A 72,089-nucleotide genomic window follows, 5' to 3' on the forward strand; every position below is an offset into this window, starting at 1 on the left:
GCTCTGTGTCTCCCTTTTATTTGTGACTCGTTGAATTTAATCAGAACTTCTTGACTGACTATGGGTATGGTGGAAACTTAACATTAGTTATACTACTGAAGAAAATGGCATTTCATTTCCAAGCAGTCATAATATGCCAATAATCTTGCAGAGATGGGTGAAACCTTGTGGGCTTTTCCTACTTCCACCATGAAGGACTATTACTGGGTATCTAATAAAATAAGTTTAAAACATTAATTCATAGAAATAAAAGTAATTATATTGAAATAAAGTAGATGTTTTAGACACATATATACAGCCATCATATTCAGAATGGAGGTTATTTGTGTTACCATTCATGGAACTATATGACAATATTATTGTACCAGAAGAGAAAAGCCCTATTTCGTCATTTCTTATTGAGCGGCGATCACAGTAACCACATGAGTTGGATAGAGATGTGTGGATGGAGGTAAGGGTAGAGATAGACAGTTGACACCCACACAGGTAAAGTGAGATTCTAGATGTAGAACTCTAAAGCACTGGTCATAACTAGAGTCTAAAGGAACTAGTTGTATATTTGAAAGAACCAAAGGGAGGGATTGAAAATTGTGCTTAAAAAGATTACACACTAAATTTGTAAGTCAAGTTACAATTTCATACTTCATAAATATGGACACATGTTCCTTGACCATTACTGAAAAGATCACATTTCTCAGGAAATGCTTATTCCAGACCGACAAGAGTGGTCTCATGAATCTCATTAGTGTCCTAATCTGTCCTTAGGATCTCACTCTGTGGATCAGAATAAGGAAGTGTTACTGCACTGATTGTGGCATTTGACTCCTGTGCATCTGGGTGTCAAGGCATCAGAAAACATTCTGCATAGACAGGATCCAGCCTCTCTGAGATTTCTGGTTGGAATGAAGTCCCAGCCTTGTGTTACTGGGAAGCAGATACAATGAGTAGGTTCCCTGTGTGCTCAGAAACAGCCTCCCTTTGAGGATGTTCAAGACCATCATGGGGTGATATATGTCCAGATTTCACAAGGAAAATAAAATGTAACAGATAAGAGAAACATCAAAAGAGTGAAGGAATCCTCTGAGACTATAATGTTTCCCATCCCAATTTCATGTAAATTCTGGTAACCTATAATACACATGATGTAGTTACTATGACAGGACTCCAAAGTGAATACCTAAAACAATATTCATTAAATAATATTCATTACCTACATACCTTATTGGAAGGACTAAAATCAATTGTGTATACATGTAAGAAGGCTACAATTTTTCAAACATAAGGTGTCAAACATGCAGTCTTCACTAGCACCAGCATCTATAAATTTATCTGTATATTATTTCTACTTGAAGGAGGGATTTTTCTCAGCTGGAATATATAGTTGTGACTTGGGATCTCGTTTCTTGGTGTTACATCAACTGTGTTGAGCCCATTCAGCTATGCTTGGCAACAGTAGGAAACTTAGTCTCAAGGAGTCATCCACTTCTATGCAAAGCCCTCAGCTCAGGAGAAAGAGGGAGGGCAAGCTGGACATAATAACATCATCTGTCCTTTATTGCATTTTGGATTTCATCACTAACATCATCATGCATATTTTTTTCTCAAACAGTTTTAGTCAAAATAGTCATAGTTATCCCTAATGTATGATTTTTGTGAGTTAGGAAAGGAGATTAGAAGAAAGTAAATTAAATCCAGACTGTCCCTGTGCATAGTCAGGATCCTTAAGGAATAGAAGGTGAGACATAATCACACTTACAGCGTATCACTGCCAAACATGTGAAGTACACAATGGTTCATTTGAAACCTTGGATATCAAGGCAGCCTTCATCTGTTCAAAGGACTCTGCAACTCTCCTGAGATCAGCTTCATCACTGTTCAGTCTTGTATTTAAGGGATGTGAGTCCTTCAATCTACTGTGATATCCCAGGTGTATGTATTACATCCATTCTAGTGTTCAGATTTTCTCCCAGAAAATTTCATTATATGATTAAGAAGCAGCATCACTGTTGGATTTGTAGAATTTCAGCTTACTTGGGAGATTCCTGAGATCAAGGATAATTTCTCATAAGGGATTCACGTTCTTTCCCTTCTTTCATGATTCAACTATTAATGGCTACATGGCATTTACATCTTGTGAGATTTCATCTCACCTCTGGAAGGAGATTTTATATGTCATCTAAAAGTACATCTATTTGCTTCTCTACTCCATGCATATATTACTCATATCATCAACGTTACTCACACCATCAAAATATAACATGCCCCCTCATATAGATAAAAAATAACATCACCATTTAAAAATCCAGGTGCTTGAGAACTTCTGAAGGGTGAAAAATGATGGTTGCATCATATCTAACAATTGTTCCCTCTGCACTGCTTTCCACCTCACATGTCACTGTGATGATTAGGAAGACCTAGACATGCCTACAGCACTAATGCGAAATAAGCTCTCAACTCATGTATGTGTGAGCTCTGGGATTTTGAGGAACATAAAATAGTTCAGGAGGCTGGAGAGAAGGCTTAGAGGTTAAGAGCACTGGCTGCTCTTCCAGAGGTCCTGAGTTCAATTCCCAGCAACCACATGGTGGCTCACATCTGTAATGTGATCTGGCGCCCTCTTCTGGCCAGTATACATACATGCAGACTGAACACTTTAAATAATAAATAAATAAAAATAAAATAAAATGGTTCAGTATAATGTTCTGAGAAGATGGGTTGTCCTGATCCATATTTACAACAATAGTTTCTATGTTTGTACCTTCAAAGGCAAAGTTTTTAGCATCTACATTTATATAACATTTTGGTGTCTGAAACTTATGAATTTTCATTTTTGTACCACATAGTCCATACTTGTTTTTGCATTTTATAGTCTTGGACCAAGAAGTACAGAATGTCTGGCAACGTCTTCTGTGAAGCAGGAACATGAAGGACCATTTCACCTTGATTTGGCAAAGCTTAGTGTTTACTTTCCTATGGGTGCTGCATGTTTAGTTTATACAACATCATGTAAAGCAGTCCAGGAAAATCATTTTCCTACCTAAGTGACCAGTTTTATTAAGAAGAAGATAAACTCCGTGTCGAGTGTCTTTGATGCCCATCATCCTCTGGAAAGTAAATTGGTGCTTCACGGAGAAGATGTGTCTCACTTTCCAGAAAAGGCTAAACATTTAAAACATTTTAAATGCCATATCCCATAGGTCTTTGAAGTGTTTGAAGATTATCTATCTAATCTCCATGAGTCTGGTCAACAAGAGAGAGGAGGGATTCTATGAGCAAGAGATTTTTCAGACCATGACTAGATAGAGTGCAGAGATGACAAGCCAAACTAGTGGAAATGTATGAGCTGTGGGCCGGTGGCTGAAGAGCCCCCATGGTGCTGGAATAGGCCCTCTGGATGGGCAAGACAGTTGTTTAGCTTGAACTGTTTGGAGGTCCCCCAGGCAGTTGAACCAGCACCTGTCCCTAGTGCAAGACCTGGCTTTTTGGAGCCTGGTACCTATGTTGAGGCACTTTGCAAGGGCTTGGTGCAGGGAGGAGAGGCTTAGGCTTGCCTCCACTTAATGCGCCAGGCTCTGCTGACTTCCCATGGGATACCTTGCCTTGGAGGAGGTGGGAGAGGGTTGGGCTGGCGAGGAAGGCTGGGAGGTGGGAGGAGGGTGGACAGGGGAATCTGTGGTTGCTATGTAAAATGAATAGAAAATCTCTTCATAAAAAAATCCAAGAAGTATATCTTTGCATATCTAGGAAATTTAACTAGGATGACTATAAATTTGATTATCAAAGATGACTTTTAAATCTGTATATTCTAATGATATATTACAATTATAAAGAGTTGCATGGACATAATATCTTTAAAAAGAATAGAAATATACATACAATATAACAATATTTTGGGGATTTGGGCATAGTTTGTAGACTACTTCCTGCTGATTGGTGGGTGTTACATGATTGTAACATCAGCCTGTTCATGATATCAGAGAAGACAAACAGTCCAGTGATCTTCAGGCTTACAACTGAGAGTAGAAATCACAACTTTTCTGGGAAAGTGCTGGCCTCCAGAACAGCCACTGTAGACAACAAGTATCAGCAGACACCCATGCTTGCAGTATGTCTGCTTAGTGGCCTCACAATGAATGTGAGTATTTGAAGGCAAAACACATACATAACCCAAGAAGTGATTATTTACAGGTGTTCAAAGATATGGTGCAGTGAAATGTAAAATACACACACACACACACACACACACACACGCACCATCACACACACACATACACACACACACACAACGCGTGCGCGTGCATGCCCACGAATATTTTCAGAAATCATTACTGGAAAAGGATAAGAAGAAAACTTAAATTATAAGATGTAACACAAATTGCTAAATGGTCTTATAATAATAATAAAAAAAACAGAGTCAGATATTGGGATGAGAGTTGAAAGATTGGAGAAACAGAATAAGCCAGCAATGACTTTACCTCTATGAAATCCTTAGCCTCAAGACAGTCTCAAGAGAGAGACCATATATATTATGCCTTAAATATCTTTCTGTACCCTGTATCTTATTTCCTCTCTCTGCCCAGCTATATCACTTCCTCTATCTGCCTAGCTCTATCATTCCTGTCTGTTTGTACAGACCTCCAGACCTCTATGGTTAATTGGTTCTGGGATTAAAGGTGTGTGCCACCACACCTGGCTCGGTTCTCAGTGTGGCCTTGAACTCACAGAGATCCAATATATCTTGGCATTCCAAATGCTAGGATTAAAGGTGTGTGCTACCACTGCCTGAACTCTATGTCTAATATAGTGTCTGGCTTTTTTTCGTTGATTCCTAGGCAAGCTATTTGTTAGACCACAGATAAAATATCACCACAATAAGATTAATATATGAGAAAACCTTGTGGTCATAAAAGCTAAATTTGAGTCTTAAATCTGAAATTTTAGAGGTGGTTAGACATGGTTGTCATGATCCAAGTTCTCATGATTTGGGTCTGTGGCTTCTTTCAACTTCACTGAACATTTCCAGTTGTAATCATAATAAGTATTTCTTTCTAGCTATTATTACATTGCAAAAACACACCGTGATATGTTGTAAATTGTGGTTTTCTTTTAGTTTCAAATGTCCAAATAAAAGTTTAGTATTTGCCTCCAGAGAAGTCTTTTCTTAATGTGATAATTTTTTAAAACACTGACTCTTAAATTATTTCTGTATTTTCAGTCTTCTCTCTAATGTTCTATTTTGTTATAGAAAAGTTATGAAATGGTGAAACAGAAATATGCCCTTCCATTGTCAAATTCACCATGTTTCTACACTGTAATTTGTAGAAATATTGTGACAGACATCTTTTCTTCACTAAGTGATATATCAGGACAGTTAACTGGGGAATCATAATTCTCAAAAGGGAGCATCCATGCTGACAATGACTACATTGTCTTTGCAAAATATGGGTTCATTCCTTTGTGGATGAAATCATTCTGTGTGGAAGATGCTGCTATGTCCTCAGACAACTCTCCTCTTTCCCTAGATCTAACTTCCCAAGCCTGACCACATTTTATTTCGAGACGTGATATAGGAGCTAAAGATTTTCAGAGATTTTGATGTTTTGCTATATATAAGCTTGGTGGAAAGAAGCTGTAGAATAGTGTAACAGATCATCAGCTAAAGAGCATGTTTGGGTCACCATGTGTACATACTTGTGACTTGCAGGTAAACATACATCCCTGAAAATATGCTGCATATCAGGGTGTAGATACACTTGTTTTTATGTAAACATCAGGATCATCAGTCAAATACATTTCACTCCCATAAAAGTTTGTCCTAGATTAAAATTTCTAGTTTTTCCACAATGCTTGTTATACAATCTGTGTGAAGTTCCTTGTCTTCTTATTCAAGGCTTTCTAAAAGAGGGACTGTTGAGGTTAAGTTAACATGCACAATATATGTTGTGCATTTTAAATGATTTGGTTTGCATCATATCTCTTCTGGGGATGCAGAAATAGGATTCTGCTTTTCCTTCTTCCTGGTGAAAGCTGAGCTTTTTCAAGACCACAGGTACCAGAAGATTCTCCCTTTGCTGTATAACCTTAAGAAGTAAGTGTAGCTGGAGTTTTCTCCAGTCCTGTCCGGCCCTCTTTCACCTGCCAGTCCTGCAGCGGCTTAGACCCAACCAAGTAGACGCACAGAGACTTACATTGCTTACAAACTGTATGGCTGCAGCAGGCTTCTTGTTATCTAGTTCTTCTATCTTAAATTAACCCATTTTTTTATTAGTCTATACTTTGACATGTTGCTTGTGGCTTACCAGTACCTTAAATCTCACTTGTGATGTCTTCAGCTGGCAGCGTCTCTCTGCCTCAGCCTTCCACTCCCCAGAATTCTCTTCTCTACTTGTCCCACCTATACTTCCTGCCTGGCTACTAGCAAACAGCATTTTATTTATACAGAGCTATATCCACAGCAAGTAAGAACCTGTATCCTAGAACCAAAAAAAAATCTGTCTGGAGGGTCTTCATGCAGAAAAAATGTTGCTATGGAGACTGATTGATTATCAGCTATGAACTCTTATATCAACTTTATCACAATTTTTGTACACCACTGGGATATTTAAAATTTACTTAAAAGGCTCTCACTTCAGGGGAAGAAAAAATCCTAGTGATTACTGGCACTCACATTTCATACTTTCTGTGTCTCCTTTTGTCCCTGTCTGCTAAATGAGGCTTAATCTCTGTCTATATCTGTGATTCTATCTGTCTTTGTATTCATTATTTCTTCCCTACCTGTGTGTGTATGTGTGTGTGTGTGTGTGTATATCCCCTAACAAAGATCTTTTCTCTGTATTCATTGAAAAACCCACAAAGCCACCCTCAGAGAGGAATAAGGCATATTTACAGAATTAATCTTTCACAGAATTTTACAAGTATGATCCTTTATGTTTGATTCCAACTGAATCAAATAAGAAACAGTACTACAAATAACATCATTTATCCATGATTATCTGTATGTGTTCTTCAACTATTCTGGGTATTCATTTTATTAGATGTATTCAAAATTGTATTTTGTATTTTCAGCAAATGATTATCCCACATTCATACAAACTCACTTGAATTAGTCTTGAGTCAAGAGCATGGAGAAACCATACAACTTAAGATTAGAGCTGTACATTATCTTAGTTGGAAAAGCTGATTGCATGGTAAATCCAAGACAAGTAAGATCGGTTATAACAGTATTCTCATGAAGGCAAGTTTAAAAAATGAGTGAGTAGACAGTAAGAAAGCAGTCTTAATTTATAAATGACCTGCAAGTATATTAATCATCCTGGTTGTGTGGTCTGGCAAAGGTTTCAGTCTCTTAGAATGCAAGTGATATTTATTATCCTAAAGTACTGTCACATAAGTATATTTCCTACAAGTTTGTTATGGTAGATTGAATAAAAATGTTCCCCATAGGCTCATAGGGAGTGGCAATAATAGGAATTATGGCCTGTCACAGTAGATATGACTATATGGGACACTGTGTATCGAAAAGGGATGGGTGTTAGGGTCTATATACACTTCCTTCTTGCTGTTTCTACAGATATAGAACTTATGGTCCTACTCCAGCGTAATTTTTGCCATGTTTCCTGGCATGATGGTAGGACTAAACTTCTGGAACTGTAAGAAAACAAAAATTAAATATTTTCTTTTATAAGAGTTGCCATGGTCATGATGTCTACTCACAACAATAAACCCTAACTAAGACAGAAGTTGGTATGAGGAAGGGATAGTGCTATATTAGTCCTGACCATGCTTTTGCTTGGAGGAATGTGGACTTTGATACTTTGGATTAGAAGAGCAGTCATTGAGGACTTTCAGTGGGCTTAATGTGTAACCTAGTAGAAGTATGGGAAATAATGGGGCTGACGGTGATTGGACATGTGTGGGCAGCAGTCTCATGAGGTGTGGTGATATTTTATCTGTGTACCCCCATAAAAATTATCCAAGGATCAGGGGAAAAATCCAGCCACTATAGTAAATATACAAGTCCAGCAATGGTAGCACACTCTTTTAATCTGAGAATTCAGGAGGCAGAGATCCATCAGGATGTCTATGAGTTCAAGGGCATACACTGAACAGAGCCAGGCTTGGTGGCACATGTCTTTAATCCTAGGACTACCCTTGGATGTCTGGAGTTCTGTATAGACAGACAGGAAGAGTTAGATCTGGGCAGAAAGAGGAAGTTATACAGCTGGGTGGAGAGAATAAGTAAGAGGGCAGGGACAGAAAGGCATATAGGTGTGAGAATGCAGGAAATGGGTCTCTTTGGAGGCTGAGCTGTCGGTAAGGTGAGGAGGTTGGCAGTGGCCTAGACATTGTTTAAGTATTTATTGTATATATATATATATATATATATATATATATATATAGTTATTGTACTTATTGGCTATAACTTTTCTTGTATTAGGTATAAGCTTTTTAAAATTTTAGACAAAAAAAGGAAATGTGGTGATACTGTGTTCCCCAAAATATTGTACACCCTAATAAACTTATCTGGGGTCAGAGACCAGAACAGCCACTAGATATAGAGGCCAGAAAATGGTGGCATACAAGCCTTTAATCCTATCACTTGGGAGGCTGAGTTCCATGCATATCTCTGTTAGTTTAAAGACATACTCAAAACATGCCTGGCATGGTGACTCATGCCTTTAATCCCAGCAACTGAGCCTTTAAACCCAGGAAGTAATGGCAGAAAGCAGAAAGGTATATAAAGCACAAAAATCATGAACTAGGCTGGTTAAGCATTTAGGCTTTGAATGGCACAGTTCAGCAGAGATCCATTTGGATGAGGACTCAGAACTTTCTATTCTGAGGTAAAAGAATCAGCTAAGGAACTGGTAAAGCTTGTTCTGCTTCTCTGATCTTCCAGCATTCACCCCAATACCTGGCTGAGGATTGATTTTATTAATAAGACCTGTTAAAATTCATGCTACAGGCAGTTAGGAAAATAATAAAAAAATAGAAATCTGGTGAAGATATAATTGAATGAGGGCCCATGATGCAGGCCCAATAAGCAAGTGATCTTGGCAGCTTTGGTCATTTTGTTCTGGCTTTAGAGTCAAGTATAGAACAAAGAGGTTATGGAATCTCCCCTCTGAGATGAAGGAAAGCCACTAAAGTCAAGTATATGGCAGGAGTATCCCTTCATGGAGGCATATAGAGGTCATTGTGTGAAGCTGTGAAGGTGAAGCTTGGATTTCCTTTGATACCCCAGGACGTTGGAGATAATTTCCAAGAAAATCTAATAACAGGAAATAAAGCAACCCAAGAGAAATATCTGTTTTACAGTGAAAAAAGGCTGAGAGGAATTTGTTATCTGAAGAGTGCTTTGACATAAGATATGGAGTGAGGTAACCCAGACTCAGAAAGACAAAAATGGTATGTACTCACTCATAGTAGGATACTAGATGTAAAACAAAGATGACTAGACTGCTACACAACCCCAGGGAGGCTACCTATAAAACGGGACCCTAGGAAAGATACAAGATCACCCAATGACAGAGAAATGGATGAGGTCTACATGAACAACCTGGATGACAGTGGGAGTAATGAAGGGCAAAGTTTAAGGGATAGAGAGCTTAGAGGAGCAGGAGATCCCAGCTGGATCAAGAACAGAAAGGTAGAACAAGCAATAACAGACCATGATAAATGAAGACCACATGAGAACAGGAAGAAGCAAAGTGCTAGAGAGGTCCCTAGAAATCCACAATGACACCTCCACTGTAGACTACTGGCAATGGTCGAAAGAAAGCCTGATCTGACATAGTCTGGTGATCAGATGGCCAAACACCCTCACAGTAGAGTTGGATCTCTCATCCAATAACTGATGGAGGTGGATGCAGAGATCCTTGGCAAGGCCCCAGGTGGAGCTCCAGGAGTCCAATTGTCGAGAAAGAGGAGGGACTGTAAGAGTATGAATTGTTGAGACCAAGATTGGACAGGGACAAATAGCCAAACTATGGAACCACATGAATTATGAACCAAAGGCTGTGGAGCCCCCAGCTGGATCACGCCCTCTGGTGAGACAATTGAATAGCTTGAACTGTTTGGGAGGCACCCAGGCAGTGGGACCCTGACATGTCCTTAGTACATGAGCTGGCAGTTTTGAACCTTGGACTTATACAGGCACACTTTGCTCAGCCTGGAAGTAGGAGACTGGACCTGCCTGTACTGAATCCACCAGGTTGAAATGAATCCCCAAGGGAGTCTTGGCCGTGGAGGAGATGGGAATGCAGGGGAGGGGCTGGAGGGAAGGAGGGGACAGGGGTGGGAGGAAGGGAGGACAGGGGAACCCATGGCTGATGTGTAAAATTAAAACACAAATGTAATAAATTAAAAAAAAAGAAAATAACCAAAAAAAAAAAAGACATAGAGATGCAGAGTCTGGTGTTTGCTCTTGTTCTTATTGTTGTCCAGCATTTTCTTACTATGTTATCTTTCCACCTTTTTATAATGGTGATGTATATTCATTGCCATTATAAGTTGGAAGGATGTGATCTGATTTTTCATTTTGATTTTACAAGGCATTATAGTTAAGAGATTGCCAGAATATCAGAAAAGTCTTTGGACTTTTAAACAAGATTGAGACTCTAGTAGACTATTGGGACTTGTGAAGTTGGGCTAAATTCATTTTGTATTGGGATATGGCTACAACCTCATGGGGGTCAGGATGTGGAATGTAATGTTTGAATTAAATGACCCACATAGGCCCATGGGGAATGTCCCTATTAGGAGGTGTGGCTTTGTTGGAGGAAGTGTGTGACAAGGGAGTGGACTTTGAGATCTACATTTCCTTTCTTCTGCCTGCTGATCCAGATCTAGATCTTTCAGCTCCTTCTCCAGCAGCATGTCTGCCTGGGGGCCAACATGCTTCCCACCATGAAGTTAATGGAGTACGTTTCTGAGAGTGTAAGCTAGACCTAATGAAATATTCTTTCATAAGAGTTGCCATAATCATGGTGCCTCGGCACATCAAATAAAACCTGAAGACACAAGTTAAAAGTGCTATTTTTTCACAAAACTCATAAATTGATCTAATATATGTACATGTTAATTGAGAATATGTTTCTTAATTTATTTAATTTATATATTTTTAATTTTTATTCATTTTACATACCAACACAGATCCTCCTCTCATTCCACCTTCTGCTCCCCCAGACCTACCACCCATCCTCTCCTCTAAAAGGTTAAGTCCTCTCATGGGGAGAGAGCTAAGCCTGGTACATTCAGTCGAAGCTAGACTAAGGCCCTCTCCCTACATAAAGAATGCCTGACCATAGGTAATGGGGTCCACAAGGCCAACTCATGCAACAGGGATAGATCGTGATCACACTGCCAAGGGCCCCTCAAACAGACCCAGCTACACAACTGTCTCACATATGCAGAGGGTCTAGTCCAGTTCAATTATGCATTATTCTCTGATCTCATATTTTCTGCCTTCTCAGTCCCAGGATCCTGCCCTATCATCTCAGCCCTTTAGAGAACAAGGATCTACACTGATACAGCATCATTCACAGTCCATTATTGGTCACATTTGTTCTATAGAACATTGGTTTAGGATAATTGTTGTGATACTTAGTAATCTCAAGGGTGTGATATTAGTGAAAAGGCTTTATCTTTGAACCTTATTTTTTCATGTTCCTCTATAAGACATTCTCTCCATAATATGAATATGAATGTACTGTGATTAGTATAGATGCAATCATATGGAAAATGTGTTGGGACAGGCATGAAACCCCTAGACCAATTATATGTTAAAGGTTTAAATGCCAGCCAATATTTATTTATGAGTCAGAATTACCTGACTATGGTCAGTGGGAATGAATCAGACCAGGTAAAGGTGTCTCAGCAAGCCTGAAGCCAAGACAATTTTAGTGTTTTTTTTTTAAATCAGACTTTTTATACCCTTATCAAAACAGAATATAATGGCAATTGCCTCAAAGAAAAATTGCATCTTCCTGGATAGAATGTCATTTACAAGCTATACAGGGTAGGCAAGATTAATGTCTAAGAATTATCTTTGTGAAAATTCTATATATTCCATTGATTTCTAGGGAATGACCTGCATGTTACATGGCCTGAGAGAGTGTCAGGATTATTCAAGAAGTGAAAACCATACACTATCCTAATAGCCATGTACCATAACCCATAAAACATAGAAGGCTTACCTATCACAAAAAGCTAGACCACATGTCCATGGTTCCCTGCAAGAGATTATGCAAGTCTATATTGGATTCAAATTGTTTGAAATACCAGTGACTTAAGAAAGTACCCTTCTGACTCCTCCAACTGGAAAATAAGGATTAACAAGAAGACAGGGGAATCTTCCACATCTGGCCTCTGAAAAGAATAAGATGCTCTAGTGTACTAGTAAGGCATCTACTGAGTGGATATAAGACCACAGTTCAAGGATTCATCTGTTATCTACTGCCAAGGCATTTTGAAGTACTCAGGCTCCTCATGTTGCATGCAGGACAAATCACCACAGAGGTATTTGTGTGTGTATATAACTCATCAGGGAAACCCAGAGACAGAGAGAGATATGCTGCTGCAAATTTTATTTCAAATCACAAATTGTTATTTTCCTCCTGCCAAAAAAAGCACATAATTCATTGCCCTCAGATCCCAAGACATTGAGAGGAAACTTGCCATAGTCATCCACAATAGTGATGCAAAAATTATAGTGTTTCACAAAATATGTATGTGAACTATTGTGTGGTGTTTAAAGAAAGAAATCATAATTTTCATTTTCTTGTGTTCTTTTAAGATACAATGTAATATCATTGAGTTCTAAAATAATTACTTCCTTTTCACTCTTTAATTTGGAAGAATGTGGTTACCAGTTACATTATGAATTGTTATGCACACATAGAGCCAGATGGCATCCCAGTGCTGAACCAGTGCTAGACATGGATACAAGCTACCATTCCTAACTTAAAAGTGATCTCCAAGAGATAACCAAACAGGAAAAATAATTTCTAAATGGATTCTCACTGACTCTATAAACCCCTCTGACAGGTACTTTGCACATAAATTATGGTTTCCAGTTTTGCATTTTTATGAGATTTCTGTGTGTGAGCAAATGTGTCTGTCTGTTTATATACATTTCTTATGCTTTTTATTTGGGCTCATTTTTTATTTTGTCCTATTCGTGTTTTATTTTCTTTATTATATTTATTTCATTAATCTTTTTTGGTGCTCATTGGTTTTTAATGACAGAGAGCATGGAAGGGGGTGGAATTCTGCAAGGAAAGAAAAATAATCTGACAAAGCATTGTGAGATAAAACACCTTCCCAAATCCCACTGAGTTTGTATTGTGTTGTCCATCTACTTCTGAGCATGAGGCCTGACCATAAGAGGGATTTATACAGCCAGTGAGAATCCGTTTGAGAACACTGTTTTTTCTATGAGAGTGGTTATCTGTTGGAGACGGCTTCTAGGTTAAAGATGGAGCTCGTGTCCACTTCTCCTTTTGGCAGATGAGGGAGGACATGGGAAGAGATGGGGTGGGGAAACTGTAGTCAGAAGTGGTGTGTTAAAAACTACATATTTTAGTTTTAAAATAGAAAAGGCAGGGAAATTATATTTGTCAAGGGTAATGGTAGTTAATAAGTTCTATAAACTCTCCAATCATACATGATACATTAGGTTTATTGTGCAAGGGCTTTTTCCCACTGAATTGAATGAGCCTGAAGTCTAATTACACAGCTGATGCTCTAATATAAAAGTGTCGCTACTGTACTTTGGGCGTATCTCGCAGGGCATCTTCTTGTTGTACTTCATTGGCTTCATGGTTCAATGAGTCTATTGATTGCTTTTCTCCTCTGGCATTTGGTACAGCACCATCTAGTGCTAGGAGAGCTCATCCTGGTGGCAGGAGGCTTCCAGGTCTGTGCCAGATTGATTACTCCAAGTCCTTTGTCCACAGGGTGTGGTGTCTTCAACAACTAAAATTTACTATCAAGTTCTGGAAGACAAGGAATGAAAACGTTAATTTCTGCTTACCTGTCTTGCATGTTTACTCCATGTTATTTACTGAAATCTAAAGATCTGGAGATGGAATCTCTAAATCCACAATTAGAAAGAACATGTTTTTGTATTTATGCATGTCAGTTACCTCATTAAGTATAATCATTTCTAATTCAGTCTTTCTTGAGAGTTCAATCACTATGAAGAACCACCATGACCAAACAGCAAGTTGGGGAGAAAATGATTTATTTGGCTTACACTCTCAAATTGGCCTTCATTATTGAAGGAAGTCAGGACATGAACTCAAACAGGGCAGGATCCTGGAGGCAGGAGCTGATGTAGAAGGCATGAAGAGGTGCAGTTTACTGGCTTGCTTCCCCTCATTTGCTCAGTCTGCCTTCTGATAGAACCCAGGACTGCAAGTCCAGGGATGGCACCACTCAGCATGGTCTGGGCCCTCCCCCATTGGTCACTAGATGAGAAAATGCTTTACAGCTGGATCTCAGGGAGGCATTTCCTCAACAAAGACTCCTTCTTCTCTGACAACTTTTGCTTGTGTCAAGTTGGCACACAAAACCAGCTAGTACACCATCCTCTTACCTATATATTTTTATTGTTTTATGTTTATTCACACATTAACAGAATTCAATTGTTTATATGTACCACATTTTCATTGTCCATTCTTCAAAGTACATGTAGCTTGTTTCATTTCTTAGCTTTTGTGCCTAGATGGACAATGAACATGACTGAGTAACTTTCATTGTTGTACAATATGTCTTTTGTGTATATGTCAAGAAGCAAACTGGGGTTATATTATGATCAATTTTCAACTTTTTGAGAATTATCCATACTAATTTCATAAATTTGATTCTTATTCTTATGTATAAAAAATAGGAATATGCCAGCACTCAAAGTACGGCTAAATGATTTATGTTCTTAAATACAATAACTGTTAATGAAACTTCCACAAGGTAAACATTCAGTTCTGGCTACTATGCTCTTCAGATTTCTACTTGCCAGATTTTATCAGCAGTGCATGTAGATATGGCTTCACTATGCTCATGGAAACAACCCAGCCTTTACTCTGTGGTTCTGGCAGAGAAGGCCAGCCCTAGAATCCCAGGTTCTCAATTCATATCAGCCCTGACAGCGGATATCAAAGAAGCCCTGTAGACGTGTTTGATAGTTTTCTGACCAGTAGTCTCTGTATTTGTAGGTTTGTTGTGTGAGGTGGAGGTGTAGAATCATGGGGAAGCTAAGCAAAGCCCCAGAGTTCAATGAGAGTCTGTTGTGCCATCCCTGGAGTTACCTTCAGTGATTACTATGTGAAGTGGGTCCTGTAGACCAGGGAAGGATCTTGAGTGGTTTGGTTTTATTACAAACAAAGATAGTGTTTCTGCTGTAGAAGATGTTTCCTCTTTTAAAGGGAGACTTGCCATCTCAAGAGACAATCCATACAGCAGTGCCTATATACAGTCTGAGATATAAGGAAACATTGTCCTATTTCTGTGTAGTCTGGAGAGTGATGAGATTTCATTGTGATCCTGGATATAAACTTACCTGAAGGATGCGCAGGAACATTATGTGGTCTCTCAGCACACATGGAGTTCTAGGTCAAGCCAACAATGGACACTTAAAGAACCAAGCAGACAGCATAACAGGCTGCTCAGTCTTCTCTCAGAGTCCAGGCCTCAATTTCAGTTTCCTGACACTTAAGCAAGTAGTTTCTAGGAGGATATTGAACAAAAGACATAGTCCTTGCAGTAGCTCCCTTTCTGCACATACTCTGATTATTCATCCAGTTGTTTACTGTCTGGGTCCTTTCACCAATTTAGAGCTATGTGCATGGGTCAATGTGAACATGCGAGACCAGCCAGCCTCCATGGCAGCTCAAGGACAGAGCCTGGGCCACTGAGTCAGCCCCCACAGTCAGTAGGTGCAAGGCCAGCCTGGCCCCATGGAGGCTCAACGACAAAGCCTGGGACTTGTCCAGTTCTGCCCCCAAATGATAACTGTAACCCCCAACCAGTAAATTTGAAGGTTATAAACCCTCACCCAATCATATGATGCCAAGGCTTGTACTGCCCTCCTTGCAGTTTTTCCCTTTAATAACCCCTCACCTTGAGATCTCAGGGCCATCCTCCCTCACTTGGCTGGCCAGTGTGTTGTACATGGACCAAGCCCTGGCTTGCTTGTTATCAATAAACCTCAGTGAGTTTTCCATTGGATATTGGCTCTGTGGTGGTCTTGCTCAGGGGTCTCGAAGTGCAGCCATAAAACGTATAAACATAATTGACATGCTTTTCACTTCTTGAGACTTCCTTTCTATCTGATAGCTTCCTTTGGATCATTTTCACATTAAAGGTTGTAGGACCATGTGCTACATGAAAGTGAGTACACTTGGATATAAGCTTTTAGTAATATGTGGCAATTCACAAGAATAAAATGAATAAAATTGCTGGTGAGTATAGAAATTATTCTGTTCAGATGCCAAAGAAGCTCATGAAATATAGGACAATTTTCTGTCATGAGATTCACAACCTATTCTATGTGGGATTCTATGAATGAGACAGTGTTTTCGATTCAGAAGGCGGCAAGAGGGATGTGTGGCCAGGGTCAGTGTCAGATAGCACCTAACTGGTCCCTAATCTCCCTCTTCTCCATAAGAATTGATCAACCTGTCTCAGATCACAATCAAGTGTATTTTAGAATGGCATGTTTTCTTACTCAGTGAATTTGAACATCCAATTATCAGTTTTTTCTTTGTTAAAGTAGAAAATGCAACCACTGATGTTATGGTGTAAGTCTGTGTCTCAGACATCCACATAGTGCTCACTTATTTTTCTCAGCTTTGTCTCTAACATGGGCTTGGGAAACTGTAATGGGATGTACTCCATCTGCATTAAGTAGGATTCTTCTGCTGTCCTTTTACACGAAGTTTTTTTTTTTTTTTTTTGCTTTATTTGTTTGCTTTTTTCAGATGAAACAATGAAAACGATTAATCTGGAGATGAGAATGTCACCTTATTCTTCAGATGTGAGACATAGTATGCTCTGTCTGGGCTTGACTGAAGTCACCTTGGTGATGTGCAATATTGGGGATATCTACAAATAGCCCATTCTGTTGTGACTTTAGCTCAAGGTACAGTCTCTGAGACTCTGTTATCCATTTATGTGTTTTTACTTATGACTATGGTCAACATGGATTTTTATTTTCTTGCATGAACCCTTTACCCTGGTAGGTTTTTGTCTCTGGTCACCTTGTCTGCCATTTCCTAATAACTTTTGCTTTTTTCAAAAAAGACTCCACTCCTTCCTGTGAAGGAGGAGTAATTCCATGTTTCCCTTAAATCCTTTTTAGAAGACAAGTTTTTTTTTAATTGTTGTTGAATAATGACTTACTTGAGCACCATGTTCCTACTCAAAATTCATATAAAGGCATGTATTCCTTTGTGGGTACTTCTGAGGATATAAACCACTCATATGGTCAGCATACACACATTCTTCAGTGCCTTCCTGATAGATATTGACATACAAAAGTATCTGTATTTAAAGCACATGTAGTCAGCCATGTGAAGGGCTCAGCTCCATTCTTTAGATCCCTAAATAAGTTTTTTTTTCAGAGACTCCCAATCAGGGAACATAGCTATGATGACTGGGAACAAGAAGGATCACTTAATAGCAGGTAGGGCCCTTGGTCCTCCAGGGATTTCTACTATTTGTGGTTGTGTTGTTTAAAAAGTCTCAGAATGAAAACTCATGTACAGTATATACAACATAGATGTAACTACAATACTCATGATTTCTGCAGTGAGCAGTTAAAATCTTCTCACAAACCCCATAGCACAAACAAAAAAGAGCATCAGTTCACAAACTGCAGGAGGAGGTACAGACATACTTGGGTGTTCATCTCTGGTCTCTGAGCATCTTCCTGTTTTCTTGGATTCTCCTAGATAATCTCTACATTCATTATCTCTAGTCATCTGTTGTTTCCTCCAAAGTGTTTCAGGTTTTCTTTGACTTTTTAGAATATTTGAGAGCAGGCCTCACATAAAGAAAACAAAGAATGTCAACAGAATCAAAGTGGTAAGGAATTCCATAGAAAGTGGTGAGGTGTCCCCTGCACTTAGACTCAGGGCAAAGCTTTGTTTTGATTTCCTGATTAGGACAGGATTTGAGGCTCTAGGGACCTATGATGGGGGTAAGGTGAGCAGGTTCATTTATTTACCTATAATTACTGAAGTCTCAAATATCCACTTCTCTGAAGGGCTGGACACATGCGGCTCACATCTGAATCCATGTTAAATTTTAACTAATTTGATATTTTTGTTCCACTACTTTCATCATCTACCACCATACTCGCTTTCAAAACCACGTGGTCAGAATGCAGTGCTGAAACAGTTGTAAAAAACTAGGTGTGGCTGCAGCTGTGGCATCTGCAGGACCTTGGTGGAGGATGTTGGAAGGTAAATGATACTCCCAGGAAGAAGTGATCTATCAGAAAAACACAGTTTTCAAGGGTAGAATTCTGTCTAAGGTGCTCCAACAGTCAGCAGGCAAAATACTTGTCCTTGTTTTGAAAAGTACTAGGTAGCAGTGATGGTGGGTAAGATCCATGCTGTCCACCAACCTAGGAGCACTGCTACCACACAGCAAGATTTCATTAATCAGACTCCATGACAGAACACATCATAGTTCTTCTTGCTATACCCTTTAATGACAGCAATTTTCAGGAAGAGCTGGCAGTGTGTATCTAAGCAACAGCTTCTCTCCTCTATATTGTGAGTTCACCTAGTTCCCAGTATTCTTGTAACTTAATCTGAACATTTTTTGGCCTGCTTTCATTGTTTGTTTCTTAGCAAGTGTCCTTTAAATGGAAGAATGGTGGGATTTGCAGATACACGGTGTTTAGTGTTCCCATTTCCTCCATGAATTTGAACTGAATTTGGGTGAATATTAATTCTATAATTTTTGATTCTTTGACCTTGACAAATTTTGGTTCAGTTACAGAGAGGTGCGATTAAATTAGTTTCCTAACAAATTACTTTTTCCTAAAGAAAACACTAAATTGTTATAATGTTTTCTGAGTATCTCACTTCTTAGAAATGAAATTGAAACAACTATAAAATTCCATATGCAGTTTTCAGCAAATATATTTTCAGCCCAGTCTAATACATATTTGAGGGAATTAATACTTGATAAGAAGGTGAGAGTACATACACGTTTGTATCAAAATCGCCTTTATCAATTTCTATGAAGAGAAAGACACTCTACTGAACCAATCACCATGTATTCAGTGGTCTAGACCTCAAAGGAGACCACATGAAGGAAGTTCAATATCTGTCCTTAAGCTGGATGAACACTATTCAGCAGCCAAACTCTGGAGTTGCTTATTAGAAGCAGAGCCCCAGACAATAGTAACCCTGCAGGAGGATGTTGGTCAGCATGTAGTACTCACAACACACACCAGACAGAGAGGAGCAGGTGCAGAGAGGGTCCAGCAAGTGAATTTCTGTACTTCACTAGGATTTGCTCCTCTAACTGAACCTTATGCAATCCAGTTAACCAAATGAAATCATCTAGAGACCAATCTCTAATGAGTTACAATGTCTTCCCTGAAATAGCCAAGTCAGAGTTGACTACAGGTCACGATCAGTATATTTGTGATTCTATGTCACTCTCCTGAGAATGTCAAGGAAATAGAAATGCCAGAATCCATGTGATTCTTTTGTCACAACAAACACAGTTGCTCTCAGAGTAGAATAAATTCTTCAGCTGATAAATTAGAATGTAAGATACTTTATCTTAAAGAGGTGTGGGCAGACATTTACCAAACTGTCTTAATCCTAAAACTCAACCCACAACCTCTGTGGAAATCTCATATCCTCAGGTAGACTAGAGAATGGGGAGCTTCTAACAAGGTCCTAGATTCAGGATGAAGACATCTCTCCAAATTACATTAATCGTATACATATTACCTTTGCTATGATGACATGAAATAGTGACTAGATTGCTAAGGTTCTTTAGTCAAACACACCACACAAAAAGACATCTAACACCCACATGTCCCCCCACATACACACATGTTTGTATGTATGTATTTATGTGTGTACATATGCAGAAATTTTTAAAGATGATTTTATTATTGATAACACATAATAAAAATTAATTTTTTCCATTACTGAAGATTAACTCCAAGGCTCCAGTATGCTATGCTACGAGGCTATACCTTCAAACATATGTATTTATATATGCATTTAAAACATTTAGCTTTTTGTTAAACCTCCAAAACTATAAACATTTTATTTATTTTTTGAAGAATTTAAGACAAGCAAAGAGACATTATGGATCAGAACCAGAAATAATTCTTAGGATATTTTATCCATAGATGTGATATTTTAATGCTATTGTTGTCATGAACTCCTTCATTTCATGTCAACCATCTGCAGAAGTAACTGATCCCTTTGGAACTCCCACTCCAGAACTCTTTATTGTCAGAAACATATGCAAATAAAATTTTCCTCAGCTCATGAAAACCAAATAATCCCTGATGCTTTAGATCTGGCAGAAAAGCCCAGACCTAATTTCCCAGGTCTTCCCATTTAGTGATCAGCAAAACTGAACACAGAACACTCACATGGAATTGAGGATCCCAACTTGATCAGGCCCTCTGGATAAGTGAGCCAATTGACTAGCTTGAACTGTATGGGAGGCATCCAGGCAGTGGGACCCAGACCTGTCCTTAGTGCATGAGCTGGCTGTTAGGAACCTTGGGCTTATGCAGGGACACTTCACTTAGCCTGGAAGGAGGGGACTGGAACTCCCTGTACTGAATCTACCAGCTTGAGCTGAATCCCCTAGGGGAGTCTTGGCCCTGGAGGAAATGGGAATGGAGGGGAGAGGCTGGGGGGAAGGCAGGGCGGGGGAAAGGGGGAGGGCAGGGGAAACCATGGCTGATATGTTAAATTAAAACACAAATATCATAAAAAAACAAAAACAAAACAAAAAACAAAAAATATAAGTGTTATTAACATTGTTTCCAATATCTTTTCTAGAAAACATGTTTCATGATATAGAAGAATATCTTCATATATATAATATTTATTTTGAATATTTTATTTTTAAAGAAGTGTAAGAGAGCTGAGAACTGGTGGCACATGCCTTTAATCTCAGCATTTGGGAGACATAGGCAGGTACATCTCTGTGAGTTTGAGGCCATCCTAGTCTACAGAGTGATATCCAGGAAAGGTGCCAAGCTGCACAGAGAAACACTGTCTCAAAAAACAAAAAACAAAACAAAACCAAAAAGTGTGAGAGAAACATCTGGTCACACAAATCTCCAAGATTATCCTGTGCTCCCTTCTCAATAAATGCACATGGAGTATGCCATGTATATTTGGTTCACTGTCTCTATCTTCAATACACTGCAGGCTTTGTTTAAATTTACCAGGTCCTTTCACATTCTGTCTCCCACAGGCAGTGGGCTTACTGCCCCAATGTTCTATTGCATTAGATGAGAGTCCTACACCTAGTACATCTTCATGTTTTGTGGCCATATTCTAATTCATGGCCTCCTAAATGATCTCTGCCTGAAAGCCTATTACCTCTGCACACTGCAGATGCCCCTAGATCTTAGGTTGGTTGGCTCATTTCCTGCCTGAGAACCGTTGTAAGAAGTTTTGCTCTTTGGCACAGCAGATGTCGGTATAATATGAAATAACCCATGTAGCTTGCTAATGATGTTCCCTGATGATATTATCTTTAACTGAAATCAGTATAGACACTAAAATCTCATTTTGGTTTGCACTTTCAGTGTATAATTTTCTTCCTAATATTTTATTCTTCATTTTTATTACTTAGAGGAAATTTCTTTTGGAAAAACACATACTTGAACTTTTATATTTTTCATCCAATTAATTTGATAACTTCAACCTGTTGTTCAAAGGCTCATCCAGAAAATTTAACTGATGTAACATTGTAAAAAATTAAAGCACCCAGCTGCTTATTTCCATTTTATTTCTCCTTTTACCTCTTTTATCCACCAACAATTGTTGTAGTTTAGGTTGCTACAAAGCATGTCCTTCAATCAACTATTTAATGATTCCTTATTTATTAATTTCACTGTCTTGATATTTACAGAGTTATATTAAGCTATTTGATTTTATCTTAAGTACTCTCACATCTCCTAAGATACTGCATACATTACAGAATTATCAGTACTTCCTCATGTTTTTATCTATTTACTTTAGATAGTGTAAAATAAAAGATATATGCCAGACAGTGGTGATGCACACCTTTAATTCCCAGCACTCAGGAGGCAGAGCCAGTGGATCTCTGTGAGTTTGAGGCCAGCTTGGTCTACAGAGGGAGATCCAGGAAAGGTGAAAAGCGACACAGAGAAACCCTGTTTCAATATATATATGATGTGGTTATTGTTAATGTTTTCTCTTTTCTACATTAGTTACAATTTCAATATTTTTATTAATGTGTGTGTGTGTGTGTGTGTGTGTGTGTGTGTGTGTGTGTCTGACCTGTTTGTGTCCTTCTTAGATCCCTGGGTTTGAGGTTAGGTGCTGACTATAATGTTGATTCCTTTTCAGATACTTGTGCCTGAAATTTTCATATGCACCTGTTTTTTCATTTACATAATGGTTTTCAAGTGCATCAGCTTTGACACCCAGTCTTCCCTCTGTGCCCTCACATCTCTCCTCTTCGTTTCTTTCTCTCTTTCCCCATTTTTCTTACTAAGATGTGGAGTTACATATTGAACCATCTGGAGCTGCATCACAAATGACCTTAGGCTGAAGGTGATGAAATCTATAGATGAAATCTTCCTGAATCTTTCTTTGACTCTTTCTTCCAGCCAACTTTCCTTCCATAGGGTTCAGTCGCTCCATGCTACAAAGTTTCATGATCCTGTGTATCTGAATTTTCTAAACCGAAATTCCTCCTCAGTTCCTGTCATGTGCAGAATTAGAGGAGCTGACCTGCAGTCTGGTCTATTTTGCTCTTCTTGTTTAAGAGTGAGACCAACAATGTTCTCCAAAGATATTCCAAAGCTCAGCTAGTTTATCTACAATGCTGGAAATTGGAGTCCATTCAAATTGAATCAGTAAAATAAGAGATAAAACCTATTGTTCAATTGTCCTGTTTTCATGTCTGTGAAAAAATAGGTAGATGTGCAGGTAGACGAGAACTTAAATAGGTAAAAACACAAGGGTTTCACACTCCTATATACACACAAATCTGGACAAGGCCCTTCACGTTTCCTAGACGAATAATGGAATTTAGTCATGTCACATCTCATCACAGAAAGGGAGTTCTCCTATCCCCCATGCTGGGATTACTTACCCAGCCTTGATGCAGGGGGAAGGGATCAGCCCTGCCTCAACTTGTTATGCAAGGCATTATTGACTCCCATGGGTAGTCTGCACCTTTCTGTATGGAGAAGTAGGTGATGGTAGAAGGGAGGCTGGGGAGAGAATGGGAAGAGAGGAGGGAGGGGAGACTGTGGTTTGTTTGTAAATGAAATATATATGTATATTTGTACAAATGTATATGAAATAAATGAAAATTAAATACAATAATAAATAAAATGAAAGGGAGTTCCCAAAATCATGAGGCAGTGACACTTAGCACTGGAGCTGACTAAGGCAGTGCTAAGTACATCAGTGTCGATGGCCACACAGTAAAATAGAAGAGCTCCAGATCATATAACAAAGCAATGTCTACTACCATTTATAAGAGATCATGAAGAATTGGGCTGAAATTAACTGTAAAATTTGAATATTAAATGAATTAGGTGATACTAAATGTATGCCAAGAAAAAATACTTAGTACCTTATATAAAAATTTGCTACCATTATCTTTATTACAAGACTCCACCAGCACATTTAGAAAATAGAACATGCCATCTCTCAGCACCAGCTACAAAACTTGCTATATAGCAAGAAGACATGCAAATAAGGTCTCTCTCTTCTCTTGAAAACCAGGCCAGCACTGACCCTGAAGCTCAGGCAAAAGCGATCAGCCCTGGATTCCCAGGTCTCCCCACTCAGTGATCAGCACTGAACACAGAGCACACCATGGATTTGTGGCTGATGTGGGTTTTCCTTGTTGCTCTTTTTAAAGGTAATTTATGGAGAAACAGAAATACTGACTATTTTAGTGGACATGAGCAGGAATCATAGTGAACTTTATGGCGGTTAACTGACAAGATTCTCTCTTTTTCACAGGTGTCCAATGTGAAGTGCAGCTGGTGGTGTCTGGGGGTGGCCTGATACAGCCTGGAGGATCCCTGAGACTCTCCTGTGCAGCCTCTGGATTCACCTTCAGTGACTACTGGATGGCATGGATCAGACAGGCTCCAGGGAAGGGGCTGGAGTGGGTTGGAGAAATTAATAAAGATAGCAGTCAAATCAACTATGCTCCATCCCTGAAGGACCGATTCACCATCTCCAGAGACAATGCCAAAAACACTGTGTACCTGCAAATGAGCAGTGTGAGATCTGAGGACACTGCCACTTACTACTGTGCTAGACACACAGGGAGGGGACCTCAGTGTGAATCCAGACATAAACCTCACTGTGAGGCTGCCCAGGGCCACCAGGGGTTGCACAGCACACAGAAAACAGGTTCACTTCAGGAGTTTATGCAGATTAGACTAGATTAAGCACTCTGCTCAGGTATCAGGGCTGCACTTTCTCCTACAGTTTCCCTAAAATTCTCTCTGCATGCATGTTCTGAAGGGAATCTAATGTCCTCAAAACATTATATGTTCTCCTTGTATTATTTTAAAAAAATTGAGGCACAATATCCCATCAACAAAATGAAAACTGACAGCTTTGAGAACATAAAGTACCCCACCTTGGTCACTGGATTTACGTGATAAGGAAACCCATGGACATTCCTGAGTCTTTTCATATTCCAGGCAGAGCCTTGGCCAGATTTTTTGATTAGAATAGAACATAGGTTCAACATAAATCCAAGAGTAAGATGGGATGAACATTTATGACCCCTATATCATAAATCCTAGCAGGTCTGGAACCTCTCCTCTTCTTCCTAAGGACTGTGCACCTCAAGTTAAGATGAGACACAGCTTTTAGCTAAATCAGCTTATTACTCCATGGCTTTCATCTCTGTTCATCATGGAAATTTGTAGAAACTGATCCTTTCAATCAAACTCATGAGAAGTGAGATCTCCTGGCACAGCCATATCTGGTGGGAAAGACAGAAGTCATTAAGCCATCACAGCTGCTTCACAAAGATCCCGCAAATCTGAGCCACATGATGCCTTCTGTGCCACCTGCGGTTTTCATCACCACCGTTTGCCTACTTGGGAAACTTTTAATATTTGTACAGTTTGGGGATATTGGATTGATGGATATGTATATGAATCATGTACACCTTCTCCCAGAAGTACTACTTCTAAGCTTCCCCAGGACCCTCCTAAACATACTATGCCTCCTGCTTTTTGGGAGACACTCTTATCTATTTGAAGGTCTTCCTCATGCGTTAGAGGTTGTGACACATAAAGACACCTGTCCCTGTTTTTACTCAATAACATGATATTCAAAACAAAGTAAACTTTACAAATTTAACAAGATTCCATGGGGTAGAGGACTTGGCCACACATCAGATTGCAAGTCTCTTCCTATATATACTCAGACGATTATGTGGCATATGAGAAACAAGTTAGAGTAGCTGAAGTTACCTCAGCCCTACACTGAGACTTATATTGATGAGCAAAGAAGAAGTTGAACAATGATTAAAAAAAAATGAAATGTCAGGACCTCCCCTTCTTAGAAAAGTTAGCACATACAGAGTCACTGTGGAGTCATATGCCCAAGGAGTAAGAGAATGCTAGGATTAACATTATATTATGCCAGAATTTGAAAAACAATTGCAGCAGCTTTAGCCTGAGGATTTTCTTGGTCATTTTTTTTTTTTCCGAGACAGGGTTTTTCTGTATATCTTTGCGCCTTTCCTTGATCTTACTTGGTAGACCACACTGACCTCGAACTCACAATGATCCACCTGCCTCTGCCTCCCAAGTGCTGGGATTAAAGGTGTGTGCCACCACTGCCTGGCGTGTCTTGGGCATTCTTACCATTAAGAGTCAATAATACACTGGCTGGGACATGACATTATGCCTAGGTTGGCTAGGAGGTTTTGTTTTGGTCTAGTGTCCTCCAGCTACAAAAGCTATCAGCTTGAAAACAGACTGTCAGTTGCCTCTAGATTCTTAAAACTTGGGTTATATGGCTAATGAGTAAAACTGATAACTCTTTATCAATGATGTCAAAACTTGAGGGAAAGTTATTGGAAATGATAACTCTGATTTGTCATAGTTTATTAATGATGACTAAAAGGCAAGCAAAATGAAGTGAAACAGATGTCCCAAAACAAATTTATGTGATCGATATTTTGGAACATCATGAATATATCCCTGCTTACTAAATTCTGTATGAATAAAGAAGTATTCTGGCTGTTAGTCAGACAGGCTGGAAGATTCTCAGGACCACCATGGTCTGGCTCACCTCCTTCCCTTGTCAACTCCTTATAGCCTTGCTAAGACTGGTGCCACCAAGCTAGCTCCTGTCAGAGTAGAACAGCCAGGCTGAGACGTAATTCCTCTCTGTCCATCTCTTCTAAAAATGAAACTAAGAAGAGTCCAGTGTCTGATTTCTCTTGTGGCACTTCTTGCATCCACATATCTTCAGACCCTGCCCTCATCCAGAGCTGGAATATTACAATCTTCCTACCTAGAGAATCAAAATCACACAATTTTCCATTGTTATCTGAATCCATCATGGATCACACTGGATCTTTGAGGTGAAATCTCATCACTGACTGGCTGCAGGCATATTTGTCTAAGAGCCAAAGAAATTCCAACCTTATTTTTTGGATAGTTCCCCTCACCGTGCAAAATAGTGATAACTATCTTATTTAGTTTTCTATTGCTGTGATAAAACAAATTAAAGAGAATTCATTTAATGAATCTTATGACTTCAAGCCTCAGAGTGGATGATGGCAAGTAAGACAGGTGGAAGGAGCAGCTGCTGAGGGCTCACAATTTGATTTATAACCAGGAAGCAAAAGTGTCTAAAATAGTATGCGTCTTTAGAATCCTCAAAAATTTTCCCAAATGAGAAACTTTCTCTGACAAGGTCACACCTTCAAATCATTCTGAAACAGTTCTACCAAGTGAGAGTCAAGAACTCAAACTTATGATCCTGTGTGTGTGTGTGTGTGTGTGTGTGTGTGTGTGTGTGTGCACACGTGCGGTGGGGGGCATTCTCATTCAAGGGTACATAGCTAGAGTCCCTGAAGGAACTTAGTAAGCTATGAACTGGAAGAGAAGGTGACAGTTCTTCTCAGGGACAGCTGGACATGAGCCACAATGTTAGCTTAATGAAGGAGGGTTGAGGCAGGTGGACCAAGATCTGTCCATAAAAAGGTGGTTTTGTATCAGATTTTAAGGTCCACAGTGTGTATAGGAGTAAGTCCCACAAGAATCAACTTATAGGAACTAAAAGTTGCTATTTTATGATGAGATCATATTACAGGGACAGGATCATGTTACAGAACTTGAAGTTGACAGCAGAGGTTAGCCAGCTCTCCAAAAGGTCTGTTTCAGTATCCTGCTATGTTTAAGAGTAACATCATGAAACCCTCAACTCAATGACATTTGGCATGTTCATTCCTAAATGGGCTGTCATTTTCACACTCCTCCCTTCATTGCTCATGGATCTATGAAGAGGAGGGGGTATAATGATTGTCAGAACCAAAATTTGTGGACAACATCAAGGAAACCATTTTTTAGAATACAACATGGCAGATGCACACATGAACTCACAGAGACTGTGACAACATGAACTGTCAAGAGCCAGGCAAGAGGACCAACAGGCAGCACAGGAACTCATAGAACAAGGCTCGGTTGGCAGCAAAGCTTCTTCAAGGGAGCCTTGGAGAGGTGCAGCCAAAAGAACTACATGTCCACAGGACTCGGTGCCTTTATTGAGCACAGTACTGCTTATTGCTGTCAGGGCCACCACATCCCTCCTAATCTGAGTTGTATGAAAAATCAAAGCGGGTGGTTCTAGTACCTCACTGTGCACTGTGTCTACTCTTTACAATGACAGTGATTGTCTCTTTCCTACCATTGCTACTGGAGCAGATTAATGATTCAATGACCACTCTAAAAAAGTGTTTACACATGTAGATTGCTTGTATAATTAGGTTAAGATGTTTTTGTTAATGTCTTTCATGTAGAAAATCTTGGCTTCAAAGTTTAGAAAGTCAGATTTTTAAGAGTTGAGTGAGAGAATTGTTGAGATAAAGAAACAAGAACAAACTCAGCCGACCATTACTGTCTGACATGCCTTTCTTGCTAGGATAAATTGGTGATCAAAGGTGATTTTAATTCCTTGTACCTATTCCTTCCCTCAGAATTCTGATGAGATTTAAGAATAAAAATAACCCCTGTTGATTATTGTGTATGTACCTAGAGGGTTTAAAGTAAAAATGAATGATTGTCTTCATATATAAAAGTTTTGATTTGTGATTCTCTTAAGATTTTTTAGTAAGATTACCTTTTGTAATAAATAATAAAATGATTGATCCTTTCTTTGAAATCCAGACAAAATCCACACATGGAGGAGGAGAAGTAGGCACAAGTCTCACTCTCAGCAAGGAAGCCATACACTATTGACAGCACTGGGAAAAAGTCAGTTTTCTATAGTGGAGTGACACCAGGTATGTCAACCACACTCAGGCAAGGTACACAATCAGGAGTTTGACAACACATCATGGAATTCATTGGATGATTTCCGTTTTTTTTGTATTTCTGTTTTTATTGCTAAGTGAGAGGAAGAACATGAAAGTGGAAAGGTAGAGATGTAGTGAACATCTGCAAAGTGTTACAGGAGAAATACTTTAAAAAATTAAATTAAACTAAAAAAACAAGACAACAAACATGCTCATGTGCTAAGGACACATGTATTATCTATACAGGAATCATATTCATGTATTCTGTTCATGTATAATCATGAGAAGATATAGTACATGTCAACAAGGAATTTCCACACTATCACTTTTGTTAAACATTTGGTTTTTAAATGTCATTAATGAGCAAATAATTATTTCATACATTAATTAGTTATCTTCTGTTTAATTTATGAATACAGTGAGGAAACAGAAGTGCAACCAGGAACATGCTATCTCATCATTATTTCTGGTTCAAAAACATAGTATGTGCAATTAAACATATTTGAAATACAAATCCTACCTTTATCATCTGTACTGCAAAACTGGGACCTGAACTCTTCCATATCACCTCCCCTTCCCACCTCAGCCTCTGTGAAACAGAACAATGTTCTCCATTGCAGGAACTCCACCTTTTCATACTCCATGTGACTCTGGTCAGGGAGCATTTATCTTCCTGTGTCTGGGTTATCTCACTTGGTATAAAATACTGAGGTCCAATCTGTTCTCTCACATGTGCCCTATATGGGGAAATCAAATGCTGAGTTATACACAGAAGTTCAGCCTGTCACTCAGTCCATTTCTTGTGAACAAATAGGTAGATGTACAGGGAGATGAGAACTTACATAGGCAATAACACAAGAATGTCACACTCCTGGATACACACAAATCTAGACAAGGCCTTTCAAGTTTCCTAGATCAACACTAGAATTCAGTCCTGTCACATGATCTCATCACAAAAAGGGAGTTCTCCCATCCCCCATGCTAGGATTACTTGCCTAGCCTTGATGCAGGGAGAGGAGATCAGCCCTGCCTCAACTTGTTATGCCAGGCATTGTTGACTCCCATGGTTAGCATGAACCTTTCTGTATGGAGAAGTGGATGAGGGTAGAAAGGTAGAATGCAGGCTGGGGAGGGAAAGGGAAAGAGGATGGAGGGGAGACTGTGGTTGGTTTGTGTAATAACTAAAAAAAAATTTTTTTAAAATTAATAAATAAAATGAAAGGGAGATCCCCAAATCCTGAGCAGTGACACTTAGCACTGGAGCTGACTAAGGCAGTTCTAAGTGCATCAGTGTTGAAGTTCATAGAGTAAAACAGAAGAGCTCGAGAGCATATAACAAAGCAATGTTACCACCATTTATAACAGGGCATGAAGAATTGGGCTTCATTAACCATAAAATGCATCTTTTGTTTGTACGTATTAAATGAAATAGATGATACTAAGTGTGTGCCAAGAAAAAATAGCTTAGTATCAAATACAAAAATTTCCTTCTATTATCTGTATTACCACAATCCCCCAAGACATTTAGAAAGTAGTACATGCCATCTCTCAGTACCAGCTACAAAACTTGTTATATAGCAAGAAGACATGCAAATAAGGTCTCTCTCTTCTCTTGAAAACCAGGCCAGCACTGACCCTGAAGCTCAGGCAAAAGCGATCAGCCCTGGATTCCCAGGTCTCCCCATTCAGTGATCAGCACTGAACACAGAGCACACCATGGATTTGTGGCTGATGTGGGTTTTCCTTGTTGTTCTTTTAAAAGGTAATTCATGGAGAAACAGAGATACCCAGTGTATTAGTGGACATGAGCAGGGGTCACAGTGAGTCTTTTGGCAGTATGCTAACATGATTCTCTGTTTTTATAGGTGTCCATTGTGAAGTGAAGCTGGTGGAGTCTGGGGGTGGACTGACACAGCCTGGGGGATCCCTGAGACTCTCCTGTGCAGCCTCTGGATTCACATTCAGTGACTCCTGGATGAACTGGATCAGACAGGATCCAGGGAAGGGGCTGGAGTGGGTTGGAAATATTAATCAAGTTGGTGGTTCCACATACTATGCACCATCCCTGAAGGACCGATTCACCATCTCCAGAGACAATGCCAAGAACACACTGTACCTGCAAATGAGCAGTGTGAGATCTGAGGACACTGCCACTTATTACTGTGCTAGATACACAGTGAGAGGACCTCAGTGCACACCCAGACATAAACCTCACTGTGAGGCTGCTCAGGGCCACCAGGGGGCGCACAGCACACAGAAAAAAAGGCTTCCCCCAGAAGTTTATGTCATTAACATTAGATTAAATACTCCTCTCAGTTATCTGGGCTGCACTTTTTCTTAGTTTCCCTCAAATTCTCTCTACATAAATGTTCTGAAGGGATCCAGTGTCCTTAAAAATATTACATGTTCTCTGTTTTTAAAAAAAAAATTTGAGACACAATATCCCATGATCATAATGCCAACTGACAGCTTTGAGAACATAAAGTGCCCCACTTTGGTCACTGGAATTTCATGGTAAGGAAACCCATGGACATTCCTGAGTCTTTTCACATTTCAGGCAGTGTTTTGGTCAGAATTCTTGAGTATAATAGCACAGAGTTTTAGGGGAAAACCAAAATGACTATGTGGCAAAGATCATTATATCATAAACCCTAGTACGTCTGAAATCTACCCCATTCCCCTAAGGATGCAACCTGGCTATGATTTTACCTAATTCAGTTTATTACACCATGACTTTCATCTCTGTTGATCACGGAAATTTGTATAAACAGATCGCTTTTAAAAATCATCATAAGAAGTGAGATATCTTTACATAAAATTAAAAAAACACAGAATTTTCTATTGTTATCAGAATCCATCACAGACACCACTCCCTTCACTGTTCATGGATCTATGAAGAGCTGGTATGATTGTCAGAACTGCAATTTGTGGACAACTTCAAGGAAACTGTGTTTTCAGAACACAACATGTACATATGAACTCATAGAGACTGTTTTTAGAATTCTGCTCTCACTCCAGCTGCATGACTGCACATGCACATGCATAATTCAGGAGTTTAGCAAAGGGTCTTGTGAATTCTGTCATCAGTGTGTGCTGGTGATCACTTACATGTGGTCACACAATCTGTGCATGTGTGGTGTGGCTCTGTAAGCCCATCTGTGTCTTAAAGAGCTGTGACTCAGACCCCACCCTTTCTCTCTCTCTCTCTCTCTCTCTCTCTCTCTCTCTCTCTCTCTCTCTCTCTCTGTTCTGCTCCTCACCACCATCTTTCTCTCTGTCCTCTGCACTTGCTCTTCCCAGGTCTGGTTGCTTCCTCCTAATAGAGCTCTCTGCTACCAGGTAGTGTGGCCAAAGTTTGTGACCTTTTCACCAGGCCATAACCAGCAACATTAATCTGTGGTGACACTTTATTTGTAAAATGTAATTTTATTTGTATGTTAATAAAGTTGCCTTGGGGTTAGAGCAAGCCATAGCAGAAGCTGGGCAGTGTTGGTGTTCGCCTTTAATCCCAGCAATTGGTAGGAAAAGGTAGGCGGATCTCTGTGAGTTCCAGGACACAGCCAGTATGGCGACACACACCTTTAATCTCAATACCAACCATAGAAGACCTGGAGGTCTGTACAGACAGGCAGTGATGAGGAGGTCATGTGGTTGGATTTACAACCAATGAGAAGGCAGAACAGAAAGTCTATATATAAGACAGGATGCAGGAAGTAGCTCTTTGGCGGACAGGAAAGACAGAGCAGCAGTGAAGGGTAGGTTCTCAGCTCTCAGCTATTGCTCTGACCTCTTGGCTTTTAACTTTGCAGTTGACTCTCTGTTTCTTATTTAACACGACAGTTACATCTACATTCATCATTCATTTCAACTGTGATAACATGAACTGCCAAGAGCAAGGCAAGAGGACCAACAGCAGCACTGGACATGGTAGAACATGGCTTGGTCGGCAGAAAAGCTTCCACAAGGGGGCCTTGGAGAGGCAGAGCCCCAAGAACTACAGGTCCACAGGACCTCATGCTGTTATTGAGCATAGCTCTGCTTATGGCTCTCATGGCCACCACATCCCTCCTAGTCTATGAGTTTTATGAAAACTCAAAAGGGGGTTTCTAGCACCTCACTGTGCAGTGTGACTTGTACATACAATAATAGTGATTGACTTTATCCAACCTTGCTATTGGAGCAGATTAATGATTAAACAGCCACACTTGGAAAAGTGTTTAGACATGTAGATTATTAGTAAGGTTAGGGTAAGAGGATTTTGTTAATGGTTTTGATGTAGAAAATCTTGGGAAAATTTTAAAGTTTGAAAAGTCACACTTTTAATAGTTGAGTGAAAGACTTGTTGAGATCAAGAAACAAAATGAAAAAGGTAGCTTGTTGTGACTAGCTAACATGCCTTTCTTGCTAGGACAAGTTGGGGTTCAAAGGAGATTTTAATTCCCTTTACCCATTTCTGCCCTCATCTTCCTGATATAATTTAACATAGAAATGACTGATCATTTTAATATATAAAGGTTTGATTTATGATTCTTTTTGCCTTTTTTTATAAGATTACCTTTTGATCTAAATAATAAAATGAATGATCCTTTCTTTGCAACTGTAAAATATAGCCTGCCAGTGAAAGTACCGGCTGTGAAAAACACCTTGCTTACTTAAACTTCATTACTCTGTAACAAGTTGATTGGATGTGAATGTATGTGAGTTCTTGGGGATAGCTTATTTTTCACAAGTAATACATAAAATGTTAAATCATGAAAGGTAAATGAGAAACACAATGCTTTCACCTGTAATCATTTCAATCATTCAATTGAAAAAATAGAAAGCAGTCCTGTTATAATTTTTATACTCTCTGAAAGATTTTGCTGAGGTATATAATCAGGAAAAGAAAAAATAAAGATAGAAGAATCTAGAGAGAGCCTGAAGAAATGTGTTGTGTGTGTGTTTGTGTGTGTGTGTGTGTTTCCATTTTTTACTGGCCCAGAGAGTTAAGTTTCGTCCTGATCACTATCCTCAGAAAACTAAGTTTTACTCCATTAGATAAAAAGTTGATTGAGCCAGGTGGTGGTGGCTCAAGCCCTTAATCCCAGCACTTGAGAGGAAGACCCAGGCAGATCTCTGTGAGTTTGAGGCCAGCCTGGGCTACAAAGTGAGTTCCAGAAAAGGTGCAATGCTACACAGAGGAACACTGTCTCGAAAAACAAACAAAAAAAATTAATTGAGTGATTAGATGCCAACTCCATGCCTAACTTTTAGTTCCCGAGATTCTGAAAGCTCCTCTTCTCAGCAGCAATGAACAAGACTGTAAACACTAAAGCCAGACAAAATCCACACATGGAGTAGGGGAAGTGGGCACAAGTCTCACTCTCAGCAAGGAAGCCATACACTATTGACAGCACTGGGAGAAAGTCAGTTTTCTATAGTGGAGTGACACCAGGTATGTCAGTCACACTCAGGCAAGGTACACAATCAGGAGTTTGACAACACATCATGGACTGCATTGGATGATTTCTGTTTTTTCTATTTCTGTTTTACTGCTAAGTGAGAGAAAGAACATGAAAGAGGAAGGACAGAGATGTGGTGAGAAATCTGGGAAGTAGTAAGAGAGAAATATTATCTGAAAGATAAATTAAACTTAAGGAGAAAAAAGAAAACCAAAATGCTTTAAGTTGAGGACACCAATATGACCAATTCAGCAATTACATTCATATATCCTATTCAAGTATAATCATGGGCAGATACAGTAGACATCAACAATGAATTTCCAAACTATCATCTTAGTTAAAAATTTGGTTTTTAAATGTCATTGACTGGCAAATATTAATTACATGTATCAATTATTTATCTTGTGTCTAATTTATGAACATTGTGTGGAAACAGAAGCACAAACAGTTAATGAGAGACCCTGACCCCAGTTCCCCCTAAGGCCTGGAGAGCTGGGGGAAGGGACATCTTAAAATAACCAGAACTGAGTCTTTTCCCCATTACCAGACAGGGTTAAATCAGAAGTTTTAAAAGTACAGAGGATATCTGGTGGTGACTAACCACTAGATACCCCCTCCCCCAAGATAACATGACCAGATTTTGGAGATGGGCTGTAAAACTCCTGACAGAGCAAACAGACAAATTAAAATAAGATAAAATCCAAGCTCAGGAAAATTGGACAAATCAAGGATAGACCCATACTAACCCCCTCCCCTCTGAAGAATTTTGTTTGTCTTCAAATGCTAACCTCCCCAAGAAGAGCAACTCTCCTCCCTGCCTTGCTATGCCTGGCACTGTAGATGAGGCTTCCCTGCTAGCTGGTATTGTGCTGAGTAGTAAACCTTGCTATGGATTCTGGACATCCACAGTCCCAAGGATAACCAGATTCACAACTATTCCTACTGATGAAATACCTTTTCTTCATTAATACTTTTCAATGGGTTATTACAAAATCAGTTGTTCATTGCATTTCTTTAAATATGAATATTTTCGATGTTAACATCACAGGGGTGAACTTGTGATGGTTGCTCTTCCTTATTAGGCTGACTTCATTTGAAATCACATAACAGTCTTACTCAGAGGATTTAGGGTGTTTCCACAGAGGTATAACCAAGGAGGCAATATTCAGTTTACACAAATGGCACCTTTATGGTCTGCAGGTCAGCACTGATTAGAATAATGAAAATGAGAATAAAGCATATCCCCAGTTAATTAGTCTTTCTACATCCTGATCTATGCATATGGGAGAAAAAAATAAAAATGATAAGAGAACGCTATTAGAGTTTTAATACCACATGATGATGACCTGAAACACACAGCTATGTCTACACATCATTTGTTCCCTGCATTCCATTGGACATTACTGAAGGGAAAGTTTACTCTGTGACAACATATGTAGTAAGATATGTAAGCTCTTCTTATTTAACTGGCATCTCAATCCACTGATTACTGTCAGCTTTTAGACTTTAAGACTTACAATAACATTAACACAGTAAAGGTTTGGAGTATTCTTGACACTGGAGACATCACTCGCTGTTTAAAAGCACTTTCTGCTATGCAGAGGACCTGAGTTGTTTCCTAGCACCAAAAATTATCAACTCATAAATATCAGGTATTATTGCTCCATGTGATCTGTCACCCACTTCTGTCTTTCCCAGCCACATTCACTCATGTGCACATGCAAAGAGAAATGCACAGACACACATATGGAAATGAATATTAAAATTGGGAGGATTCTAAATGATAAACTAAGAGCATTTTGAATTACAAGATGCCAGATCCTTTGAAGAATATGTGCTAGATATTGAAAGATGAAACTAAAGAGTTTATTGTCAATTTAAGAGGGAAACCTGAAATGACTGAACTTCGTGGTGAACTTGGGTGGAATTGTAATCAGCCAGGAGAGTCTTTTGTTTGGTTTGGTATCAATTATCTTTGATAAACATCTTTTCTCTTTCAAATGGGTGTGCTTGTTAAATAATGAATTTTGAGAGCAAGACAAAGATAATAGAGACAGAGAGAGATCATAAAGTTGGTTGCTCAGGTCATTGAGGAGAAACCACAGGGTTATCCTATTTAAGGCAGCCAGCTGAAGTACCCACATTGGAAGTGCCCTGTAGAGAGTAGACTGTCCTTTTGGGTAATGCTTCCAAATTAAAGCACAAATATGCACAGGAAGACATGGCATCATCAAACCTTATCAATTCTCTTCACTTCCCTCTGAGGAATGTGTGCATAAGGTTCATATATTACTCTGCTGTCTTTACATATTTCACATTTGTAATCTGTGTGTCCCATAGTCACTTCTGCTGTTTTGCTTAGCTCCACCAGACACCAATCTGATCCCATGTGTCTAAAGAGCTAGGCAGGTCCCTGGAGCTCAGCCTTTGCTCAGCATTTGGCTACTTCAAGGGATCAGGAAAACCTGGTTGGTGATGTTCTCACTTCTTATTGCCCAAGATCATTTAGCTACCACTTTTGATTCTAAGGGGTTATTAAAATAGACACTATAACTCTGCTGAGAAGAGTCCCCATTTCCTGTTGTGAATGGAGCAGCAATTAACATAGAAAAGAAAAGGTCTGTGGAGTAGGATGTCCAGTCCTTTGCACATATGCCTAGAAGGAGTATAAATGGGTCATGTGATAGAACTACTTTTGGCATTTTGAAAGTTAGCCACACTGATTTCTATGGTGAATGCACCAATTGGCTATGCAACCAATGGTGAATGAAGATTCCCTTTTCCCTCACCCTCCTTGGCATATTTGCCAGTTTTTTTCTTTATTTTAGCCATTCTGATTGTAATAAGAAGAATTCTCAAAACAGTTTCAATTTTCACACTCATAGTTCCTTAAAAGGTTGAATAATTTAAAGATATTTCTTAATCATTTTATTTCTTCTTTTGAGAACTCTGGCAATATCTGAACCTTTGTTTATTTCAGAGACCTTTGTTTAACAAGAATGTTAAGCACTTATTTAATTATTGATTAAGCAAGTAGGAGAGGAGAATGTCATACATATAATGAATGACAAATACCTCAGGAAATTTAATCAACACTCGTTTAAGAGCTTTATACATGAAATATTGACATATAGAGGGGCTATTTTTCAGCCTCTTTGATAAAATTTTCCATTGATATTTGATCACTGACTGAGACGACAGTGCATCATCTGTGACCAAGACCTTTACTCCACACACTCCATTATCATGTGAATTACATGTATATATCATTCTACCTTTAACAATTTGTCCTTTCTCAGGATGTTTCACTATACCTGTGGTATCCCCCATATGTCCACTCTGGTTTACAGTCCTCTTATAGCTTCATTATTCCTTACATGAATATTTCCTCCCATTTCCCCCTAACCTGACATATTGGAGTGCTTCAGGAAAGGCTAGTGGGCATTATTGGTAGTAGAATAACTGGAGTTTGATCAAAATGGGACATGATTCATAACTAGCCATTGCATACAAATCTCCCACAGCAAACTTACTTTAACTGTGCATTTGTGGAAATCAATAAAAGGGAAGTCCAGTAGAACTATGACTCTTGGTTGAGGTTATTTGGTGGGATCTGGGTCCATCCAAGTTCTGTAGTGATGATTTCCAGGATGCATAGGATAGGGTTCTACAGCCAAGTCTTCCATCCTTTGAAAATTCCACCTTAACTTTCACTGGATGGATCATAACACATAAGATTCTTGGAAAAGTATTTTCTACCCTAGAAGAAGTTGCTGAGAGATGGTGTTTCTTATTTTTAGAATATGAAATAGTATCACAGGAACAAACATTAAACATCAGCTCTGAGGTAAAAAATGTCGTTACTCATATCACCATGTAACCATGGTTAAAAAATATTTAACTGATGATGAGGTAGACTGAAGGCCATTAAACGTTCCTCTAATTTACAGTTACATATTTTCTGCTCTATGTAGCCTTAGGAGGTAATAATGTACTTATTTGTTAAAGGGTTAACTGAAATGAATCCAGATGACTCAATTTACACAAATCCTTGATTCTACAAATAGGACTGATTGAAATTGTTTCTTTGGTCTGATGTTGGCATCCTATCTGATTCATAGACCTTTGTTCTTGACTCTTCATAGAAACTGACATGTGATTAATAAGGAAGGTGCTAATAAATTAGTGTGGAATTGCTGTGCAACATAACAATGTTATTTCCTGGGGTTTATCCATAGAAATTAAATAATCATATGCAAGAAAACTATCTATACTTTATATAATAACACCTATATGTTTGTTGTATTAAACTTAGTATTTTGATCTATTCTTCTTCTATTCCTAATGTCATTTCCACATGGTCATAGGAAAAGTACTGCAGATATGATTTCATGTTCAACATGAGTGACAAGTGAGGGGAACTTATATACCTCAGTAACTCAGTGCTTATCTAGTATTTTTAGGCCATAGGTTCAATCACAAATGCCCTAAAAGAAAGAAAAGTGGTGGTTGGGAAGACAGTACAGTTGTCAAAGTAGTTGTGTAAGCTAGATACTCAAATTTGGTTTCCTAATATCCAAGTAGCATGCTGGGGTTGGCACTTGTTGTCTATAGTTCCAACACTGGGGACAGACAAGTGGATCATTGAAGTTTATAGAGAATTCATTTAGGCTTAATTGATGAACTTCATGTTCAGTTAGAAACTCTATTTTAAGGATGGCTTATCAGGTAGAGGTTGAATGGCAACCAAAATCTACCTCTAGCATTTATATGTGTTTATACACACAAGCACACTAACCTATGTCCTCACCTGTACAATCCAGAAATCTTGAACACATACACACACACAGAATTAAAGGGAACACTAAGTGGGCTTGTAGAAAGTGGATAAATACTCAAAACCAAGAGTTAACATTTGCTCCATCAATTTGCCTCATTGTGGTTTCCATAAAATGCCAACATTTGGAAAGTCTATTATAGTTGATATACAGATTGTCATTGCCTTATATGCTATGACAATCTACTGCAGAAATCATCAGTTCTTGAATGACTAAACATATGTTCTATTTCCATAAAATGCCATATATCTGCATACTTCCATGAGGAAAGCATGCATGTGATTCACATTGAGGCTCTGAGAAGATGCCACAGTGAGAGAGATAGAAGCACAGAGGACACCAGAAACTAAAATGTCCTATTTCTTGTCCTTGGTGATACAGATGCAAACACATCTAAGACCAACATTCTAAGCTCTGTCACTGATTATGACACCTCTGTGTGCACTCAGACCAAGAATCAATTAACATCACAAAAGGAATTGTTTGATCATAAGAGAAGTCTTGTCTCACACAGAGCCATGACTGCCCTACCCCATCAGTATCTGACAAGGGCTACATCTAAATCCTTCTCGTTATCCAACATTTTCACTCGCGACAAGAAGTCATCTATGCTTATCCACATGGCAAGAGCAGAAGAAAAGAAAGACATGATTTCAAGTCATAATCTGAAATTATCAGAAAATTATTGTTTTGCACTCTGCTATAATTGCCTGTCCTTAGTCCACACCATCAGCACATACTAACATCTACATTCGAACAATACAGCCACACTTTAAGTCAGATGCAAGACTTTCCTAGTATCAATTCCCCCAAGTCTGTTCATATCTCTGCTTCTGATGATGCCAGGCTCTGTATGTTTCAATCACTCAATATAATATATTGTTGCTCTTTGTATCTCATTACAAGAATCAAATATGAAAGTAGATAGAATCAGAATCCAGTAATGCTGTGCAGTTAAGTTTGGATTGTAAAAGAGGAGAAATGAGATAAAAATGAATAGGAACTTTTCATGAGGTTTCAAATTATTCAGGATGGATGGTCTGTGTTTGAATTTCTTCCTATTTCAGCACAGATTTTTTGTCAGTTACAATACTACAAAAAATAAACCTAGATTTTATATTTTCATTTATTATGAAACTACGTTTTGATTTCAAGTTTTTAATTATCCTAATTATGTGCCTTTTTCTTTTTGTGGGTAAAGAACATGAATGTAGGTGCTCAAGGAGGCTAGATTAGTTATTTCTTTGTGCAACCAGTGTTATAAGTGGTTGTGAGCTACACCATGTGAGTGATAGAAATCAAGTCAACTCTTTGGGAAAGAGGTACATGTGCATAACTATTGATCCATCTCACCAGATCTTTTAATTCACCATCATTATTATATTAATCTTTAATTTTATATTAATATAAATACATCATTTTCTCCAAATTTCCCCATATGCCCTTAAACTTTTTCAAATCTGTAACTTTTATTAAATGTCTTATGTAAAGGGAGAGCACATACTTCATTATATTAAATATAAATGTGACAGGCAGTTGAAGCACACGCCTTTAATCTCAGCACTTGGGAGGCAGAGGAAGGCAGATCTCTGTGATTTGGAGGCCAGCCTGGGCTACCAAGTGAGTCCCAAGAAAGGCACAAAGCTAGACAGAGAAACCCTGTGTTGAAAAACCAAAATAAATAATTAAGTAAATAAATAGATACGTAGGTAGATAGATAGATAAATACATAAATAAGTAAGTAAATTAAATAAATAAAATGTGCTTTATGTCTACCTGCCTCATCAAGAATGGTGAGACACTGATATGGGAGTGCAGAGGACCCTAACAGTTCAAGAATAGCACCCAATTAGAAGCAATAGTCAAGAAAGGACTGCTGCAGAGTTCTCAGTGTGCAGAGTGCAGTCTCCACTGGAAAGGATAAAATCACTGTGTCTCATCACTGAATAGGTCAGGAACATGATGAATAGGAGGTATAGGCTGCTGTTTCCATGTTAGACAGGATCAATCTCCCAGATTGTACATGTGTGAGGACATCATGGTGCAAACCCAGATCAAGCTAAGGCCTAGAGGGACAACACAACCCTCCTGAAGACATGAACATCAGACCCTGAAAGGGATATGGATACTTGTATATTAGATTGTATATCTGATTTTATTCAATGTCTAGTAATATGCAAATCAGCCCTATGCAAAAGCCTTGAGAGTAGAAATCTGAGGTTCTCCTCCCTCACCAGCAAGGGAGTACCTGATTTGTCTCAAGAAACTACTGTACCCCAATATCACACCCACATGGAGTGGGTTTGGGGGTGCCTTTTCCTACTGGCTGCTGCCCAAAGTAAGACAGCAGATCCCAGAGCTGGAGAGTAAACTGAGGTATTTCTGTGACCCCTGATTTTCCCATGTTCTCTCCACAGGTGTCCAAGCACAGGTTCAACTGGTGCAGACTGGACCTGAGCTGAGGCAGCCTGGACAGTCAGTGAAGATCTACTGCAAGGCTTCTGGGTACACCTTCACAAGATATGGAATGCACTGGGTGAGGCAGGCACCCAGACAGGGCCTGAAGTGGATGGGCTGGATCAACACCAACACTGGGAATCCAACATATGCTGAGGACTTCAAAGGTCAGTTTGTCTTGTCTTTGGACACCTCTGTCAGCACTGCATACCTGCAGATCAGTGGCCTCAAGAATGAAGACACTGCCATGTATTACTGTGCAAGATACACAGTGTGAAAACCACATCCTGAGGGTGTCAGAAACCCTGAGGGTAGGTGGTTCTGCTGTGCCCAGACAGCAAGAGAGAAAATATCCTGCCCTTGCTCTTTGACTATGATTGTGAGGTTCATGGTGAGACACATAGAAAATTCTCACAGGGAAGACAGTATAAAATAAGTCCATAGTTCATCTTTATTACCTTTCCAACCAAAGGCTTAGGTAATATCACAGAAGAAGAAATGGTAATAATTTACCAACCACAGGATGCGAAGGAGTGCTGCTGGGAAAGGATGACATTCCAGATGTGACACAACTATTGGACACTTGTTTTCAGAGCAACAGTGGCTGTTTATACACAATCTACACCAGAGAAGTTGGCCAAAATTCCAGTATGGATGGGACAAAGTTTCCTTAGAACCTACCCATGGTTGAGGACCTATTATTGACAGCTCATTTCTGTGAAGGACAAGTCACACTATTTTTTGGGTATGGAATCTGATAAGTTGTCCATGCCCTAATGGATGGTTCCCCACACAGGAAGGCATATACATGCATATATAGCATTAATTGGGTTCTTTGTTGGGTTATTTAATTGAAGACAACATGTAAATAGCAAATGTGTTTGTGGTGTGTATATTTACCACATTTCTATTTTTCAATTATCTGTTCATTAATTACTTAGCAGATTCTATTTCATAAAAATTTTAAATAATTATTATATTTCGCTATTTTAAAATTTTGTTCTTTTGAAAGTCATCATACTGATTTTGATTATACTTGTATTAATTAACCCTACCACCAACTATGATTAAATATTCCACTTTGCACACATTGGTAGAAATTGAGGTCATTTGTTTTCTAAATATTATCCATTATTACTGTATTCTGATGAAATCTCAAATTTGCCAGGGACCCCATAAACAGATCCAGTCACATAGCTGTCACCCACATTCAGCAGGCCTAGTTCGATCTCATGTAGGTTCCTGAGCTGTCAGTCTAGAGTCAGTGAGTTCCAACTAGCACTGGTCAGCTGTCTCTGTGGGTTCTTTAAGGATTTTAAAATTAAAGGTGAGTTGATGTTTAAGGATGATAAACGCACCCCAACAAAATGTTGACTTGTTCCAACAAATGTAAAAACTTGGGATATTAATAAGCTTTGTCACTTAAAAAGGCTAAGTCTGAAGAAAAATCTTATTTTTCAATATATATTCATCAGAGAAGTGGATCAAGTCTAGGCACTTGTGCATGCTACACTACTCAACTCAAGGGAGTTTTTAGGTAGTGATATTTTATGAACAATAATTCAGCTTTATATTAGCTTTCCTTAAATTTTCAAAATAGTATTTGATTATACTTATGAAGCAGACAGAGTTGTAGACATGGCCAAATCACAATAAAACATTGAAGTGTTACCACACATAAAAAACATATTATGTTCTTAACTCTGTTTCTGCTACCGAACTCATCCATTTAATCTCTTCATTCTGTGCTAATAGCTGTCTCCTCTAGCACATCAACCCTAGTGCAGATGTTATAACCAGAAGAAATGCAAATATGTCCTGCCACTGCTCAAGAAAACTAGCCCTGACCTGATCCTGTAGCTCTAGCAGAGGAGCCAACTCCTGACTTTCCTGGTCTTCCCATTCAGGGACGAGCACTGAACACAGACCTCTCACCAAGAAGTTGTAGCTGAACTGCAATCTCCTTGTAACTCTTTTAAAATGTCATTCATAGAGAAATGGTGATACTGAGATTATGGGTGAGGAGCGTGAATAAGAGCAATGATGGATGTGTATGACAGTTTCCTGACCAGGATTCTCTCTCTATTATTGCAGGTATCCAGTGTGAGAGGTAGTTATTAGAGTATGGAGGAGGTTTGGTACAGCCTGGGGGTTCCCTGAGACTGTCCTGTGCAGACTCTGGATTCATCTCTAGTGATTTCTACATGAACTGGACCCACCAGCCTCCACGAAAGGGACTGGAAAGGATTGCAAAGAGTAGAAGCAAAAATAATGGTTAGACAACAGATTACAGTGCGTCTGTAAAGGGCCATTTCACCATCTCCAGAGATGATTCCACAAACATCTTTTTCCTTCAAATGAACATCCTGAAAGCTGAGGGCACTGCCACTTACTACTGTGCAAAGAGACAGGCACAGAGAGGGGGACTTCTGTGTGAGCCTAGACATAAACTTCCATACATATGTGATCAGCAGCAGCAGGGGGTGTTCAAGGACAGAGAAAAATGGCAAGATGCATTATCTTCTCTATATGCTAATTTTCATCAGGAAAGTTCTCTGGAACGTGTATAGCTGAATCTACCACAGAATTCTCTGTGTTGGATGGTGGCAACAATACAGAATGGTTAAACTATGAGAAGCTGTGATGTAGGTGTAAATTTCAATTTGACAAGATGTTAATCCAGGAGACAAGTTGAAGAAATATTAAAAAGAAACTGATATATTTTCTTTTCAACTATATGCTGCATTGAGAAATATTTCTCTGCAAATTGTTGACAAATATTTCAAAATGTTGAACTGCTATGATAAATTGCACTTAAGTGTTTTTTGTTTGTTTGTTTGTTTGTTTTTTGTTTGTTCGTTAATTTTTTTCGAGACAGGGTTTCTCTGTATAGCTTTGTGCCTTTCCTAGATCTCACTCTGTACACAAGGCTGGCCTCAAACTTACATAGATCCACCTGCCTCTGCCTCCCATGTGCTGGGATTAATGGCGTGTGCCACCACCGCCTGTCACATGTTTCTTCTTAAAACACATTACAGGTTTATTCGAAACCAATAAATTGGGACTTGGAAAATCGTTATTGCAGTAATGTCCTTCTCATACTTGAAACTTCTTTTATGATATAAAGCTATCATCTTAAACAAATCAAAGATGGAATTTCATTTTTGAAAAGTGGGTCAATGATGGAAAAGGATTCCCTAACTTTTGAAAAAAAATACATTTTGTGTTATACATATTACATTAAAAATAATTTTTAGTTCAATTTTATATCCAATGACATGTCCTTTCTGACACAAACATTGACAAAACATGTAAGACAAATCTTAACCCTTCTTATTAATAAAAACCCAGAGCCAGATATTCAGGTAAAAAGCTGAGAGTTCAGAAAAGTAGAAAGAAGTCAGTCACATTCTTACTACTTGGAGATCATCTGCCAAAGAGACCTACTTCCTGTATACCCATGTTTAGATGCCTTTATGTTCTGCCATCTGATTTCCTCTCTCCACCCAGCTACATCACTTCCTCTTCCTGCCCAGCTCTGTCAATTTCTGTCCGTCTATACAGACCTCCAGACCTTTATGGTTAACTAATGTTGGAATTTAAGGCATGTGCCACCACGCCTGGCTCTGTTCCCAGTGTGGCCTTGAACTTTACAGAGATCCAGACATATCCCTGCCTTCTGAATGATTGGATTAAAGGTATGTGCTATTATTGCCTGTTTTCTGTTTAATATAGTGGCTGGCTTTTTCTTCTGTTCCTTAGATAAACTTTATTGGGGGAAACAGATAAAATATCACCACTAAATATATAACGTTGTGACTTTTTGAAATAATTCAAAAACTTAGTATTCTTTTTTTTTTTACATTTGTAGGTCTTTCCCTTTTTAGTTATTTATTATATTTGTGTTTTAATTTTACACGTCAGCCACGGGTTCCCCTGTTCTCCCCCTCCTGCCCACGCCCTTGCCTTCCCCCCAGCCCCTCCCCTCCATTCCCATCTCCTCCAGGGCCAAGACTCCCCAGAGGATTCAATTCAACCCGGTGGATTCAGAACAGGCATGTCCAGTGCCCTCCTTCCAGGCTGAACAAAGTGTCCCTGTGTGAGCCCAAGGTTCCAAACAGCCAGCTCATGCACTAAGGATAGTTCTGGGTCCTGCTGCCTGGGTATCTCTCAAATCGTTCAAGCTATTCAATTGCCTCACTTATCCAGAAGGCCTAATTCAGTTGGGGGCTCCACAGCTTTTGGTTCATAATTCATGTATTCCCATTAGTTTGGCTATTTGTTCCTGTGCTTTTCAAATCTTGGTCTCAACAATTCACACTCTTACAGTCCCTCCTCTTTCTCTACAATTGGAATCCTGGAGCTCTACTTGGTGGCTGGCTGAGGATTTCTGCATCCACTTCCATCATTTATTGGGTGAGAGTTCCAGCATGACTGATAGGGTGTTTGGCCATCTGATCAACAGACTAGGTCTGATCAGGCTTTCTATCAACCATTGCCAGAAGTCTATAGAGGATGTATCACTGTGGATTTCTGGGGACCTCTCCAGCACATATATTTTTCTAGGTGAACTATTAATAAAATGTATTTATTAAATTAATTTTTTCCATTACTCAGGATTAACTCCATGGCTATAGTTTGCTACCAGGCTAAAAAACATATATAAAACAAAATATATAAAACATATATATTTATATATACATTTAAATTTCATTTAGCTTTATGTTATTCCTACAAAACAATAAATATTTTATTTTTTTAAGAATTTTAGGCAAGCACAGCGATAATATGGATTAAAACCAGAACTAATTCTTGATGCATTTTATCCAAAGATGTGATACTATAATGCTATCATTGATGCAAACTCCTTCATTTCATATGTTTCATGTGCACTTATAACTGCTCCCTTTTCAGCTCTACTCCAGAATTCCTCATTTATCAGGAGTACAAGGTTTTCCTCAGCTCATGAAAATCAAATGAACCCTGATTCTGTAGCTCTGGCAAGGGACCCAGACCTGGACTCCCAGGTCTTCTCATTTAGTGATCAGCACTGAACACAGACCACTCACATGGAATTTGGGCTTAGTCATTTTTCCTTATTGCTCTTTTAAAAGAAGCAGAGATGCTAACTGTAGTTAGAGTTTTCCTGCCTGGCCCAGTCAGGACAAATCTCTCTCACCCACCAGTCCCACAGTCTCTCAGACCCAACCAAGAAAGCACACAGAAACTTACATTGTTTATAAACTGTATGGCCGTGGCAGGCTGCTTGTTATCTACTTCTTCTATCTTAAATTAACCCATTTCTGTTAGTCTATACTTTGCCACATGGCTTGTGGCTTACCAGTGTCTTTACATGTTGCTTTTCATGGCGGCGGTAGGCGGTGTCTCTCTCCAACCTACTTCCCAGAATTCTCTTTCTCTTGTCCTGCCTATACTTCCTGCCTGGCCACTGGCCAATCAGAACTTTATTTACACAGAGTGATATCCACAGCAGCTAACTGTGGAAGAGGACATGAGTGAGCCAGAAGTTGGACATGTGTGACAGTTTCCTGATTAGAATTCTTTGTGTTTGCAGGTGTCCAGTGTGAGGTGCAGCTGGTGGAACCTGGAAGTGGGTTAGTTATCTCTGCAGGATCCATGAAATTCTTGTCTGCATTCTGGATCCATATCATGCAGGTTGGACAGACACTGGATTAACCAGTCTCAAGGGAGGGCCAGAGCCATGGAGGGATTCTTAGGGAATCACTGATCTGCAGAAATTATTCTAAGAACACTGTGTATCTGCAAGTGAGAAGTCTGACGACCAAGGCTCCACTAGCCACTACTCTGCAAGACACACCATAAAGAGTTTACAGTGTGAGCACTGAAAAAAATTCACTGCTGTTTGAACAGATTATTCCGGGTGTGGTCAGCACTCACAGAACATGAGATTTACACAAGAGATGGGACAGTCATCATTGAGTGACACCCCCACTGTGGCAGCCACCCTCTCTATTGGAGATTCTCCAGAAATCCTCTTTAGATTTTCAGTCTGTAAGAACTGTGTATACACAGTATACACAGGGTTCTGCTTCTGGTTTTGAGTTTAAGTAAGTTAATATTAGCCAGAAGACAAAATCTCAGAAAATCAATTATTCAAATCTATTAGGACAAAAGTGTGCCTTTTATTTTCACTGAAATCAAATGTGAAGAACCTCAGGATCCTGGAAAGATTTTCTCTCTTAGGACTCAGGGAGGAGGTTCATGGAAACTTCCTAATTAATGCAATGTTTGTTATTGGAGGTTCAGGAAGAAGGACAAGAGAAAGGTGGTTGCAGAACAGTAATTTTATTCACTCTCAAATTTAATTCACCCCCTGAGGCCTGTAATTACAAGGATCAGATATGAAGCAATAAAAGTTTTCTCAATTCATCTTCACATTTATATATTGTTGTTGTTCAACAAGAAAATGCAACTTCTTCCTTCTCATCTGAACCTAGAGCTCGGCCCTTCAAGCTCAGCTGTTGAACACTCACCTCTCACTGCTTCTCCTGCCAGGCCTTTAAATTCATTTGCCCAGGATCCTGTGGCTCTAATTTGGGAATGGACCCTTTGAGGAGTGAAAATTGAGAACAGTAATGACAATCACGGTACACTGGGCATTGAGGAATAATCCTGTTCTGATCAGTTTCTTGGAGTCATTTCAACAATGTGTCTTTTTGGGGAAACACATGGGTAGAACAAGCTGTTCTTCTGTGAGCTCTAGGGAACAAAGGATGGCTCACTTTGAGCCCCGTACTTACTATGCCACATCATCATTTTCCTCTTGGACCTGATTCCTGAGGCACAAAGCTCCTGTCCCAGGAGATTTTCTCTGACAGATGTGCCTGTCTACATATTTCCAGTCTTAAATACTGTTGACACAAAGCCTCTACCTTTCTTGTGAAGAAGAAATTAATTCTGTCTTTTGCTTCTCCCACATCAGTATCAGGAGAGAACAAATATTTTCAGAGCATAACGACTTGAATATCAGACACATTACTACTCAAACTACATATAAAATGTTTGTAACATGTTGGGTGATTCTAATACAAACATATTAATGTGATCAGCCTATGACCATTCTTTTTTTTTAATACCTAGCAATCAATATTTATTATTATTATTATTAGTAGTAGTATTATATTTGTGTTTTAATTTTACACATCAGCCATGAGTTCCCCTGTCCTCCCCCTCCCGCCCCCACTCCCACTTTCCCCCCATCCCCTCCCTCCATTCCCATGTCCTCCAGGGCCAAGAATCCCCTGGGGATTCATTTAAACTTGGTGGATTCAGTACAGGCAGGTCCAGTCCCCTCCTTCTAGACTGAGCAAAATGTCCCTGTGTAAGCCCAAGGTTTCAAACAGCCAGCTCATGCACTAAGGAAAAGCCCCTGTCCCATAGCTTGGATGCCTCCTAAACAGTTCAAGCTATTCAATTGTCTCACTTATCCAGAGGGCCTGATCCAGCTGGAGACTCCACAACCTTTGGTTCATAATTAATGTGCTTCCATTCTTTTGGCTATTTGTCCCTGTGCTTTTTCCAATATTGGTCTCAACAATTCACATTCTTATAGTACCTCCTCTTTCTCAACAAGTGGACACCTGGAACTCCACCTAGGGACTAGCTGAGGATCTCTGCATCCACTTCCAACAGTTATTGGGGGAGATTTCCAGCACGACTGTTACAGTGTTTGGCAATCTGATCACCAGACTAGGTCAGAACAGGCTTTCTCTCGACCATTGACAGCAGTCTACAGAGGATGTATCATTGTGGATTTCAGGGAACCTCTCCAGCACTCTGCCTATACCTGTTCTCATGTGGTCTTCATTTATCATGGTCTATTATTCCTTGTTCTCCTTTCTGTTCTTGATCCAGCCTGTGATCTCCTACTCCCCTAAGCTTCTTTCCCTCAAACCTTGCCCTTCATTACTCCCACTGTCGTCTAGGTAGTAACATATAGATCTCATTCATTTCTCTGTCCTTGGGTGATCCCTATGTCTTTTCCCTAGGGTCCTGTTTTCTAGGTAGCCTCCCCTGGAGTTGTGTAGCAGTCTAGTCTTCTTTTGTTTTACATCTAGGATCCTACTATGAGTGAGTACATCCATGTTTTGTGCTTCTGAGTCTGGGTTACCTCACTCAAGATGATTTTTTCTAGATTCATCTATTTGCCCTACAAACCTAATGATGTCCTTTGTTTTCCTCTGCTGAGTAAGTACTCCATTGTGTATATGTACCCATATTTTCTGTTATCCATTCTTCAGTTGAAGGGCATCTAGGTTGTTTCCAAGGTTCTGGCTATTACAAAACATTGCTGATATGAACATAGATTGAGCAAATGCCTTGTGGTATGGATGTGTGTCATGCCCCAAGAGTGCTACAGCTGGGTCTTGGGGGAGATGGATTCCCAATTTTCTAAGGAAGCACCATATTGATTTTCCAAAGTGGCTGTTACATGCTTGCATTCCCACCAGCAGTGGAGGAGAGTTCCCCGTGCTCCACATCTTCTCAAGCATAAGCTGTCTTCTGTGTTTTGATCTTAGCCATTCTGACAGGTATAAGGTGGTATCTCAGAGTCATTTTGATTTACATTTCCTGAATAATTAGGATGTTTGAGCAATTCCTTAAATGTCTTTCAGCCATTTCAGCTCCTCTGTGGGGAATTCTCTGTTTAGTTTCTATAGCCCATTTCTTAATTGGACTGTTGGGCATTTTGATTGTCTAATGTCTTGAGTTCTTTATATATTCTGGATATCAGCCCTCTGTCAGATTGTGGGGTTGGTGAAGACTGTTTTCCCCATTCTGTAGGCTGTAGCTTTGTCTTTTTGACGATGTCCTTTCTCTACAAAAGCTTGTCAGTTTTCAACAGGTCCCATTGTTGATTGTTTTTCTCAGTGTCTGTGCTACTGGTGTTATATTTAGAAAGTGATATCCTGTGCCAATGTGTTCAAGAGTACTTCCTACTTTCACTTCCATCAGGTTCAGAGTAATTGGATTTTTGTTGAGGTCTTTGATCCACTTGGACATACGTTTTTTGTATCGTGACAGGTATGGATCTATTTGTAGCATTCTACCATTGCCTGCAGTCTTGGAGAAGGGGAGCCTTCCCGCAGGGCCTGAGGAATGGCTATAAAACAGGGGCCAAGTTGGGCAGGTTCTCCTGCGATGGCTTGGTGCCCAGGGGTGGCACCCAGAGGTTGTTGCCTCTCTGACTACAATTCCCAGGCACTCATCTCTTGTTCAGATGGAATTCCAGGGCAAGATGGAAGCTGGGGGCTGGTTTCTAAAGACTCAGGAAGTGGCTGGAGTATCTCGCAGATGGTGTGGGGGCAAGGCTTGGATGTTGTAGGGTCCACCACAGGGTCTTGGAGAGGGGAAACCTTCCTGGTGGGGATGGGGGGTCCTGCCATATTGCCAGAACCTGGGGTACAGTTGGGCAAGTCTTCCCCAGAGTGGCTGGTGCCCTGGGCTGTGACCCAGTTGCAGGCGTCTCTTGGTATGACCCCATGCACTCAACTCTGGTCCAGGTGGGAGTTCCAGGGCACTATGGAAGCTGGGGGCCTGGTCTCTGAGTCTCAGGAAGTTGCTGAGGGCTCTGGCCAATAGGTGTGGAGGCAGGGTGCGGAGTCTGCAGGATCTGTCTGCAGTCTTGGAAAATTTGAGCCTTCCCGCATGGCTGGAAACTCCCAATGTCCATTCTTAAGTGACTTCCTACTTGATATTGACAGCTGTGTCCATATTGCAACACAAAAATTTCAGCCATATATGGAGCTCTGCTCCATTCCTCTGGATCCTTCTGATAGCATCTGTTTAGAGTCACCTGCACAAGTGATAGATCCACATTGTTCATCGTGGTTTATGGGCACAGAGAGATAATTATCATTGGAGACAGTGTCCAGGTTATTCGGGGTTTTGTGCTAATGTCTGGTTGTTTACAGGCCTTTTTAATTAAAAATCTCTCACAAGATTGGAAGCAAATGTGATTTATATAAAACAAAGACCTAAGTGGTGGAACATTTAAAATTTGTTCATAGTGGTGATTGTAAGTATACACTGCATAAAATGCACTAACTGTTGCACTCCTAGATCTCTTGAATGTTTTCCTGCCTAATTGAACTCCTATAACAGGGGTGTTGTTCTTCCAGTGTTTCATCTAGTTAAATATTATCATACAATCCCTGGTTCAAGCATGTCTCCAAGAACAGAACTGACTTTCTTTTCTGGTACATATGAGAACCCAACTTATACTTCCTACATTTTCATGTGCACATGCTCTGGGAAGTGGCTGTCCAAGTCACTGCTACTGACAACAATGCTGCAGTGATAATGGTGTTTCCACATATCTCTAGACCACAGATTTCTCAAGAATTGTTGGATACATCCAATAGTGAGACAGCCACTTATGGCATTTCTGCCATAATACATTTGCAGTACCCCATTCCTGTCTCTACTAATGGTTGGTAGAAATTTACATTCCCTCCAAAATGAATGAGGTTCCATGCCCTCCATATCTGTACTAGCTATTTTTTCATTCAGTACTTTGGAGAATAGGCATATAAAAATTTGAGATGACATCTTAGCAAGAGTTTTCTTTCTTATTTCTGATGATCTGTGTGATGAGGAACACTTTTCATACCCCTGTGGCGAGTCTTTCTGCTTTTTTCTAAACACACTTCTACTTCTTTGGTCTATGGCATGTTTATTCCCTACTACTGACTATACCTAATTCTATATCCACGATTCTAACTCATTATCAGATTTTGCTTTCTAGATATATTATCTCAATTTCAGATTATTTTATCCTGTTAATTTAATTTTCTGTACAGAAAAATGTTTGGGTTTGATGTAATACTGTTAATATTTTTCTGATTCCTTTGTTTTACGAGTTTTAATCCATAAAAAATGTGGCCCAAAATGCATGATATATTCTCCAAGTATTTCTTTTAAACATTTCACAGTGTGTGATCTTAGTTTCCAGTAATACATTTATGTTTGTTGTTAACAATGAAACATAATAGAATAAAGTATAACAAGCTGTAAAAAGAACAATGACATGAAAGTTGGACAAAGCAAATCAGCAAAAGGAACAGAGTCCCAAGAGAAGGCACAGACATCAGAGTCCCACTTGCTCACTTACTCAGATGTCTCCTATATTGAGAAACAATAATATAGACTTCTTCAGTTTGTGATATTAATATAATTTTTATGAGAAATTTTCTTTCCATAATGAATAATATTTTACACTCTATTCTGCTCCTGCTCTCTTTGAAATTTAATCCCGCATACATACATTCATATACCTAAATGTATAAATAAAAGCATCTTTGTCCATAATGTTGCTAACAAATGTTTTCATGAATTTTTGTAATTGGTGTACTTTTCTCTCTAGAAGACTGTTTCTGCCATATACAGCTCCTTAGTTGTCTTTAATCCTTTGCATGGGTGGAGACCAGGTGAACCCCTTCTGTGTTAGCATGTCTGTTGATTGATTATTGTTTAGGCCACACCTCAGCAACCATGTTGGTTAGATTTAATGGGTATATTGTCTCTCATATTTTTTTGTTTGTTTTTTCAAGACAGGGTTTCTCTGTGTAGTTTTGGTGCCTGTTCTGGATCTCATTCTGTAGACCAGGCTGGCCTCCAACTCAGAGAATCTGCCTGGATCTGCCTCCCGAGTGCTGGGATTAAAGGCATGCACCACTACCACCTGGCGTCTCTAACACTTCTAGGAGACAGAATCCCACAGCAAAATTCTTGTTCTTCTGAATCACAGATGTCCCCCCCCACATTTTGCTGTAATCTCTGAGCCTTACATATAGCAATTCTGTTGTAGATCTCTCAGTTGTGGCTTGGCTTCACAACTCTACATTTTCTCTGTTATGGTTTTCTCTAATGGTCTCCAGGTATTGCAAAGAGTAGTTTGCTGAATGAGTGGAAATAACTGTACTTTTCTGTGGAGTAAGGATAAATATTTAGAATGTAGTTAGGGATGATTCTATTATTAAAGTGGCAGTTACAGATTCTCCTCCAAGTCCTATCTGTGTATTGACAAGGTTTTCAGTACCAGGCATGTTTACTTCTTACTGAGAGCCCTTTAAGTCAAACAGTTGTTTCATAACATCTCCTAATGTAAGTATTCCTAACATTGTTTCCATTATCTCTTCCAGAAATTACTTTCATGATGTCTTCTGGTTTTAGTGCTGATCAGTCTTCTACAGTGTATTTATTTTTGAAGTAAATTTGTTTTTCAAGAAGTGTAAGAGAAACATCTGGCCACACAAAAATTCAAGTTTATCCTGTGCTCCCATCTGAATAAATGCACATGGCATACACTATGTATATATGGTTCACTGTCTCTATGTTTATTATACTACAGGGTTTATTTATATTTACTGGATCCTTCCACATTCTGTCTCCTAGCCAAGCCCAGTAGTCATGTTCTAATTGCTGTCCCCCTGAATGGTCTGTGCCAAATGTCTGTTTACCTGTGCACACTGAAGGTGCTGGAGGATCTTAGTGTGGTTGGACAGTTTATTTGTGAAATCTGTTGCAGGAAGTCCTACTCTTTGGCAGAGCAGGTTTCTTTATGATATGATGTCGTCCACACAGCATGATAATGGTTTTTCCTTATGACATTATTTTCAACTGAAATCAGTAAAGACACTAAAATCTCTTTTTGCCTTGCATTTTCACTATTTTATTTATTTCTCTAAATTTTATTCTTCACATTTATACTTAAAGGAATTTTTTGAAAAATACTAACTTGACTTTTTATAATTTTCATCCAGGTTATTTGACAACCTCTTTCTTCCTGTTGCTCAATGGTACATCCTGTACCATTAACTGTGGCAAACCTGCATTCAAGTAAAGCATCTAGCTGCTTATTATATTTATTTTTCTTCTTCTTTTCCCTCTTTTTTTCTACCAACACCTGTTTATTTTATACTGCAATAATGCATGCCTTAATCAATTATTTAATGATTCCTTATTAATCAAATTCACTGTGTGTCTTGATGTTTACAGCATGATATTAGGCTAACTCCTCTCACTTCTCCTTAGATATTATTTACATTAACAAAGTACTTTGTCCTAATTTATCTATTTTCTTTAGAGGGTATAAAATATAGGATATATAAGTGGTTATTGTTAATTTTTTTCTACATTTGTTACAGTTTCAATATTTTTACTAATGTCTGTGTGACATGCTTCCTTCTTAGGTTCCTGGGTTTGAGGTTAAGTGCTTATTAGCAAATTGATTCCTTTTCAGATATTTATGCCTGAAATTTTCATATGCATCTGTTTTCATTTACATATTGTGTTTCAAATGCATCAACTTTGACATCCAATCTTCCCTCTCTGCCCTCACATCTCTCCTCTTTCTTTCACTCTTCCTTTCTTTTTATTATAAAGATGTAGAATTATGTATTGAACCATCTTGAGCTGCATCACAAAAGACTTTGGGCTAAAGATCAGTGTGCCCTCTGTGGATGAAATCTTCCTGAATCTTCTTGTTGACTTTCTTCTTTCAGACTTTGATTCCACAAGGTTCAGTCACTCCATGATGCACAGTTTCTACAATGATCCTGTGTATCTGAATTTTCTAAAAAAAAATGCTTTCTGATATCATCATTCCTCCTGAATTTATGTCCTGTGCAGAATAACCTTCAGTCAGTTCTGTTTTACTCTTGTTGATAAAGAGTGAGAACAACTCTGTTCTCCAATGATATCCCAAAGCTCAGCTGGTTTATCTACAATGCTGGAAACTGGAGTCCATTCAAACTGAATCAGTAAGCTAACATATAGAACCTACTGTTCAATTGTCCTGTCGGCATGTCAGTCAACATTAAAGCAGTGAATGATGGACACAGAGCACCTGTGTTGGTGTCATTCATGGTTGTGCCATGTGAGAAACCAAACCACAGTCAATCCCGTGTGTCTAATTCCATGGCCTCTAAATAGTGAGAACCAATGTGAGAGACTACAAGTAAGATCAAGACTTCTAAGTGCCTGAGTTAGGACATGAATTAAGATGATCGGGTGTTGGGAGTGAAGTCACACTTCTGGTAAGCTAATGTGGGCACATGTGGAGGACATGTAGAAATCAAATGCTGAGTTACACCCAAAGTTCAGTTGATCAGTCACTCCCTTTCTAGTGAACAAATAGGTATATGTGCAGGAAAACGAGTATTTAAATATATAATAACATGAGAATTTCACACTCCTAGACACACACAAATCTGGATAAGGCCTCTCAGGTTTCCTAGATGAACACTGGAATTCAGTCCTGTCACATAATCTCAACACAGAAAGGGAGTTCTCCTATCCCCCATGCTGGGATTACTTGCAAGCTTTGATGCAGGGAGAAGAGATCAGCCTTGCCTCAACTTGATATCCCAGGCATTGTTGACTCCCATGGGTAGCAGGCAAATTTCTGTATGGAGAAGTAGATGATAGTAGAAGCTAGCTGGGAGGAAAAGGGAAAGAGAGGGGTGGGAGACTGTGATTTGTTTGTATAATAAATAAAAAAATAATAAATAAAATGAAAGGGAGTTCCCAAATTCCTGAGGCAGTTACACTTAGCACTGGAGCTCATAAAGCAGTAAGTACTAACTACATCAGTGTTGAAGTCCACACAGTAAAATAGAAGAGCTCCAGAGTATGTAACAATGTTACTACCATTATAAGAGGACATGAAGAATTGGCTAAATTAACTGTAAAATGCATCTTTTGTTTGTGAGAATTCAATGAAATAGATAATACTAAGTGTGTACCAAGAAAAAACACCTTAGTATCATATACAAAATTTTCCTACCATTGTCTTTATTACCAGACTCCCGCAGAACATTTAGAAAATAGAACATGTCATCTCTCAGCACCAGCTACAAAACTTGTTGTATAGCAAGAAGACATGCAAATGATGCCTCTCTCTTCTCTTGAAAACCAGGCCAGCACTGACCCTGAATCTCAGGCAAAAGTGATCAGCCCTGGATTCCCAGGTCTCCCCAATCAGTGACCAGCACTGAACACAGAGCACACCATGGATTTGGGGCTGATGTGGGTTTTCCTTGTTGCTCTTTTTAAAGGTAATATATGAAAGAAAGAGATACTGAGTGTATTAGTGGACATGAGCAGGAATCACAGTGAGTCTTTGAGGCAGTACTCTAATATGATTCTCTGTTTTTGCAGGTGTCCAGTGTGAAGTGCAGCTGGTGGAATCTGGGGGTAGCCTGATACAGACTGGGGGATCCCTGAGACTCTCTTGTGCAGCCTCTGGATTCACATTCAGGACTCCTGGATGAACTGGATCAGACAGGCTCCAGGGAAGGGGCTGGAGTGGTTGGAGATATTAATAAGTGGTGGTACCACAAACTATGCACCATCCCTGAAGGACCGATTCACCATCTCCAGAGACAATGCCAAGAACACACTGTACCTGCAAATGAGCAGTGTGAGATCTGAGGACACCGCCACTTACTATTGTGCTAGAGACACAGTGAGGGGACTCAGTATCCAGACATAAACCTCACTGTGACGCTGCTCTGGGCCACCAGGGGGTGCACAGCACACAGAAAACAGGCTCCCTCCAGTAGTTTATGTGGATAGGACTAGATTAAACACTCCTCTCAGATGTCTGGGCTACATTTTTCTTACAGTTTCCCTGAAATTCTCTCTACATGAATATTTTGAAGATATCTAATATCCTCAAAACATTACATGTTTTCTTCTGTTATTTAAAAAAAGAAAATTGAGGCATAATATCCCATGAACAAAATACCAACTGACAGCTTTGGTGACTAGAATTACATGATAAGGAAATCCATGGACATTCTGAGTCTTTTCATTTTCCAGGCAAAGCCTTGATCAGATTTTTTTTATTAGAATAGTACATAAGTTTAAGGGAAAACAAAGAGGATGATGGGGTGAACATTTATGATTCTTATATCATAAATCCTAGCAGGTCTACAACTGCTCCTCTTCTTCCTGAACACTGTGCATTTCAAGTTTAGGTGAGACACAGTGCGTTTGGCTAATTCAGCTTATTACATCTTGACTTTCATCTCTGTTCATCATGGAAATTTGTAGAAACTGATTTTCAATCAAGCATCAAGAGAAGTAATATCTCCTGGCACAGCCATATCTGGTGGAAAAGACAGAAGTCATTAAGCCATCATAGCTGCTTGCCAAAGATCCCGAAAAGCTGACTACATGATGCCCTCTGTGCCTCCTGTGTGGTATTCATCACCAACTTTTGCATATTTGGGAAACTTATATTTGTACAGTTTGGGGATATTGGATTGATGGAAATTTCTGATGAATCATTTATGCCTTCTCCCATGAGTACTGCTTCTAAGCTTCCCCAGGAAATCCTGAACATACTACTCTCCTGCTTTTGGGGAAATACCTTATCTACTTGAAGGTCTTCCTCAAGCATTGGAGGTTGTGACACACATAAAGACCCCTGTTCTTGTGTTTACTCATGAAAACAACATTCAAAACAAAGTAAACTTTAAAAAGTTAACAAGATTCAATGGGGGAGGACTTGGCAACAGATCAGATTGCAAGTCTTTTCCAGTGTACACTCAGACAATTTGTAGCATACCAACAAGTTATAGTAGCTGAAGTTATCTCAGCCCTACAGAGACTTATATTGATGAGCAATGAATGGAGTGGAACAATGACTTAAAAAAATGAAATGTCAGGACCTCATTTCTTAGAAAAGTTAGCACATACAGAGCCACTGTGTTGACTTATGACCAAGAAACAACAGAATGTTAGGATTAACATTGTATTATGCCAGAATTTGAAAAATAACTGCAGCAGCTTTAGCCTGGGGATTTGTCTTGGGCACTCTCACCATTAAGAGTTAATAATACACTGAATGGGACATGCCATTATACCCAGGTTGGCTAAGAGGTTTTGTTTTGGTCTAGTGTCCTTGTAGCTACAAAAGCTATTGGGTGAAAACAGACTGCCATTTGCCTCTTCATTCTTAAAACTTGGGTTACATGGCTAATGATTAAAAATGATACACTTTATCAATGATGTCAAAACTTGAGGGAAAATGGTTGGAAATGATAACTCTGTTTTGTCATAGTTTATCAATGATGACTAAAAGATGAGCAAATGACAAGCAAACATATTTATATGATCTATATTTTGGAACATCATGAACATATCCCTGCTTACTAAATTCTGTATGAATAAAGAAGTACTCTGGCTGTTAGTCAGTCAGTCTGAAAGATTCACAGGACCATTGTGGTCTGGCTCACCTCCTTCTCTTATCAACTCCTTACATCATCTGCTAAGACTGGTCCCACCAAGGATGGCTCCTGTCAGAGTAGGACTGCCGCTGAGATATATTTCCTTTCTGTCCATCTCTCCTAAAATGAAAATAAGAAGTGTCCTGTGTTTGATTTCTCTTGTTGCAGCTCTTGCATCCACCCATCTTCAGACCCTGCCCTCAACTGGAGCTGGAATATTGTAATCTCCCCACCTAGAAAATCAAAACCACACAATTTTCCAATGTTATCTGAATCCATCACAGTTCATACTGCATTTATGAGTTGAAATATCATCACTGACAGAGCAAGCATATTTCTCTAAGAGCCAAAGAATCTCCCATCATATTTTTTGCAGAATTCCTCTTACCCTGAAAATAATAAGGATACCTGTCTTATTTACTTTTCTATTGATGTGATAAAACACTATGATCACAGCAAATTAAAGAGAAATCATTTAATTAATCTTACATCCTCAGAGCCTCAGAGTGGATGGTGACTGAATAAAGACAGGTGGATGTAGCAGCTACTGAGGGCTCAAAATTGATTTATAATCAGGAAGCAGAAGCCTCTAAAATAGCATGAGTCATTAAAATCCTGAAAATTTCCCAAATGAAAAACTTTCTCCAACAAGGACACACTTTCTAATCCTTCCCAAACAGTTCCACCAAGATTGAAACAAGTACTCAAAGCTATCATCTTATTTGTGGTATGATATTCTCATTCAAAGTAATACTTGCACAGTCCCTGAAGGGACTGCAGTTTGGGCAGATAGCAAGCAATCAGCAATATGTTGGCTGGAAGAGAAGGTGACAGTTCTCAGGTACAGCAGGACATGAGTCACAATGTTAGCTTAATGAAGGAGGGTTGAGGCAAGTGGACCAAGATCTGACCATAAAAAGTGGTTTTGCGTCACATTTGATGGTCCACAGTGTATATTGAAGCAGGTTCCACAAGAGGCAACTTTTGGGAGCTAAAAGTTGCTATTTTAAAATGAGATTATATTAAAGGGACAGGATCATGTTACAGAACTTGAAGTTGACAGCAGAGGTTAGCCAGCTCTCCAAAATGTCTGTTCAGTATCCTGCTGTGTTTAAGAATAATAACATGAAATCCACAACTCAATGACCTTTGGCATGTTCATTCTTAATGGGCTGTCTGTTCACCCCCTTCCTTTCAGTGCTCATGGATCTATGCAGAGGTGGGGTATAATAACTGTCAGAACCACAATTTGTGGACAGCATCAAGGAAATCGTGTTTTATAACACAACATCACAGATGCACACATGAACTCACAGTGACTGTGACCACATGCACTGTCAACAGAAGGGAAGAGGACCAACAGGCTGCTTTGGAACTCTTAGAACATGGCTTGGTTGGCAGCAAAGCTTCCTCAAAGGAGCCTTGGAAAGGCAGATCCCCAAGAACTACATGTCCACAGGACCTCATACTGTTATTGAGCATAGCTCTGCTTATGGCTCTCATGGCCACCACATCCCTCCTAACCTATGAGTTATATGAAAACTCAAAGGGGGTTTTAGCACTTCACTGCACTGTGTCTACTCTTTACAATGATAGTGATGGTCTTTTTTCCATCCATTGCTACTGGAGCAGATTAATGATGCAACAACCACCCTTAGAATGTATTTAGAAATGTAGATTGCTTGTAAAGTGAGGTTAAGATGTTTTTGTTAATGGCTTTCATGTAGAAATTCTGGCTTAAATGTTTAGAAAGTCTGACTTTTAATAGTTGAGGGAGGGAATTGTTGAGGTCAAGAACAAGAACAAAGGCAGTCGACTACAACTATCTGACATGCCTTTCTTGCTAGGAGAGGTTGGGAACCAACTGAGATTTATAATTCCATATACCCATTTCTTCCCTCAGCATTCTGATGAGATTTAATTAAGAAAAAACACTATTGATGAGGGTATATACCAGGTGGATTTAAAGTAGAAATGAATGATTGTTTTCATATATAAAAGTTTTGCTATGTGATTCTTTTAAGAATTTGTTTGATTACATTTTAATAAATAATAAAAGGACTGATCCTTTCTTTGTAATTGCAAAGTGTAGACTGCAGGTGAGAGAACTAGCTGAAAAACACCTTGCTTACTTAACATTATTAATCTATAACAAGTTACTTGGATGCGGATGTATGTGATTTCTTGGGGTAATTTGTTTTTCTCCCATTATATTTATAATGGCAAATCATATAAGGGAAATGAGAAACATTGTTTTTTACCTGTATTCATTATAATCATTGACTAGATAAAGAGAAAGTAGTCATGTTGTAATTTTTATACTCTCTGAAAGATTGTGCTGAGGTATATAATCAAGAAAGGGAAAAATAAAGACAGTAGGATATAGAGAGAGCCTGAATAAGTGTCTCTGTGTTTTTCCCTTTTCCACTGGCCCAGAGAGTTAAGTTTTACTCCTTTACCTAAAAAGTAAAAATGACTCTGAGATACCAATTACACTTGTCAGAATGTCTAAGATCAAAAGCACTGTAGACAGCTTATGTAGGAGTAGATGTGAATCAGGGGAACACTCCTCCAAGGGTGGTGGGAGTGCAAACTTATACAGCCATTTTGGAAATCAGTGTGGCAGTTTCTCAGAAAATTGGGAATCAATCTTCTTCAAGACCCAACTATACCACTCTTGGGAAAATACCTAAGGAATGCTCAACCATACCACAGGGACACATGTTCAATTATGTTCATTGCAGCATGGTTTTTAATAGCCAGAAACTGGAAACAACCTAAATTGCCCTTCCAAAAAATGGATTAAGAAAATGTGGTATATATACACAATGGAGTACAGAGCAGAGAAAAATTATGACATCATGAAATTTGCAGGCAAATGAATGGAACTAGAAAATATCATCCTGAGTGAGGTAACATAGACTCAGAAAGACAAAAATGGTATGTACCCACTCATAAGTGGATACTAGATGTAAAGCAAAGGATAACCAGGCCACAACCTACACCTCCAGAGGAGCTAGCTACCAAGGAAGACCAAAGAGGGATGCATGGTTTGCCTTGGGAAAGGGAAATAGATGAGATCTCCATGAGTAAACTGGGAATAGGGGTGTTCAGTGGAGAGAAGGTGATAGGGGATGAGAACATAAGGGAATGGGATGGTGGAGCTGGAACAGGGATGGAGTGGGAAATCAAGAAAGAGATATCATGATTGAGGGAGATATCATGGTGAAAGAGAAAAGCCTGGTGCTAGGGAGGTTGCCAGAAATCCCAAGGATGACCCTAGCTTGGACTACTAGAAATACTGACCTGGCTTACCCAGTGATCAGATCTGTGAATACCTTGTCATCAGAGAGCTTCTCTCCAATTACTGAAGTAAGCAGATGCAGAAACCCACAGACAAGCACCAGGCAAAGCTTCAAGAATCCTTTCAAAAAGAGAGAAGGGGGATTTTATGAGCAATTGATCAAAATGGGGAAACCTGCAGAGATGACCACACCAAACTAGGAGGAACTCATGAACGTCGGATCAATGGCTGTAGAGCTAGCATGGGAATATATTAGGCACTCTGCATGGCAAGACAATTGTGTAGCTTGATCTGCTTTGGAGGCTCCCTTGGCATTAGGATCAGAATCTATCCCTGGTGCATGAGCAGGTTTTTTGGAGTCCATAACCTATGATGGGACACCTTGTGAAGCCTTGAGGCAGGTGAAAGGGCTTGGACTTGTCTCTACTGGATGTACCTTCCCATGAGAGGACTTGCCTTTGTGGAGGAGGTGGAATGGGATAGGAGAAGCAAGCAGGCAGGGAGGGAGGAGGGAACAGGGGGTCCTTTGATTGCTTTCTAAAATGAATAAAGAAAAATTTTTAATTAAAAAATTAAAAAGCCAATTGAGCAAGTAGTTTACCAATTCCACTCCTCTTCTTCACTTCCTGAACTTTTGAAAGATGATTTTCACAGCAGCAATAACAAGACCTTAGATGTGAAAGCCAGACAAAATCCACACATGGAGGAAGGGAAGTGGGCACAAGTCTCACTCTCAGCAAGGAAGCCATACACTATTGACAGCACTGGGGAAAGTCAGTTTTCTATAGTGGAGAGACACTGGTATGTCAGTCACACTCAGGCAAGGCACACAATCAGGAGTTTGACAACACATCATGGACTGCGTTGGATGTTTTTGTGTTTTTTGTACCATTTCTGTTTTTACTGCTAAGATGGCCCGACATGCCATCACCTGGACTTAGCAGTCCTGGTTCTAATCAAAGGCAGACTGAGAAATGAGGGGAAGCAAGCCAGTAAACAGCACCTCTTCATGCCTTCTACATCAGTGCCTGCCTCCAGGATCCTGCCCTGTTTGAGTTCATGTCCTGACTTCCTTAAATAATGAAGACCAATTTGAGAGTGTAAGCCAAATATATCATTTTCTCCCCAACTTGCTGTTTGGTCATGGTGGTTCTTCATAGTGATCGAACCCTCAAGAAAGACTGAATTAGAAATTATTATACCTAATGAGGTAACCTACATGCATAAATACAAACACATGTTCTTTCTAATTGTGGATTTAGAGATTCCATCTCCAGATCTTTAGATTTCAGTAAATAACATGGAGTAAACATGCAAGACAGGTAAACAAAAATCAACATTTTCATTCCTTGTCTTCCAGAATTTGATAGTAAATTTTAATTGTTGAAGACAATTTCTTTTTTTTTAAAGGAAGGTTTTAACTTTTACATCGTACAATTACATATAACAAAACAATTATCAAGCAAGAATTATAGTTACAATATTAAAGAAGATATCCTATCTAACTTATATTTGTGAGTCTAAAGTTTTATATCTAACTTATCTTTTATCATAACTGAGGAAATTATAACTATCTAGTCTTCAACCACACCAAAGACCTCAGAAGGATATAATATTACCTGAGAACCGGGAGAAGGATGCAAGCAACTTTCGGGAGTCTTGTAGGGTAGACAGAGTCAGCTAGCAGCCTGGACAGTCACCTAATGTTCCTTTGTAAAATTGGGGCATTTGTCTTCAGCCCACAGGGCTAGAGTCTCTCAGTCACTTCTCTTGGTGTCCTGTAGAATGTTTGTCTGGCAGTTTCCTCTGTGAAGCAGGAACCTGAAGGACCATTTTGTCAAGCAAAGTTTAGTGGTCACCTTTCTATGGGTTCTGCATGTCCAGTCGATCAAGCAGTCCAGGCAAGAACAGTTTCTTGCCCAAATGGCTGTTTTTTGTCAAGGTGAAGATAAATTCCATATGAAGTGTCTTTAATGCCCATCCTCCTCTCTGAAGAAAATCGGTGCTGCCAGGAGCAGACATGTCTCACTGTCCAGAAAGTCTAAATTTTAATAGTATTTTAAATGTCATATTCTGTAGGTCTTTGAAGTATTTGAATATTACCTATCTATCTGAAATATCTCTCTATATATCTAGAAGACTTAACTAACATGGCTATGAGTATGATTATCATAGATGACTATTAATCTATTTTTAATTATCCATTTCAATTTAAAATGAGCTATACAAACATAGCACCTTAAACATGAGTAGAAATATACACTCAGTATAACAAAATTAACTTTAAGTTTGTATCAATAGACTAAAATCTATACCAATGTAAAACATTTTAAATGAGTTGTTGCTCTTTTAGAAGTAAGTTCATTAATCTACCCTTTCATCCTAGCATATCTATATCATATCCCCTTTTTATCTTTAGAAAGTGATTACATTTATAATCAACCTGTTTTAAATAAAATATTGGGTTTTTCTCTGTTCCACACCAGAGGGCTCTTCTGATTTGGGACACAAGAATCTCTTAACCTTTTTTTTTAACAATGTGCTTGGGTTTAGAGAAGGAGTGAGCCAATTCCATCTCCAAAGCCAGCTGGGAATTTGGTTGTAGTTTTTCTTACTACTTCCTGCTGGAGGGGGCACTGTATCTTATGGGGACACAAAGAAAATTTTAGGATTATGGAGTAGTCTGTGAGGGTGAACCTCTGAGCCAGTTGCCTTGAAACCATTCTGGATGTTGGATCATCTGGGACATGGTGTCATCGGAGACATTTCAGGTGGTCTTGGCTGATCAAACCTGATGTATCTTAATCTGGAACAAACCCACAGCCTCTGGCTTTCTGTGGAAACAAAAGCAGAGACTCTTTACCAAAGCAACATATCCTTATATCCAAATTTTGAAGTCAAGGTACCTTTAAAATTTACATATTTGTTTAACTCAATAGCTTTTATGATCAAATCTTTTTCTGAAGTTAAAAATCCCAAAGACAACATAAACCAGATTCTCTGTGTAATATCCATCTTTGTAAGACTGAAACGCTGCTGTGGCTGCTGTCTCTGTGCACCTCAGTATCCCAACATGGAGGTGGTACAGTTTACCTCCAGCTCTGGGTCTGGAGCCATGTGTACCATCAACTATCAGAAGCAGTTCTATCAAAGCAGTGCAAAGACCAGAAACCTTTTTTTTTCTTTTAATCTAGCAAAGGCTAAATCTACCATGCAGCAGAGTAAAGTGCCGCTTGTAGACTCCTCATTCCCGCCACAGTGCAGGTCAGACACACACGCCAGGAACCCGCCATAGTAGATATTGGTGGATAAATGATGACATTTGTAGTATTGTTTCTCATTTGATTCAGGTGGAATCAAACACAAGGGATTATACTTATAAAATTCTGTGAAAGATTTATTCTGTAAATATGCCTTATTCCTCTCTGAGGGTGGCTTTGTGGGTTGTTCAATGAATACAGAGAAAAGATCTTTGTTAGGGGACACACACACACACACACAAACACACACACACAGGTAGGGAAGAAATAATGAATACAAAGACAGATTGAATCACAGATATAGACAGAGATTAAGCCTCATTTAACAGACAGGTTCAAAAGGAGACACAGAAAGTATGAAATGTGAGTGCCAGTAATCACTAGGATTTTTTCTTCCCATGATGTGTTTATATATGTATCATCCAGGACAAGAAATAGGACATTTTAGTTTCTGGTGTCCTCTGTTCTTCTATTTATCTCATTGTGGCAATATCTCAGAGCCTCACTGAGAATCACATATATGTTTTCCTTATGAAAGTATTCAGATATATGGCATTTTATGGAAATAGAACATATGTTTAGTCATTCAAGAACTTATGATTTCTGCAGTAGATTTTCTGAGCTAATAAGGCAATGACTATCTGTATATCAATTCTAATAGAATTTCCAAATTTTGGTGTTTTATGGAAACTACAATGAGGCAAATTGGTGGAGCAAATTTTATCTCTTGGTTTTCAGTATTTATCCTCTTTCTACAAGCCCACTTAATGTTCCCTTTAATTCTCTCTCTCTCTCTCTCTCTCTCTCTCTCTCTCTCTGTGTGTGTGTGTGTGTGTGTGTGTGTGTGTGTGTGTGTGTAAGTGTTGTGGATATGCACAGTTGTGGACACAGGTTAGTGTGCTTGTGTGTATAAACACATATAAAGGCTAGAGGTACATTTTGGATGTCATTCAACTACTACCTGATAAGCCATGCTTAAAATAGAGTTTCTAACTGAACATGAAGTTCATCAATTAAGCCTAAATGAATTCTGAATAAACTTCAATACATCCACTTGTCTGTCCCCAGTGACGAACTATAGCTACCAACTGCCAACCCCAGCATGCTACTTGGATACTAGGAATCCTAATTTGAGTATCTAGCTTACACAACTACTTTGTCAACTGAGCTGTCTTCCAAACCTCCACTTTTCTTTCTTTTAGGGCATTTTTGATTGAACCTATGGCCTAAAATATACTAGATAAGCACTGAGTTACTGAGGTATATAAGTTGTCCTGAAATCATTTCTGCAGTACCTTTCCTATGACCATGTGGAAATGACATTAGGAATAGGTGAAGAATAGTTCAAAGTACTAAGTTTAATACAACAAACATAAAGGTATTATTATTTATATAAAGTGTAGATAGTTTCTTGCATATGATAATTTAATTTAATTTCTATGCATAGACCCCAAGAAAAAGATTGATTGGTTGCACAGCGGTACCACCCTAATTTAATAGCATCTTCCTTAATAATCATTTGTCAGTTTCTTTGAAGATTTAAGAACAAATGTCTATAAAAATCAGACAGGATGCCTATATCAGACCAAAGAAACAATTGCAGTCAGTCCTCTTTGTTGAAGCAAGGATTTGTGTAGATTGAGTCATCTGAGTTAATTTCAGTTAACCCTTTAACAAATATGTACATTGTTACTTCCTAAGGCTACATAGAGGAGAAAATATGTAACTGTAATTTAGAGGGAAGTTTAATGGCTTTCAGTCGACCTCAACATCAATTAAATATTTTTTAACCATCAATACATGGTGATATGAGTAAAGAAAATTCTTACCTCAGAGATGATGCTTAATGTTTGTCCCTGTGATACTATTTCATATTCTAAAAATAAGAAACACCATCTCTCATCAATTGCTTCTAGGTCAGAAAAGACTTTTCCAAGAATTTTATGTGATATTGATCCATCAAGCCAAAGTTAAGGAGGAATTTTCAAAGGATGGAAGACTTGGTTGAAGAAAACTATCCTGTCAATTCTGGAAATCAACTCTATGGAACTTGGATGGACCCAGATCTCACCAAATAACTACAACCAAGAGTCATTGCTCTACTGGACTTCACTTTGATTGATTTCCACAAATCCACAGTTAAAGTAGGTTTTTCCATTGGAGATTTGCATGCAATGGCTAGTTATGAATCATGTCCCATTTTGATTAAACTCCAGTTATTCTACTACCAATAATGGCCACTAGCCTTTCCTGAAGCACTCCAATATGTCAGGTTAGGGGGAAATGGGAGGAAATATTCGTGTAAGGAATAATGAGGCTATAAGAGGACTGTGAACCAGAGTGGACATATGGGGGATACCACAGGTATATTAAACATCCTGAGAAAGAACAAATTGTTAAAAGTTAGACTGATATATACATGTAATTCACGTGGTAATGGAGTGTATGGAGTGAAGGTCTTGGTCACAAATGATGCACTGTTGTTTCAGTCAGTGATCCAATATCAATGGAAAATTTTATCCAAGATGATGAAAAATAGCCCCTCTATATGTCAATATTTCATGTATAAAGCTCTTAAACGAGTGTTGATTAAATTTCCTGAGGTATTAGTCATTCATTATATGTATGACATTCTCCTCTCCTACTTGCTTAATCAATAATTAAATAAGTGCTTAACATTCTTGTTAAACAAAGGTTTCTGAAATAAACACAGGTTCAGATCTTGCCAGAGTTCTCAAAAAAAGAAATAAAATTATTAAAAAAATCTTTAAATTATTCAACCTTTTAAGGAACTATGAGTATGCAAATTGAAACTATTTTGAGAAATATTCTTATCACAACCAGAATGGCTAAAATAAAGAAAAAAAAAACTGGCAAATATGCCAAGGACGGTGTGGGAGAAGGGAATCTTCATTCACCATTGGTTGCATAGCCAATTGGTGCATTCACCATAGAAATCAGTGTGGCTAACCTTCCAAATCCTAAAAGTAGTTCTATCACATGACCCAGTTATACTCCTTCTTGGCATATCCTACTCCACAGACCTTGTCTGTTCTATGTTTATTGCTTCACAACAGTTAGGAGATGGGGACTCTTCACATCAGAGTAATCATGTCTATTTTTATAACCCCTTAGAATCTATTCAAGAGGGGCAGCTAAGAAGTGAGAACATCACAGACCAGGCTTTCCTGATGCCTTGAAGGAGCCAAATGCTGAGCAAAGGCTGAGCTCCTGGGGAACTGCCCAGCTCCTTAGACACTTGGGATCACATTTGTGTCTTGGTTAGCACAGTGAATCAGCAGATGTGACTTTGGGACACACAGAGTACAAATGTGAAATATGTAAAGTATAGCAGAGTCATATATGAACCTGATGCACACATTCCTTAGTGGGAAGAGAAGAGATTTGGTAAGGTTTGATGATGTCATGTCTTTCTGTGCATATTTGTGCTTTAATTTTGAAGCATTTCCCAAGGGGACAGCCTACTCTCTACAAGAATATTCCAATGTGGGAACTTCAGCTGGCCGCCTTAAATAAGCTAACCCTGTGGGTTTCTCCTCAGTGACCTGGGTAACTAATTTATGATCTCTCTGACTCTATTATTTTTGTCTCACTCTCAAAATTCATTATTTAACAAGCACACTCATTTGAAAGAGAAAAGATGTTTATCAGAGATAATTATCCAAACCAAACAAAAGAATCTCCTGGCTGATTACAATTCCATCCAAATTTACCACAAAATTCAGTCATTTCATGTTTCACTCTCAAATTGACAATAAACTCTTCAGTTTCATCTTTTAATATTTTGCACATATTCTTCAATGATCTGGCATCTTGTCATTAAAAATGCTCTTAATTTATCATTTAGAATTCCCCCAATTTTAATATTCATTTTCATATGTGTGTCTGTGCATTTCTTTGTGCATGTTTACATGAATGAAGGTGCCTGTGGAACACAGAAGTGGGTGACAGATCACATGGAGCAATAATCCCATATAGTTATGAGTTGATAGTTTTGGGTGCTGAGAAACAACTCAGGTCCTCTGCAAGTGCAGAAAGTGCTTTTAATCAGTGAGTAGTGTCTCTGGTCTCAAGAATACTCCAAACCTTTACTGTGTTAATGTTATTGTAACTCTCAAAGTCTAAAAGCTAAGAGTATTCAGTGGATTGGAATGCCAGTTAAACAGAAAAGTATGTATCTTCCTATATACATTGTCACGGAGTAAAAATTCCCTTCAGTATGGTCCAATGGACTGCACAACGGATCAAATGGTCTGTAGCCAAACCTGTGTGTCTCATGTGGTCATCATGTGGCATGAAAACTTAGCAATCTCTTATCATTTCTATTCTTTTTCTCCCATCTCGAAAGATCAGGAAGTAGACAGACTAGTTAACTGGGGAAATGCTGTATTCTCATTTTCATTATTCTAATCAGTGCTGACCTGCAGACCATAAAGGTGCCATTTGTGTAAACTGTGACTATTGCCTCCTCAGTTATACCTCTGTGGAAACACCCTACATCCTCTGAGTAACACTGTTACGTGATTTCAAATGAAGTCAGCCTAACAAGGAAGAGCAGCCATCACAAGTTCACCCCTGTGATGTTAACATCGAACATATTCATATTTAAACAAATGCTATGAGCAAGTGATTGTGTGAAAACCCATGAAAAGCATTAAAATGAACAAAAGGATTTCATCAGCAGGAATAGTTGTGAATCTGGTTATCCTCAGGAAAAAATCATATACAATAATATCACATTAATGAACACAAACTCAATGCTTGTGAATAATTGAGACATAACATCTGAAAAAGTAATATTTCTAGAAATAGACAGATGGCAGTCTCATGGATGTTGTTTAGGGAAATTATTTTATTGAAAGACAAATGTAAAGAGCAAAAGTCAGAATCTACAATTGAGATTACTTCAGCAAGCAAGTTTCTGCTTAGCAGAAATTCCATGAATAAAGGGAAGAAAATACACAGCCTTGAAAAAATAATTTAATTAATATTTTTATTAAAATATAACTTCATATTTTTTCTTCCTCCAAAAACCCAAACTCTTCTGTCATCTTGCATTTAAAAACTCCGGTCTGCCTCTTCCCTAATTGCTATTTATCACTCATGTAGCTATCTGCATGCATCCAAATACAGGTATAAATATAGACATACAGCATGTTGAGTTTGTTCAGTGTTGCATGTATATGATTCAGAATGACCATTTGGCGGGTTTGGCATTTAGCTTAGTGGTAGAGTGTTTGCCTTGCAAGCACAAGGTCCTGGGTTTGGTCTTCAGCTGTGAAAAAAAAAAGGAACGACCACTTGATACTGGATATTTAAAAATATTTACACAGCATAAATGTGATTATGAGTCTATACCGATATGCTGGTAGCTCAATTCAGTTACAGCCTCAGAAAATTCAAATAGATTTAAGCATGTTAGATAGATATTTTTTTCTAAACTATATATATATAAAACCACCTATATTTGAATCATCAACAAATCCCAAATTAAATACAGGAGGGAATGTCTATCACATATCTCTGGATAAGGACATTTAATTGGATATACTACAGATAAGAATAGTAACTCTGAGGTGTATCCTTCAACAAACAAAAAATAGCAACATCATATCTTCCCCTGCTGAGGATATCGCTCTGTGTAAATAAAGTTCTGATTGGGCAGTGGCCAGGCAGGAAGTATAGGCGGGACAAGAGAGAAGAGAATTCTGGGAAGTAGAAGGCTGGGAAGAGACACCACCAGCCGCTGCCATGAAAAGCAACATGTAAGGACACCGGTATGCCACAAGCCATGTGGCAAAGTATAGATTAATAGAAATGGGTTAATTTCAGATAGAAAAAGTAGATAACAAGAAGCCTGCCACGGCCATACAATTTGTAAACAATGTAAGTTTCTGTGTGTTTACTTGGTTGGGTCTGAGCATCTATGGGCCCTGGTGGGTGAGAGAGATTTGTCCTGACTCTGGGCCAGGCAGGGAAACACTAACTATAAATGGCATCCAAGGTGTTGGCAAGAGTTTCCACCTAAAACCTGAGAAAAAAGATTCTAAAACGGAGCTAAAAACAGCTTCCTAGTTGTCTCTCTCAAGTTAGCAGCAGCCTGCAGGTTTGAGCTACTGTGGCGGGTTTCTGGCTTGTGCATCTGACCTGTAGTGTGGCAGAATGAGGAGTCTACAAGCATCACTTTGCTCTGCTGCATGGTGGATTTAGCCTTTGCTAGTTAAAAAAAAAAAAAAAGGTTTCTGGGCTATGCGCTGCTTTGAAAGAACTGCTTCTGATAGTTGATGGTACACATGGCTCCAGACCCAGAGCTGGCAGTAAACTACACCACTGCCATGTTGGGAAGCTGAGGTGGGCAAAGCCGGCAGCCACAGTGGCATTTCAGTCATACAAAGATGGATATTACACAGAGAATCTGGTTTGTCTTGTCTTTGGGATTTTTAACCACAGAAAAAGATTTGATCATGAAAGCTGTTGAGTTAAACAAATATGTAAATTTTAAAGGTACCTTGACTTCAAAATTTGGATATAAGGATATGTTGCTTTGGAAGAGAGTCTCTGCTTTTGTTTCCACAGAAAGCCAGAGGCTATGGATTTGTTCCAGATTAAGATACATCAGGTTTGATCAGCCAAGACCACCTGAAAGTCTCTGATGACACCATGGCCCAGATGATCCAACATCCAGAATGGTTTCAAGGCAACTGGCTCAGAGGTTTACCCTC

General features: G+C 39.0%; 1 pseudogene and 3 gene segments (V, D, J or C); all 4 read left to right on the forward strand.

The window, feature by feature from the left end:
* The first annotated feature begins 24,055 nt into the window (after positions 1-24,055).
* On the forward strand, positions 24,056-24,670 carry LOC118575299. The segment is given in 2 exon segments: positions 24,056-24,129; positions 24,234-24,670. Coding segments are annotated over 2 exon segments (483 nt in total).
* Positions 24,671-30,455: 5,785 nt separating this feature from the next.
* On the forward strand, positions 30,456-32,846 carry LOC118575300. The segment is given in 3 exon segments: positions 30,456-30,529; positions 30,633-30,983; positions 32,608-32,846. Coding segments are annotated over 3 exon segments (636 nt in total).
* An 8,492-nt stretch (positions 32,847-41,338) lies between these two features.
* LOC118575301 lies at positions 41,339-41,780 on the forward strand. The segment is given in 2 exon segments: positions 41,339-41,384; positions 41,464-41,780. Coding segments are annotated over 2 exon segments (363 nt in total).
* Positions 41,781-56,558: 14,778 nt separating this feature from the next.
* Positions 56,559-57,041, forward strand: LOC118575302 (annotated as a pseudogene).
* Positions 57,042-72,089: the final 15,048 nt, after the last annotated feature.

The sequence above is a fragment of the Onychomys torridus genome, unplaced genomic scaffold, assembly GCF_903995425.1.
Source record: "Onychomys torridus unplaced genomic scaffold, mOncTor1.1, whole genome shotgun sequence".
NCBI lineage: Eukaryota > Metazoa > Chordata > Mammalia > Rodentia > Cricetidae > Onychomys > Onychomys torridus.